This window comes from Ailuropoda melanoleuca, chromosome 4 (genome assembly GCF_002007445.2).
Source record: "Ailuropoda melanoleuca isolate Jingjing chromosome 4, ASM200744v2, whole genome shotgun sequence".
NCBI lineage: Eukaryota > Metazoa > Chordata > Mammalia > Carnivora > Ursidae > Ailuropoda > Ailuropoda melanoleuca.
Genome location: NC_048221.1, coordinates 124,043,426 through 124,115,514, shown reverse-complemented (window position 1 = coordinate 124,115,514; position 72,089 = coordinate 124,043,426). Strand labels below are relative to the sequence as shown.

The following is a 72,089-nucleotide window of genomic DNA, read 5'->3' as shown; positions in this document are numbered from 1 at the left end:
TGGTTTCTAATGCAAAATCCATAGTTATTGTTCCTTTGTAAGTAATGTATCATTTCTATGGCTGCTTTCAAGTTTTTTTCCTTTGTCTTGAAACTGTTATGATGTGGCTAGGCTGGGTTGGTTTGTTTTGGTTTTTTTTAGGCTAATCCTATTTTGGATTCACTGAGCTTTTCGCATATGTAGCTTTATGTATCCCATCAAATTTGAGCATTTCAGCCATTATTTCTTCAAATATTTTTTCTGCACCGCATTCTTTCTCCTCTCTTTCTTGGACTCTAATGACAAATGTTAGATTTCCCCCCCTGTATTATTTTTTTCATAGACCCCTGTAGCTTTGTTCAGTTTTTCAAAAAAATTTTTTTTCTCTTTCTTGTGAGTAACAGATGTGATTGAGTTAAGGATCTTGAGATAGGAAGATTATCCTGGATTATCCGGGTGGGCCCAATGTAATCACCAGCATCCTTATAAGAGGAAGACAGGACTATGAGGGACAAAACAAGATCTACAACAGAAGCAGAGGTTGGGGTGATGTGCTTTGAAGCTGGAGAAAGGGACCAAGAGCCAAAGAATGAAGGCAGCCTCTAGAAGCTGGAAGAGGCAAGGAAATGGATTCCTCTCCAGAGCCTCCAAAAGAAATGCAGCCCTGCTGACATCTTGATTTTAACCTCATAAGATTCACTTCAGATGTCTGATCCTCATGACTGTAAGATACGACATTTGTTTTGTTTTAAATCACTATATTTGTAGTAATTTGTTACAGAAGCAATATGAAACAAATAGAATCCATGCAGTAATTTAAAAATTTTTTGATTACTGTTATTACCATTTGGATCTTTAAATTTTCTGTTTCTTCACTGAAACTTCATCTTCTCATTCATTTCAAGAATGTTCATATTTATGATGCTTTTATAATAATTGCTTTAATATCTTTTTTTTTGATAATTCCAGCATCTATGTCATTTCAGCATTGCTATCTGTTGATTGTTTTTTTTCCCCACGTGAGTTGAGATTTCCTATTTTTTTTATATGCCGAGTAATTTTGGATTGTATCTGGACATTTGATGTTATGCTGTTTAAAGCCTATGGAAAATGTTAATATTTTTGTGTTAGCAGGGATTGACCTGGTTTGGTTCAGGTCATGAGATCTGACTAACCCACTGTGGATTGCATTTTTAACATCAGTTCCCTTTCCAAAAGTCTGCAGTGCTATTCAGATCTGCTGCATATATGCCCCCCAGTGGCCGGTATGGGCCCTGGTGATGGTCTGTCTCACTGTGGTTCTATGTGTATAGTACGCTATTTAGGGTCAGATTTATGCATGCACAACTGGGAGATGATCCCAGAGTTCATAAAACTCAATGGGGTTGTCTTCTTGAACTCTTTCTCTTAAGTTATTCAAATCACTCTGGAATAATACTCTTGTCAAGGTAGCAGGCATATGGCACACTTATACCTCTGTTTCATTAAACACATTTTTAAGTGCATTACAGAATGCTTATCACCCAGATTCCCTTAAATAACACTCTTCTCAAAGCAGCATGCATACAGCTCTTATAATCATCTTTTTCTTTTTCTTTTTTCTTTTTTTTAGAGGGTGGGAGGGGCAGAGGGAGAGGGAGAGAGAGATTCTTAAGCAGGTTCCATGTTTAGTGTGGAGCCCCACGCGGGGCTCAATCTCACAACCCTGAGATCATGACCTGAGCCAAAATCAAGAGTTAGATGCTTAACCCACTGAGCCACCCAGGCGCCCCTTTGTTACATTTGTTTTTTAAAAAAAATTCTCTAAATGAATTACAGAATGGCAATCATATCCATTCCCTTAAAACGTTGTTTTCTTTGTAGCAGATGGATGGCACTCTTACAGTCACTGGTATTACACATGTTTCTAAACGTTTCTCCAAATGCATTACAGAAAAGCTAAGTATTCTTAGAACACTTAAAAACATCCTTTATAGGGGCGCCTGGGTGGCTCAGTCAGTTAAGCGTCTGCCTTTGACTCAGGTCATGATCCCAGGGTCCTGGGATTGAGCCCCAAGTCAGGCTCCCTGTTCAGTGCTTCTCCCTCTCCCTCTCCCTCTTCTGCTCCCCCTTGCTCGTGCTCTCTCTCTCTCTGTTAAATAAATAGTATCTTTAAAACATCCTTTACAGGATGAGATCCAACCTCCTCAAGACTAACTGATGTAATGACATGGGTAGATGCCATTTGATGGGTCACAATTACCAACAGGAAGTGAATTGATAACACAATACTCAGGTCAAATAAAAAAGAGGGTGAGTACCATGCTGTCTCCTTGAACTTGGGGTAGAATTAGTTTGGACCTTTATCTCACACCTAAAGAATAAATCCCACCAAATAGGAGTTTGCATTCAATTAAAATTTCACTGTGTTGGGGCAAAAACGATATACTTATATTAAAAATATAAAAACAAGAAAATAAACTATTTATTTAAAAAAGCAACTCTGATTTTAGTTTATTAGAGCAATGCAGGCTTATTGAAAAAAATTAAAATAATTAAAGACAATGTGTAATTTAGAAACTGAAAGTACTCATGGGTCTTTTTCTGGTCATGAAACGAACCAAACTGTATACTTTGCTTTTGAGTTATTTACTTTGAAAGTGTTATGTTTCCTGTTCTTGTTTTTTAAAAATGAAGTGACCACAACTTTCATGTTGCTCTTTCACACACAAAAGAAATATACAAAAAAGTTGTTTTTTTACTTAATATAGTTCTCAGATTGTTTTTTCTTGGGAGTCTGTGAATTTTAAACAAATTTTAGAAAGGAAATTTATTAAAGAATGGCCCAAGAAGTGGAAATAACCTACCATACACAAATAGTAGAATGAATAAACAAATCATAGTTTTACAATGTGCCACCATACTTTATTTTTTATTTATTTTTTTAATTTTTTTTTAAAAAAGATTTATTTATTCGACAGAGACAGCCAGCGAGAGAGGGAACATAAGCAGGGGGAGTGGGAGAGGAAGAAGCAGGCTCATAGCAGAGGAGCCTGATGTGGGACTCGATCCCAGCACGCCGGGATCACGCCCTGAGCCGAAGGCAGACGCTTAACGACTGCGCCGCCCAGGCACCCCCATACTTTATTTTTTAAAAAGATTATTTATTTATTTACTTGAGAGAAAGAGAGCGGGTATGTGCACACGTGTGCGCATGTGCGAAAGAGAGAAAGAGAGCAAGCGTGAGCAGGGGGAGAGGGAGAGGGACAAGCAGGCTTCCTGCTGAGCAGGGAGCCTGATTCNGCAAGCGTGAGCAGGGGGAGAGGGAGAGGGACAAGCAGGCTTCCTGCTGAGCAGGGACCATATCCCAGGACCCTTGGATCACGACCTGAGCCAAAGGCAGACACTTAATGGACTGAGCCACTCAGCACTCACACCATACTTTAAAACCAGGCAGAAATTAAAGTGAATGAACTAGATCTATTACGTATGGATGTGGATCAGCCTCAAAACAATGTTAAGTCTAAAAAATGTAAATGGTAGGAACAGTGCGATACCATTAAGTACATACACACACGCTCATATGTATGCCCAAAATAATGCTGTATTGAATCTGGATGTGAACATATATAATGAAAGTATAAAATATAAATAGGAATGATAACCTCAAGATCGTGGTTATTTCTGGGGATAAAAGGGAAAGAGTAAAGATCTGGAGCTTCAGCTGAAACAAAAAAGAAACAAAAGTCCTGAAACATGCATGGCAAAAGATTAACATCGGTTAATTCCTGGTGCTGTGTGGATTGCAAGTGTATTGCCTTCCATATGTTATAGTTAAAATGGATGATGATGATGATGATGATGGAGACAGAGATGAGGAAACCTTCCTGGGTTTGACTATTAAGAGAATATTTGGGGGGGGGCGCCTGGGTGGCACAGCGGTTAAGCGTCTGCCTTCGGCTCAGGGCGTGATCCCGGCGTTATGGGATCGAGCCCCACATCAGGCTTCTCCGCTATGAGCCTGCTTCTTCCTCTCCCACTCCCCCTGCTTGTGTTCCCTCTCTCGCTGGCTGTCTCTATCTCTGTTGAATAAATAAATAAAATCTTTAAAAAAGAGAGAGAGAGAATATTTGGGGGTACCTGGGTGGCTTAGTTGGTTGACTAATGTTTGACTTTTGATCTCAGCTCAGATCTTGATCTCAAGGTCTTGATCTCAGGGTTATGAGTTCAGGCTCTGGGCTGGGCTCCATGCTGGGCAATTAAAAAAAAAAAGACTATTTGATCCATCCTTATGCTTTTTCTCCTAAAAGATACGTTTTTTTTTTTCAATGGTGTAGCATTTTAAAAAAAATTTTAGAATAGTTATACATTTACAGAGAAATTGCAAAGATAGTAGAGAGAGTTTTCATATAGTCATACTTCTATTATAAACATTAATATGGTAAATCTGCCACAATTTAATGAACTGATATTCATAATTATTTTAAACTGAAGTCTGTAGTTTATTCAGATTCCTCAGTTTTTTAAAATCTAATGTCCTTTTTCTATTTCAGGATCTCATCCAGGAAATCACAATACATTTAGCCATCATGATTCCTTAGGCGCCTGTAGAATGTCTGGTATTTTGTAGAAAGTCCCTCGATTGACGGTGTCCTTATTTTACCATTCTGAGCAAAGTGTAGAACTCTTACCTTCTTTTTTTTTAATCTCACTTCCCTCCCCCTTTTATAATATAGTTGTCTTTAATATTTCTTCTGCATACATTTAAAACTACACCAGTGTTATCCTTTTTTAAAACCAGCAAATATAATTTAGAAAACTCAGACAGAGAAATACCTATTGTATTTACCCATATTTTTGCTTGCCATGTTCTTTCTCCTTTCTTGATGTTTCAAGGCTCTCTCTTTTATCATTTTTCTTTTGTTTAGAGAACTTCTTTTGGCCATTCTTTTATTTATTTTCTTTCTTTTAAAATTTTTTTATTTTTTATTTAAATTCAATTAATTAACATATAATGTATTATTAGTTTCAGAAGTAGAGGTCAGGGATTCATTAGTCTTAAATAATACCCAGTGCTCATTACATTATGTTCCCTCCTTAATGTCCATCACCCAGTTCCCCCATCCTCTCGCCCCCTCTCCCCTCCAGCAATCCTCAGTTTGTTTCTTAATCATATTAAGAGTTTACTAGCCCAGCTAGTATCCTTATAATCATTATTCTGAACGCTAGTTCCAACATCTTGCTTATGTCCATACTGATTAGGTCCCTGGTAGTCAGTACTGCCTCTTGTTCTCTTTTTCGAGGTGAGTTTTTCTGTGTTGTCATTCTTGCAGAAAGTGATTGCTTTTCTTTTTGTAGAGTTGCAGCTATTCTTTTCTTAGATCTCTGCTTGAGTTCGCAGGTGTTCAGAATGATTTGATAGCTATCTAGCTGAATTCCTGGGACCAAACGAAACTAAGGTCTCCTACTCCTCCACCATCTTGGATTCTCTGCTAAAAGACAAGTTTGTGGATGCAATATATATAGTATGTCTTTACATAGTCTAAACACACAGATGCCCTCTCCGTTTTTTCTGCCAGTTATCACACTTTAATATGTATGTATGAATGTAAGTAATCTCTGTGCCTGATGTGGGGCTCAAACTCACAACCCCAAGATCAAGAGTCCCATTCTCTTCTGACTGAGCCAGCCATGCACCCCACACACTTTAAAGACAAAAAGGGCTGATTTTTCTATTATTTTACATTTTTTAAAAAAAACATACACGCAGAGGTCTAACAGCCAAAATGCACAGAGGAATTGAGCTCCTGTTCTGCCCCCCATGGTCCTATCCTGTGGATGATGCTGTGGTGGGCCCCCGTCCTTTCCAACACATAGCAATTCACTGTTGCTTCTCTGCGCTACAGCCACATTCTACTCTGATGTATTTGCTCGGTTTCATGACACGGGCATGTCCCTGCCCACAGCTCCATTCTAAGATAAAACCCCAACAGTTGTTAATGGTCAGGGTACATCCCTCTGATGGCATCAGCAACTACCCCACAGTGGGAGAGTGAAGGGATATTCTGGTTAGTAGCAGTTTAGTGGAAGGGGTGGCATGGCCAGAGCTGGAGTCACGGTCTGCATTGCTGCAGTCTGGTATCAGAGTGGGGACAGAGCTGTAAGTCAGGACAGCATGAAGGCTACAGATGAGGTTGGGACTCTGTGAGATAAAACAGGAGAGTTCCCCTCACCAGGTTTAGATAGAATCAATGTGTCAACATTTTAAATAAAAATAAAAGTAATCCAGATAATCCACATAACTGTTGAATCAGTATGCTGTACACCTGAAACTAATATATAACATTATATGAAAAAAAATCAATCCTAAGAATCAGCAATTCAATTACTATTGAATTGCAATTTTTTCCCATTAAGACAGCTCAGCTATCGCAGTAACAATCTAGATCCGTCTGGGACAAGAAGGTAGAGCCCCCAGCATTCCCTCTGACAGCCCTGTGTTGGGCCCCAGAAGGATCTGTATTTGCAGCTTTTCAGTCTCGAAGACCACAGGAAGAGCCAGGGTCATAAAGGAAGGCTGCCCTGGAAAAATCCGCACAGTTTTGAGCCTCAGGTAAGGAGAGATCCAAAGCAGCTCTGGCTTTGGACCCAATCCTCTCCGGGCACATCTCTGTCAGACTCGATGGTCTCTCCTACAGTGATTTATCTGGATCCTGTCATCCTCTTGCAGCTCCTCCTTAGTCTTCCCAGTACCTTCCAGAGCAACTCCTCTCCAGGGCTGGGGTAATGTCAGCCATGGCTGCCAGGGACTCCAGCCACAGATGCCTTCTTTATGAGAGAATTATTTCTTCTAATATATATCTAGGCTTTCATTTCTAAAAGTAAAAGTTTTTACTTCTAGCACTTCATAAAGCTTAAAGGCTGTGCCTGTACAAAGATGGGATTTTTAAAATTACCGATTAAAAGTGCTTTATCCTCCTTAATTCTCCCCTTGGCTTTTTACCTATTTCCTTATTTGCAAGCCTTATTCCTTTATAGGAATTTGGGCTCTTTTTGAATCCATTTTAATGTCTTCATTCTTCATTTCAAATTTCTCTAGAGAAACTGTTATTTCTCTTTCTGTTGATTACCTACCTACTGATTTAAGAGGGGACTGGCTGGTGGCTACCTCAACGGTTTGCTTCTGAAACAATCCTTTTTGGACTTTCTTATCCCTATTCTCACGCCTAACTGGAAAGAGAAATCCAGTATGAGAAATTTGCTGATGCTTACATCAAATCCTTACAACTATCTTCCCATTGATAAGAGACAGGTTATCCTAAACAAGCACCATATTAACACGTGTCCCTTCCTACTTTATAAAATGTTAGAACTTTACAGTATTATACTATACTGCGGGACTTTATAGTTCTACAGTTCTCACTTTGCAAATTTGCCATAATGTTCTGGCAGACATGTCTTAAAAAGTACCAAATTCAAAGCAACTTTATCTAAAATAATAAAAAGCCCTAAATTATAAACACCAAGTTCATGATATTCTTCTGTCTTTCCCTTGTCATCAATATACTTTTAGTTGTAGGAAGTGTGTACTTGTTATTTTGTGCTTTTCTTTTGAATATAATGTTATTTTACTTTTCAAAATTGAGATAAAATTCACTTATAAAATTTTAAAGGGTACATTTCAGGGCACCTGGGTGGCGCAGTCGTTAAGCGTCTGCCTTCAGCCCAGGGCGTGATCCCGGCATTATGGGATCGAGCCCCACATCAGGCTCCTGCACTGGGAGCCTGCTTCTTCCTCTCCCACTTCCCCTGCTTGTGTTCCCTCTCTCACTGGCTGTCTCTCTCTCTGTCAAATAAAAAACGAAATCTTAAAAAAAAAAATAAAAAAAATAAAGGGTACGTTTCAATAGTTTTTAGTATATTCATAAGGGTGTGCAACCATCACCATTATCTAATTCCAGAACATTTTCATCATCCTGAAAGAAACCCCATACCTGTCAGTAGTTATTCTCAATCCTCCTCACCCTCATCCCCTGGCAATCACTAATCCACTTTCTGTCTCTATGGATTTACATATTCTGGACATTTTATACAAATGAAACCATACAGCATATGGCCTTTTGTGCCTGGCCTCTTTCACTTAGCATAACGTTTAAAGGTTCATCCATGTTGTAGCATGTATCAGTCCCTCATTCCTTTTTATGAGTGAATAACATCCCATTGTTTGGATGTACACATTTTGTTTATCCATTCATCAGTTGATAGACATTTAGGTTGCTTCTTTTTTTTTTTTTTTTTTTGCTATGATGAAAAATGCTCCTCTGAACATTTATGTACAGGTTTTGGGGTATATACCTGGGACTGGTATTGCTGGGCCATATGGTAACTCTGTTTAACTTTTTGGGGTAACTGTCAAAGATTTTCCTATATGTGCTGCATTATTTTGCAATTCCACCAGCAACAACACACAAGAATTCCAATTTCTCCTCATCCTTGCCAACACTTGTTATTTTCTGGAGTTTCATCTATTTTTTTTTTTTTGGCACCCACTCATGTATATTTTTAATGATTATATATTTTATCACATTGATTTACCATAGTTTATTGTTTGGGTCCTTAATTCATTGGACATTTTGATTGTCTGCATTTTCCCCCTGCAATGATAAATAAGGCTCTTTCTAAGTAATGGCAATAAAGATTCTTTTCTTTCAGATGATTTCCTGGAGGTATGTTCTTCCAATGTGGGATTACTAGGGCAACGAATATGAAGTGTATTATAGCACCTGTTGCTGCCAGCAACATACATTTCTCTATTCCCTCACAGTCCAATTTAATTTAGTGAAAACTTACTAAAGCCCCTCTCTTCCTTGCTGCTTGCTGCCTGTGGAGGGGGCAGCTGTCTTCTACTCAGCATCACGGTTGCCCTCAGACTTCTAGTGAAGCCCAGGATTGTTAAAAAGAGGACCAAGAAGTTCATCTGGCACCAGACTAATATGTCAAAATTAAGCGTAACTAGGGGTGCCTGGGTGGCTCAGTTGGTTAAGAGTCTGCCTTCGGCTCAGGTCATGATCTCAGGGTCCTGGACTCAAGCCCCACCTTGGGCTCCCTGCTCAGTGGGGATCCTGCTTCTTCCTCTCCTCCCTGCTCATGCTCTCTCTCACTATCTCTGTCTCATTCTCTCAAATAAAAAAAGAAAATCTTAAAAAAAATTACATGCAACTGGTGGAGATCCAGAGGCATTGACAATAGGGTGCACAGAAGATTTGAGGGCCAGATCTTGATGCCCAGCATTGGTTTTGGGAGCTACACCATAACAAAGCACATGCTGCCCAGTGGCTTCTGGAAGTTCTCAGTCTACAATTTCAAGGAGCTTGAAGTGCTGCTGATGTGCAAAAAATCTTGCTCACAATGTCTCCTCCAAGAACCACAAAACCATTGTGGAACGAGCAGCCCAACTGGCCATCAGAGTCACCAATCCCAATGCCAGGCTGTGCAACAAAGAAAGTGAATAGGTAGCTTATGTGCATGTTGTATTTATGTTAATAAAATCATAAAACTACCAAAAAAAAAAAAAAAGCTTACTGAGGACCTACAGAGTACTAGGCATTATGTTAGGTCCGGGCTTTACAGACGTGGTCCTAACCCTCAAGGCACTTAAAGTCCAGTAAGACAGATAAGAAAATAGCTAATTTCATAACATGTAAGTATGAAGAAAGAGGTATGCACAGGATGCTATGTAAGCACAAAGAAACAGTGGGAAATCAAGCCTGCGTGTGTGTGTGTGTGTGTGTGTGTGTGTGTGTGTGTGTGTGTGTTGGAAAGAGGAGTCAAAGAGAGAGGAATAAAGACAAAAGTAATTCGGGGGGCGCCTGGGTGGCACAGCGGTTAAGCGTCTGCCTTCGGCTCAGGGCGTGATCCCGGCGTTACGGGATCGAGCCCCACATCAGGCTCCTCCGTTATGAGCCTGCTTCTTCCTCTCCCACTCCCCCTGCTTGTGTTCCCTCTCTCGCTGGTTGTCTCTATCTCTGTCAAATAAATAAATAAAATCTTTAAAAAAAAAAAAGACAAAAGTAATTCAGAGCAATCAAGGGAGGAAGATGTGTCGAGGGAACAACAGCAGGCAGTGGAAGCTGATGAAAAGCTAGATAAGAAGCCTGAAAGTGTCCATCGGACTTAGCAACAAAGTGAGGTGCCTGGAAGCAGCCATTTCAGCAGAGCTGGTGAGGTTGGAAACCAGACTGCAGAGTGTTGAGAGTGAGTGGGAGATTTGGAAGTAAGAGACAGATTACGTTGAGTAAACAAAGCTGTGTGACAAGGGTTTTTACTGTTTTAGTTTTTGATATTGTTTTACTCAATACCTTAAAACAATTCAAATATCATTTAATGGTTTCCAAATCTTTTCCCGATGAAGCCTACCTACAGTCCTGTCTTTAGCCGTTGTAGCTAATCTGAGGCAGTAGAGTGTTTGCAAAGTTGGTTGTAAGAACGCGTCCCATCCTTCCGTGCAGGCTCCATTGCCAGGTGACTTCGTCATTCTATCCATTAAGACGTGAATCTATTTTCCTTCCCATGAATCTGGGCTGGCCTGCTGATTTGTTTTGTCCATGAGAATGAGACAGAAGTGACACTTTGTGACTTCTGAGCCTAGGTCTTGGAAGGCTTTGCAGTTTCCATTTATGCTGTTTTGGGATAGTAATAAGACCAGCAAGACTAGCAGGACTGCCCAGCTAGACCTACCCCAAATTGCTGACCCACAGAATTATGAGCAAGTAAAATGGCTGTTATTTTAAGCTACTAAGTTTTGTGTGATCCGTTATGTGGCAATAAATAACTTTTACATCTGCCGAACCTTTTACTTTCTTGCAGCTCATGCCAACTGGTACATTTCATAATGAAAGTTTAAGTATTATTAGTATACCTGAACTATTTCTGTATCTAATCGTCTAGATTATTTATCTAAATATTAATTCAGTATCTGTGAGATCTCAAAGTCTTCAGAGAGTTTTGTTTTGATTCCAACCCTTTTTTCCTTATCCTTGAGTCAATTCTCTGTCCAAGACAAAATATCTCACACTTTTAACAGTGAACTTTTTTTTTTTTTAAAGATTTTTTATTTATTTGAGAGAGAGAGAGAGAGACAGCCAGCGAGAGACAGAACACAAGCAGGGGAGTGGGAGAGGAAGAAGCAGGCTCCCAGCGGAAGAGCCTGACGTGGGGCTCGATTCCAGAACTCCGGGATCACGCCCCGAGCCGAAGGCAGACGCTCAATGACTGAGCCACCCAGGTGCTCCAACAGTGAACTTTTTAAAAGGGGTTGGTAAGGGAAGGAAGGAAGAAAGAGAGAAACTCTGAAGAGCCAGGGCATTGGATAATACTGGTCATTCAAAGACTGCAGTAATAATGTACTCCTTGCCTGGGGTCCATGTTCTATTCAATTTTGTATCTCCAAGGTCTATAATGGTATCTGTATTTGGCACATGGCTGAAGTTCAACAAGGATACGTGAAGAGATAATTAAGTTGCTATTTCTACATATTGTTTCATATTTGTATGTCTTGTTTCCTGAAAGCAGAGCCAGCTTCTGCTAGAGTTCTGGTCCAGCAGGCAGCACAGCCTTGGGTGTATCAAGGAAGATCTCAAAGCCTTATGTAGTAGACATCTATGTTGGCAACTATTGCCTGAGCCCCTACCCCAGGTTTTTTGGGGATTCCTACAAGAAAATGAAGCATAGCAATATTTCCTACTCTCTTGCTTTTCTTAGGTTTTTCTGCTAGTACCATTCTCTTCTACCAAAAACTAAATAACTAGCAATCCAACTCCAGTGATCTCAAAGTTTCATGAAGACAAAAATAATCCTTACTCAAAAATGGGGCATCTAAGGGTGCCTGAGTGGCTCAGTCAGTTAAACGTCTGCCTTCAGCTCAGGTCCTGATCCCAGGGTCCTGGGATGAAGCCCGGCATTGGGGTCCCTGCTCAATGGGGAGTCTGCTTCTCCCTCTCCCTTGGTCCCTTCCCCTCTGCTCGTGCTCTGTCTCTTTCTCTCTCTCTCTCAAATAAATAATAAAAATAAAATCTTTTAAAAATTGAGTGTCGTGTATGGCTCCACGTTCAAATTGAAATAATAAAAAGAATAGTGTTTACATTTGGTTATATTTGCAGACCTGACATTAGATGAGGCAAAAAGGAATACAGAAAAAGGCATAAGGAATAAGGAGATGGGGTGATGCCACTATGGCTACCCGTCTGAATGATTTGTACTTGATTCACCTAGAGTTCTGCTTCCATTCTAGTGCAGTAATAATGGGGAGAGGGATGTTTGCGTTGGAGATGTATCAATTCCTGTTCAGAAAATACAGATGCTGGGTCACTACCAGAACTTCAAGAATGCTCAAAATAAGACCAGTATAAAATTTGGCCTGAGGGATCCCTGGGTGGCTCAGATGGTTAAGCGTCTGCCTTTGGCTCAGGTCATGATCCCAGGGTCCTGGGATCGAGTCCTGCACTGGGCTCCTTGCTCAGCGGGGAGCCTGCTGCTCCCTCTGCCTGCTGCTCCCCCTGCTTGTGCTCTCTCTCTCTCTCTGACAAATAAATAAAATCTTTAAAAAAATGAAATTTTGCCCAAGTTTTTTTCTTTAGATTTTATTTTTAAGTAATCTCTACACCCAACTCACAACCCTGAGATCAAGAGTTGCATGCTCCATTGACTGAGCCAGCTAGGCACCCCTGTCCGAAATCAGTTTTTAAAAATAATTCTCCTTTTATGTATAACAGTCATGCTCATGAATAATGGCTAGAAAAGAGAAATAATAACTTGTCTCCAAAACAAGAATGGTAAGTATGCAGAGAGTCTAAATAAATTACTAGACCTGTCATTTGACTCTTACTTCATATCACAGTAGGCTTCTGGTTCCCTCTGAACCTTTACACTGATTCTCTGGGTTTTGAATGACTACAGACACAACTGAGTTTGTGTTCAAAGGTTAAGGGAACAAAAATGCCCAGAAAACCACTGGGAGGCTGGTGGGGTGACAAGTCCCAGAATACCAAAGATGCTACCCTACTCCACTGACATGTGAAGCAAGAGGTACAAAGCAGTATTAGCTTATGCTGAATCTCAGTATTTTGCACAGACCTTTTTGTGATTAAGAATTTGATTGATGACCCACTCAAACAGAATTTCTACACATTCTTACCTAGTAGGACTATGTTTGAAAAAATATAAAATACAGCAAAGCCCAGAGAAACCCTAACCTAAGAGAAGGTTTACTCTAGCCAGGGAATTCCATTTTTAAGAAAAAATAAGCTACTTAATGAGGCTGTTCAGTTCTTTCCTAGTCACCCTCCATCACCTCTAGCCTTGATTAAAAACTGAATTGTGAATTTTCCTTTTTAAAACATCTTACCGGGGCACCTGGGTGGCTCAATCAGTTAAGTGTCTGCCTTCAGCTCAGTCATGGTCCTGGAGACCTGGGATCAAGTTCTGCAAAGGGTTTCTTGCTCAGCCGGGAGCCTGCTTCTCCCTCTCCCTCTGTTGCTCCCCTTGCTTGTGCTCTCTTCTCTCTTTCTCTGTCAAATAAATAAGTAAAATCTTAAAAAAAATAAACATCTTGCTGTGGTAACTTACAGAAATAAGGTGTAGTGGAAAAAATTATTTAAAAGTTTGATGAATGTGCTCTTATTCCAGTTTTACCACAAACTGGGTGACTTTTGGGCGAGATATATAATCCTTCTGTTGTTCTGTTCTATACAATTAGAACAACTACTTGGCCCATGGCTCAAGCTCATTAAGATGACCTCGTGAGATGCCAAATTCCTTTGAGAATCATAGAATTTATTAGGATAAGGCATCACTATTATTTTAAAATGCAAACCAAATCATCATTTTATAAGCTTCCTTGGAAAACCTTGACCATTTTTATGCCTTTAGTAACTTACATTGGAGGGGGCGCCTGGGTAGCGCAGTCGTGAAGCGTCTGCCTTCAGCTCAGGGCGTGATCCTGGTGTTGCAGGATCGAGTCCCACATAGGGCTCCTCTGCTGGGAGCCTGCTTCTTCCTCTCCCACTCCCCTGCTGTGTTCCCTCTCTCGCTGGCTGTCTCTGTCACATAAATAAATACAATCTTTAAAAAAAAACTTATATTGGAGTTTTAAACTATATTAATCCTTAACTTCTAATTTTCTATGTATCTCCATTTATCTTACATCCTCTTACTTAAGGCTAAATAAAACAGGAATGCCAGGAATTAAAACACTCCCCCCCCCCAGGTTATATTACAAAGGTGATAACATTGCTTCTAGCACAAATATTTTCTGTGATGATCATTCTGGAAGCCAGAAAGTGTGATCAGTGTATGAGATGTAGGAAAGATAAACTTCAGTGGGTGAGGAGGCAGACAAGGGATGGGTAATCAGGTCTTACATCAAAAATCATTTGAGGGGATCCTGGGTGGCTCAGTTGGTGCCCTATTGGCTCCGCTCTCAGCAGGGAGTCTGCTTGAGAGTCTCTCTCTCCCTCTGCCCTTCCTCCCACTCTTTCTCTCTCTCTAAAATAAATAAATCTTTAAAAAATTTTCTGATATGAAGACTTTTTTTTCTCTTCATATTGATTAGAAGAAACACATAGTGGATGAAATCTGTAGCATTTCACTTGGGACGGTAGCTCCAGTCTGATGAATACATTTCCTGAAACTCGTATTAAGTGCAAAAGCGTGTCAATTCAGGTTTCTTATCAGTACACAGAAGGGATTTTAAATACAATATATGCATAAAGGAAATACTTTTATGTCCAAGGAGGTGGTTTCATAGTTTTCCTTTGATTAGAGCCAACTTCCTTCCTAAAGGGAGATCCATTATTTCTAATGTCCTCAAAGCAGACACTACACAGCATATTAAAGAGATCTTTGCTCATTAATTCAATGAAATGTATTAACCATGTATTGTCTGCAAGGCACTGGATTATAGGACATGGGGAACATTAAGATGTACAAGATACAAATCCTGCCATTTACCAGGTATGATGGTAGAGGCTTTATATCTATTACCTCAAGGATCTGGACTTTAGAAGGTGAGATAAGACACACAGAGAAATAATAATACAGCTGGCATATACTGAGCACCCAATAATTACCTGTTTAATGAATGAATATAAGGAACGTAAGAGATCTCAAAATAATCACCCTTGTTTCAGAGACGCAGAGACTAAGAGTCCCCCTTAGGTAGTGGTTTCCGACAGCAAGAACCTCATTTCATATCGGGTCGACCACTTCCGAGTTGCATAATGAATGGTCTGATCCTGGGCAGGTTAGGCTAATCTGAATTTTAATTTCCTAATCTGCGAGTTGGGTAAAGTGCCTCCCACTTGATAGTACTGTTATGGGGGATGGTGATAACGTATGTAAAGTTCCCCACATAGAAGGCGCTCAAAAAAGTGGCAGCGACTATTACTATTATTAAATTTTACTATTAGATTGATACCTCTAGCCATTGATCTAGTGTTCTTTCTACAATTGGCTTCAGTTAAGTGCATGCACTTCCTGAAAACGCACTTAAAGACCCCTAGAGACTCAGACCAGTGTTTTTATCTGGTGGGAGACATTAGTAATTTCACTTTGATAGAGCGGAGTGTGGAGAGGCTTGAGGGATTTGTCTCCAGAGCCCCTTTCAGGGCCCTTTACAGACTGCAAAAAGCCTGTCACCAAGGCTCCACGTCCACTCACGTCTCCTAAGCACCTACTGCGCGCAGCGCACCGCGCCAGGAGCTGCAACGGGCCGGGCACATACTCTTTCTCTGGTCTTTTACGTCACGGTTTGAGGGAACGAAGCCCTCTTCCCTGAGGTACTGCTGACTTGGTTCTTAGCAATCACCGTACCCACACGGATAGCTCCTAATCTCCGCACGGGAACGAAACCACAGGAGCCCCCTCCTCCGCGGCAGGGAATAGCAAGGACCCCTGGGAAATTGACCTTTCGCCTCCACTCACTCCTTACTTCAGCTCACCAATTTTGACGCTAGCGAATGAAGCGACGAGAAAACCTGGAAGGCGGGACTTAGTGTTGTCCGATCCACATTGATTGGACTGCGACGGCGTGAGGGGGTGGACCGCGTGAACAGGCCAGCGACCCTCCCTCGGTGGGCGGGGAGAGGTGGAGGCTGCGCTTGCGCACTGGGAGACGGCGGAAGTGGCCTGAGGCGGCTACGCGTGCGCGGTGGGCGGAGCGCGGCTCTTCTACCTCCTTTGCCAGCCTAAGTCTTCCCATCCTTGCCCAGCCAGCGTGGTTGGTGTTCGTGTTTCCGAACCTCGTCGCGGAGAGTCGCTGCCGAGTGGGCGCTCGGTGTTCGGGTCGTCATGGCTAGTTACGAATACGTGAGCCCGGAGCAGCTGGCTGGCTTTGATAAGTACAAGGTAGCGCGGGGCCCCGCGGACGCCCCTCTCCCGCCTCCTCCCGGCCTCTCCCTGGCGGCTGAGGGGCAGGCGCGGTCCGTGTCACCTTGTGCCGCGTGGCTCCGAGCGGCCTGGCGGGCGTTTCTCCGGGGGTCCTGCCGAGATCTGGAGCTTTGGGGTCAGGGTACGTGGGAGCATCCTAGGCCCGCCGCCTTGACTCGGTACCCTCCCGGGGGATTGCCTTTTCCTTAGGAGACCGCTCGACGAGAGTGGAAGCAGAGAATTCCCTGCTCTTCTTTACTTCATCATTATTCTTGTTTTTTAGCGGATGCCGTTCCCTTCGTGGTGTCTTAATTGTCTTCATTTTAATGAAGTGTCCACCCGTCTCTTGCATACAACTCGGATGGAGATGGTTTTTGGCAGATGAGGCCCGGGGAGGGGGAGTAAGTACTGAGGCCATGCTGCTGATGCACTCCACTTCTGCTCGCAATGAGGAGGCTTCCTCAGCACTAGATTGCGCTTGGGCTGCCAGATGAAGTAAATGTGCACAGAAGGAACTGTGTAGTAGAAAGAGCGCGGGCTTTGGAGTCTTAGAAACCTGATACCAAACTCTTAATTCCTTTACATGGCGTTGGGCCAGGTAGTAGTCCCTATGGTGCAAAATGGTTATAGGAATTTGCGAAGGGCCTGACACAGAATGGGCCTCCGGTAAATGCTGGTTGTTAACTTTCCTCCAAATCTGGTTTTTCTCCGCTGCTCCCTTATCAGTGAATGACTCCACTGTCCATCCAGTTTTCCGAGCCTGAAATCTGGGCTGTAACCTTTCATCCTTGCTGTCTGTGTCACTTTCACTCTTGATTCCTCTACCTCACCCACCAGGCAGTGAATCACTAAGTCCTGTACCTTCTGTCATTTTTAGCCTAAGCTGGAAGAGTGGTTCCATTACCGCTCTTCCCACATACACTTTAAGTAATCTTTTATTTTAGAATACTTTTAGAATAGATTTGGAGAAAAATCGTGAAGATAGTCAGGTTCCCTCATTTCTCATACCCGGTTTTCCCTATTATTAACATCTTGCATTAGTATGATACATTTGTCACGATTAATGAACCAATATTTACACATTATTAACTGAGATCCATACTTTACTCAGATTTCCTAAGTTTTCACCTAATGCCCTTCTGCTGCTCTGGGATTTCATCCAGGATATCACATTTCATTTAGTCGTCCAGTCTCCTTAGGCTCCTCTTGGCTGTGATCATTTATCAGACTTCCCTTCTTTTTGATAACCTTGATAGTTTTGAGGAGTTCTGGTTATGTATTTTGTAGAATGCCCACCAGTTGGGATTTGTGTAATGTTTTTCTAACGATGAGGCAAGGGTTATGGGTTTTTGGGAGGAAGAGTACAGAGATGAAGTGCCGTTCTCATTGCCTCGTATGAAGAGTACATGCTATCAATACGACTTGTCACTGTTGATATTGACTTTGATCACCTGGCTGAGGTAGTGTGTGTTTCTCCCTGTAAAGTTACTCTCTTTGGAAAGGAGTCGCTACGACTCTAAATAGTGGAAATAGCCCTCACTAAATAGCCCTCACTAAATAGTGGAGAGTTATGTCCCACTCCTTGAGGGCAGAGTATTGACATAATTTGTTTGGAATTATGCATGGGAGATTTGTCTTTTCTTCCCATTGTATATATATCCAATCATTTATTTATATCATGGATGAATATTTATTTTATACTTTGGGTTATACTCAAGTACTATTTTATTTTGTTGCTTGACCACATTTACTTTTGCCCTGTAGTCTTTTCTGTAGGTTAAATAGTGATCTTTAAAAAAATGTGCCTCTGGTCCCATTACTCCTTTGGTTAAAACCCACCACTGTCTTCCCATTGCTCTTGGATTGAAGTCCAGAAAATCCATAACATGATCTGCACGGCTGTGAATGATATGGTCTTTACCTGTCTTCAGCTTCACGTCATGCTCCTCACTGTCTGCCCTGCCAGCATTAGTAGCTATCTACTCCCCATCCCCCCTTTCCTTTTTCAGATCTTTAAATAATGTTGTTCCAGGAATGTAGCTTCCTTACCCATTTATATTAATCTTCATGTCTTCACTTAAACATTATTTCCTCAGAGAAGCACCCCCTAAGCTCCCCTCTCCTTTTAAGTGTGCTGTCAGAGTACCCTCTGCTCCTTTATGGAATTTGTTAGTGTGTCTCCCTATTAGAATGTAATACTCAAGTGGTTGACTTGGCTTATGGACCACCATGGCCTGAGCACAGTACTACTGTGCATACTAGGAACCCAATAGATATATATAGAATGAATGAAGAGCTGAAAAAAAATCATAATGGATTTTGTCTAAGTGGAATTGGAAAAACTGTAAAGGACCATAGCAAGTTATAGGACATTTCTCTGCTTTCAAGCAATATGGTGTCATAAAATTTTGATCTGAAGTGCTGACATGTATTAAATTTAAATGGAAAGAAGTTCCAGAGCCTTCTTGGTAACCTGGACAGGGCCTCACAACTTCATTGAAGAAGGTTATTAACCCAGATACCTCCTGTTTTGCCTTCAGCTCTCCTACCTTCCTGTTATCTCTTCCGCACTGTAAATATTGACGTATAAAACTTTTTTTCCTTATTAGGATCTGGTTTTCTGGGTTCAAGTGCCAGTAGAATAGCTGTTTCATTTGGAGTAGTGTCTGTAATATGGAATCGACTTTTTCTTATAAAGTAGTGTTCCCTAAATTTATATTTCCAACTAGATAGTTGTCCTAATTCATAGGAAATTTTATTTTATTTTTTATTTATTTTACTTTTTTTTTTTTTTTAAAGATTTTATTTATTTGACAGAGAGACAGCCAGCAAGTGAGGGAACACAAACAGGGGGAGTGGGAGAGGAAGAAGCAGGCTCCCAGTGGAGCAGGGAGCCCGATGGAGGGCTCGATCCCAGGACCCTGGGATCACACCGTAAGCCGAAGGCAGATGCTTAACGACTGAGCCACCCAGGCGCCCCCATAGGAAATTTTAGTGTGCTTTTCTATTCCTATCTTTTTCCCTCTTCTGTTATCTGACTCACTTCCTGTGTCTGACAGCATATTTCCTATCGTCCTGGAAAACAAAGGTCGGTTTAGCAAGCGTCCAGTGTTCACTAAAATGTAGTTTGTTGATTTTATTTTAAAAAAGGAGGGCCACAAATTATAACCTAAACTTCTTCTAGTAGAGGGTTTTTAGTATTGTGTTCATATTAAAAATATGAATCCAAAGGTGTCCAAAGGAAAAATCTATGTGGTCAGTTTTACTGGAATGTGAATTTCACCTGGAGACACTTTTTTCCTAGAGATCACACATTCCCATTGTGTGGTCTTCAACAGGAAGTGCTTTATAAATACTTTTTGAATTAAAACAGCTTTTGAAGCAGATCATCCCATAAATGGGTAAAGACTCAAAACAGTCAAGAGATTTTTATTCCCTGATGTGACCCTGTATATTAGAGCAAAGAGATGTGAGAAAATTTGATACTATAAAAGCTGCTGGTGGAAAAATTACTTTTGAATTAGTTTCATTTCTTTGTCTCCCTAGAGGTACATCTGAGAGCTACAGTTGGAAACCTGGCAGTTATTCAGAGTAACCGCCGAGAGGGGTGCACATGTGGGTGGTAATTAGATTTCTGTAGTAAGAAACTAAGACGATTGCTTTTCGGTGCAGAAGAAAGCATGGGATGGATTGTATGTTATATGCTGTCTTAGCACTTGTGTTCTCCGTTTGTTACCACAATTTTATTAAGCAGATGAGTAATTAGTTGAGAGTCTGCCTTCTCTGTTAGGATATGAGCTCTGAGAAGGTAGGACCTAGAGCTTGTCTTGTTCCACATGACCAGGGTCCAGCACATGAACAGAATAGGGGCTCAACAAATATTTATTCAAGGAATGAAAGTGTAAAAGAATATAAATCATTTTGTAAGTATGGTAAAAGGGAGCTGTGCATCTCCTGGATATCAGAAGAATACTGTATTTTGAATGTGAAGAGCTCAGGGGTTTAACTACTATTTTCTCCTTTGCTTATTTATGTACCTTTAGACAATTATATTGAGGGGTTTTACCTTTGAGAGGCTTATCATTCTTCCTTTTTACCTGTCATTTCTTTGGACAAGTCTTAACAGCTGAAGGATTTTCCCACTTACCTAAGGGTGAAACTTCTATTGTGGTTTACCTTATCTGACCTAGGGGAGGCATTGTTTAATTGATAGTGTAACAGCTAGTTTCAAATTGTATCATTTTGCTTTAGAGAGGAGGTAATGTTCTTTGAAATATCTTGCTTGGTTTCAATAATGTAATTTTATGATGAATTGGTTTCTGCTATTATTCTGTTGTTTCATGTTAACAACCTGATTGTAGGAACTGTGATAATTGTAAATTTATTAGTATTGCAGTTACCAGGTTGTAAAGAGAGACTGTGTGCATCTTGATGATAATTCTAAAGCGTCTGGCCTTCACCCTTACAGATTCGTACAGTTTGATTCTGTTTATCAGTAAGCATTTATTGATGGCCTCCTGTGTTGGGCATAGCACTGGGGCTGCAAAATGCAGTTAGATAAGTGCCAGGTGCTATGGGAGAGAAGTAAGCAGCTCCAGGGAGAGAGGGTTAAACCTGAGAAAGGTGACAGAGAGGGGATGGAGGGGAGAGGCAGAGCTCAGTCTAGAAAGATGAAGCTGAGTAGGCCCCACATTACCAGATGAAGAGGTAGAAAAGGCTTTACAGAGCAGAGCAGTGGAATGCAAAAGGAGTGGAGGCCTGAGAGTATTTTCTGGGAACCGTAAGAAGGTAGAGGTTTAAGCATAATGGTGGAGGGGCAGGAGGATGAGGCTGAAGAGGGAGGTGGGGCCCTGTCAAGAGGGGAAGCTTTGATGGAGAGGGCTTCTAGATTTTACCCTGTAGATCAGTGTTTCTGTGGCCCGAGGTCTTTCAGCGTCAGAATCACCTGGGAAAGTGTTTAAAGAGAGTCTTAGCCTCACTTTGGGAGATTCAGATTGGGTAGATGACTGTTACCTGCATGTTAAATACCTCAGGTGATTTTTAAGGCATATCGTAATGCTGTAGGTTTGGGGGAACTGTTTGGTTTTAAACAGGATCAGATTTTAATTTTAGGAAACTTACCCTGGCAGCTTGTAGAGAATGAATGGGTGGGGTGAACTGGAGACCTTTTAAAATCCTTCTGGATAAACCTAGGTAAGAAATGAGGGAAGCCTGAATCTAAGCAGTAGAGATAGAAAGGGAATGGGGATGCTAAAGATAGAAGTCAAGACTGGTTAACCTACCCACTGAATTTGGCCGGCAGATATGTTTCATTTGGCCCACACCATACTTTGTTTCAAAAACTAGCATCTTCCCCATAAAAATCCAGATTTCTGGGTTCGTTTGAAAAACCGGAATAGTGGACAATATTGGCCCCGAATTTCCTCTTGGCAAGACTCCCCTGAAGCTAAATAGTGCTTGCCCTCTTTAACAGAGGTATCTGTTCTCCAGTTTGCCGTTTTCCTACCAGCCCATACACTTCGTGGGCGTCTGCTTTGTTCAGTTTATCTTTCTGACCCCTGTGGATGTTTGTTTGTGATCCTTGATTTAAGATTAAAAATTGACAGAATGTGGTGACTGAGAAGTTGGAGGTGTTGGTGGGGTGAGTCAGGGATGAAGGATGGGGAGGAGTCTGGGATGACTCGGGTTCTGGTAAGATGACTGAGTGCATAGAGGCCGTAGTCACTGAGTAGGGGTTTTGTGAAGCGTTAACCCTGGAAAGGTACCCTTGGTAACAACAGCACCTAACACTTGTTTGGTCTAAAACTTAACCCTCTTGATAGCCCAAAGGGGCGGTATTATGAACTCATATCTGATGAGTAAACAAACTCCTGAAAGATTGACCCTTATAGAACAGAAGCATAATTATAATTTAAGTGATAAGTGATGCTGAATGTGGAAGGATAACAGCAATCTTTTGTGCAGGGCACTTCTCTTGGACGGGGCCATGTGAAGGTGTGGTTTGTGGACTGGGAATCAAAACAAAGAAAACTTCATGCTCTAAAGAAATATCGCTTGTGGATGAGTTATCCTCCACTAGAGGAATATTTCTGGAATGATTTCAAAGATTAGAGCACTTTTCTTCTGAGCCAGAGGAGACGCATGAGAAATTCTTAGTCTTTTGATTTGTACTTGCTATGAGTGCAGGCCAGCTACAGTATACCATGTTAATTAATGGCGTTACCTAGATATGTTATGCTTAATTCAAACACAGCTTATCTTTTGTTGTGCTTGGTCTCCTTGAGAAGTTTGGGGGAGCTGCCCTCTCCCGCCTATAAATACATTCATAAGGCATGAAAAGCTTTTTAGTGGCCTTATTTTTTTTTTTTTAAGATTTTAAGTAATCTCTACACCCAACGTGGGGCTCAAACTCACAACCCTGAGATCAAGAGTCACATGCTTTGCCAACTGAGCCAGCCAGGTGCCCCTTTTTTATTATTTTTTAAGATATTATTTTTAAGTAATCTCTTGAGTGGCCATAGATATAGATTTACGAATGTCTCATGGAAAGAATTATTTTTGCAGTTGACAGAGACAGGAGTCTTTCAGAAGGAATGAAAGGATGAATGGGGAACTTTTGCAGAACAAGAGGGAGGGAGATTAAGTGGTAGGCAGAAGGTCACCACATTTTTAGGTACTATTTGGAAGAGACATCTTGACTTGGTTCTTTGACTATTTTCTGAAACATCAGTTCACTGAGGATGGTTTGTTTTTCTAACCCCTGTAATACTTAAATGTGAAGAACTTTGCTGAATAAGAATTTGCCTAGCTCATAAGGGAGAGTTGGTGAAGATGTTCCAGAGAGACTGATGGGGGAACCAAGGCACAGAGACCAGGAAGATCATGGTAAATTAGACATAAGGAAGTGGTGGGTATGCGAGGTACCAGGCTGAGCCTAGTGAGCCCAGTGAAGGAAAGTTGAAATGGCAAGAGCAATATCATTGTAAATACTGAGTAATAATAATAATGATAGTGATAGCAAATGTTTATATAGCATTTACTATATGCCAGGCATTGTTTAAGTGCTTTTACATATATTATTGCATTTAATATTCTCAAGTGCCTTGTGAAGTAGAGTTACTGTTATTTTACTGAGGCAAGAGAATTTAACTTGCTCAAGGACCCAAAGCTGAGATTTGAACCTAGGCGGTCTGGGCTAGGAGCCCATTTTCTTCATGCTATGCTTCCTCTCGAATCTAAGAATGAAAGATAAACTCTGGCTTGTAGTTAGTGGATGTTTTGTACCAGATATAGAAACATGAGAATAAACACCTTCAGTGACATGCTTAATTGGGTTTGTGTCTAATGTTTGCAGGTGGGGAAAATGTACAGTGAAAAAGAAAGAACTATTTTTGTTTTCTCCCATTTTAAAATTATTAGTGGGGGCAAGTGGATGTCTGTATTTACTAGTCTTAACATTTTGTTGAGTATTAAGAACATTTTGTATACTACTAGTAGCTTTAACTGAGATAAAGTCTTTTGATTAAATAATTAGCTTTGGGACTAACATTAAGATGGAAAGAAACCACGTGCTAGTATTTTGACTTACTGTCCTCTCTAACCAAATTCCCTCGTCTGTGAAATGGAGTAGTATCTGCCTCATAGGATCATTATCAAAATTGAATGAGTTAATATTTGTAAAGTGGCTGGCACATGGCATATTAGTGTTAAGTAAGAAATAAAACTTGACATTTGTGCCTCCCTGTTTGTGAACATTGGCTAACATATAACATACCCATGTGTACCCACACCCCAGGAAGTTATACCAAGAGAAGGTGTATTTTAGGGAAGCCAAGTTAAGGGTGACAATTTAATGGAGAGATAAGAAGAGTAACAGAGGTCTGTGTCTAGCTTGGGTCCCACAGAGAGACTTTGACTTCAGATTTCTTCTTCTGTTAAATCATATATAATAGTACAACAAGCAGAGTAAGTAAATTTTTTCAAATACCACTCTCCTATTTAAGAATCAGTGGTATCCTCCGTGTATTTATCATGTGTTTGATATCCAGGTTTCCCCGCAAGGATTTCAGGTTTCTTCACTAAATGACCCCTCCTTTTGTCCTCTCATCTCTTATTAGAATTTATTATAGATTATTTAAGTTTAGCAGGCAAACCTGTTTGTCAGGTAACTTGCTTGTTTTTACTGCTCTAGCTTCTCCAATCTTCTGTCACTATCTTTTTCTCTCTGACTTGTTAGTAGATGTAAGTGGTAATGTTGATTGAAATGTTATCTCATTGTCTACAGAGTCATGTTTTCTGTGAGTGTAGTTCTGAAAGTCTTGTAGATAAAAAGTATTTTAAGAAATTTTAAATTTTTGTCCCAGGGTTATTTGAAGCCCCCCCCCTTTTTTTTGCACTTTAAATTTAGGTTTGGTGTTTTTATACCATATATTGTTTCTAGCATAATGCCTTGCATTTAGTAAATGTAGTGAGTACTTGCTGCATTTTATTATACCTTGTTTCTTGCTTGCAGTGCAGATTTGAAGTTACCATAAGGAAGAATAGGTGTTGGCCACTAAACTAACAGTGTGGTTTATCCTTCAGCCAGGGGTTTTGGGAATGTTGTTAATGTTAGCTTTCACCAGAGCAGTGATCCTCAAACCTGAGTGTGCTGCAGAATTACCAGGGGGGTCTGTTAAAAGAGATTGCTGGGCTGCGCTCCTAGAGTGTCTGATTCTGTATGTCTGGGGCAGGATCCAAGAATATGGGTTCAGTTTGGTGACTACACTTTGCGAACCACCTCATCAAAGAAATATTCAATTATATTGCAATCTGAAGAGCAGTTAATAAAACCAAGAGATAGTTATAAAGGAGTAAGAAACTATATTACTGTAATGTGTTAGCTCTCAAGCATCAGGGAGTCTTGATTTTGTGGTTAGGAGCCCTAAGATACCTCTTAGTAGAAAAGAGGATGTAGTGCTTTCAGAATTGTGCAGTAGTTTCTTTTTTTTTTTTTTTTTGAGATTTTATTTATTTATTCGACAGAGTTAGAGACAGCCAGTGAGAGAGGGAACACAAGCAGTGGGAGTGGGAGAGGAAGAAGCAGGCTCACAGCGGAAGAGCCTGATGTGGGGCTCGATCCCAGAATGCTGGGATCACGCCCTGAGCCGAAGGCAGACACTTAACAACTGCGCCACCCAGGCGCCCCTGTGCAGTAGCTTCTTATCGCTGGGTAACAAATGATCACAGACTTGATGGCATAAAACAACACACACTTATTATCTCACCGTTTATATGAGTTGGGAGTCTGGGCATATGGATAATTTTGAACTCAAGAATTTTGGAGATAGTTTTAAAAAATTAGAAATATTTCGAGTTTGGTTGCATCTGAAATGATTAACAGTAAATACAGTTTATGAACTATTAATAGCTTGTATTGAGCCACATTTTATGGATTACTACAGCTAACTAAATATGTTTTATAAGTATAAAGCTTTGGGGCGCCTGGATGGCTCAGTTGGTTGAGCAGCTGACTCTTGATTTTGGCTCAGGTCATGATCTTGGGATTGTGGGATCAGGCCCCACATTGGGCTCCTTGCTCAATGGGGAGTCTGCTTGAGGAGTCTCTCTCCTTCTTTTTTTTTTTTTTTTTAAAGATTTTATTTATTTATTTGACAGAGATAGAGACAGCCAGCGAGAGAGGGAACACAAGCAGGGGGAGTGGGAGAGGAAGAAGCAGGCTCACAGCGGAAGAGCCTGATGTGGGGCTCGATCCCAGAATGCTGGGATCACGCCCTGAGCCGAAGGCAGACACTTAACAACTGCGCCACCCAGGCGCCCCTGTGCAGTAGCTTCTTATCGCTGGGTAACAAATGATCACAGACTTGATGGCATAAAACAACACACACTTATTATCTCACCGTTTATATGAGTTGGGAGTCTGGGCATATGGATAATTTTGAACTCAAGAATTTTGGAGATAGTTTTAAAAAATTAGAAATATTTCGAGTTTGGTTGCATCTGAAATGATTAACAGTAAATACAGTTTATGAACTATTAATAGCTTGTATTGAGCCACATTTTATGGATTACTACAGCTAACTAAATATGTTTTATAAGTATAAAGCTTTGGGGCGCCTGGATGGCTCAGTTGGTTGAGCAGCTGACTCTTGATTTTGGCTCAGGTCATGATCTTGGGATTGTGGGATCAGGCCCCACATTGGGCTCCTTGCTCAATGGGGAGTCTGCTTGAGGAGTCTCTCTCCTTCTTTTTTTTTTTTTTTTTAAAGATTTTATTTATTTATTTGACAGAGATAGAGACAGCCAGCGAGAGAGGGAACACAAGCAGGGGGAGTGGGAGAGGAAGAAGCAGGCTCATAGCAGAAGAGCCTGATGTGGGGCTCGATCCTATAACGCCGGGATCACGCCCTGAGCCGAAGGCAGACGCTTAACCGCTGTGCCACCCAGGCGCCCCGGATTCTCTCTCCTTCTGCATCTCCTCCCACTTGTGTTTTTTTTCTCTCTCATAAATCTTAAAAAAAAAAGTATAAAGCTTATATTTCAGGTGGGTAAAGACAGGCCTTATATTAAAATCATTTGACAGTAGGAGTCCTATTCTCCTTACATTGTTTAGAAGACAAAGTAGAGGAAATCTGCTGCTGAGTATAGATAGCAGAGCATTACTTGGAACAGTGGCCCCAGTCTAATTTAATAATTTGTTCAAAGCTCTGTATTTAGTGAAGGGTGTGTCAGTTCGTATCAGTTTTCTTACCAGTACAGAGAAGGGATTTGAAATACAGTACCTTTGTAAAGGAGATTCTTTTATGTCCAAGGAGGTGGTTTCATAATTTTCCTTTCATTGGAGCCAATTTCCTTCTTAAATTACGGGGAGTCTCACATTTTTAATGTCCTTCTTGAAAATGTATACTTCTCAGCGTATTTGGAAGTAATTTATTTTTTTTTTATTTTTATTTTTTTTAAAGATTTTATTTATTTATTCGACAGAGATAGAGACAGCCAGTGAGTGAGAGAGGGAACACAAGCAGGGGGAGTGGGAGAGGAAGAAGCAGGCTCATAGCAGAAGAGCCTGATGTGGGGCTCGATCCTATAACGCCGGGATCACGCCCTGAGCCGAAGGCAGACGCTTAACCGCTGTGCCACCCAGGCGCCCCTGGAAGTAATTTAGAAGTCATTGTACTGCTAACCCTAACCCGTAGTCTAACCCATAATCCTCTCTACCTGATGTACTTTAAGTCTTGTAACTGGCCTCTATTTGCACTTTGGTCCCTGTCCAGTTCTTTTTACACTATAATCAGTACGATCCTTTAAAAATGTAAATCAGGATGTGCATTGGGTTTAGAATAAAATCTAGCTCCCTGTGGTCTTGCTAGGTGGTGTAGGCCCACGTCTCCAATCTCATTTCCTGTCTCTCTTCCCTTCTCACTAAGCTATAGCTGCATTAGCCTTCCTCTGATATTTCAAGTATTTCTAGCTTTGTGGTCTTTGCACATTTTTGTTCTCTTTGCTTGGAAGGTATCTTGGCATTCACTCCCCTCCCTACAGCGCCTATGTACCACACACACACACACACACACGCATACACACGCATGCACACACACGCAAATGCACACTGCCACATATAGATTCTTTATTTTCTATTCCTTTTTTTAGGTATTTGCATATAAAGGCACAGATCTTAAGTGTCTAATTAAATGTATTTTTACATATGTATATACCCATATAACCACCACCCAGATCAAGGTAGAGAATTATTTGTGGCACCTCAGAAGGTCCCCATTCAGTCTCTCTCATCAAACTACTATTATGACTTCTTTTGATATAAATTAATTTGTCTGTTTTTGAGCTTGATATAAATGGAATCTACAACAGCATGTTCTTTAGTGTCTTGCTTCTTTGACTCACTATAGTGTCTCTTATGTTCCTTATCTGTCTTCTCATCTTCTGGGACTCAGCTGAGTCCTTAGAGAAGCTTTCTCTCACCACTCTGGCTATGCACACTCCCTGCCCCATGTCCTCTTGCAAAATACCCTGCTTATTTCCTTCACGGTATTTAACACAACTTGTGATTATTCCTGGTTTTCATGCTTACCGTCTATCTCGCAATGGGCTGTAGACTTGGTTAACATAGGGAACATTTTAGTCTCATTCATTGTCTTCACTGGGCCTAGCAAAAATTTTCCTGGCACAATCATAGGTACTCAATCATAAATATTTGTTGGCTTACTGAGTGAATGAATGAATGAAGAATGAATTCTGCTCTATTTTCTGACTTGTACTGAAGTAAAAAAAAAAAGTTCTGAAACTTTCTAATTTTTGGCAAAATGTTATCTTAAGTAATTCTGATCTTACTAAGATTTTATGAAAATTTTCTCTTGTGGGAAAGATAGACTAATTGTCATAGATGATAAGACAGAATTCTGTACCCAAATAAAAATTATTAAATGTACTAAGAGCAATCTTGAGGGAAATGTTTAGAAGTTCTGTCTTGATCAGCATTTTTACAGAGACTTTGGTGTGATGGCACTGTTACCAGCATGACGAATTTACATGCTAAGATTTTGGAGAGGCATAGCTGTTACCTTGCATAAGTGAGTCTGAATCTGAAGAGATCTGGAGAGGATAGAAAAATGAGTTGACTCTAGGAAGATGAAATGTTATAATGGTATATGTAGAGTCTTGTACTTAGGCTCCAGCGGTCGTTCTCACATTAGCATGGAGAAAGGTGGCTTAGCAGTCTAACTGCGCAGTCGTATTTAAGTCTGCAGAATGATTTTGTTGCCACAGGAAATTAATTTGTTGAGTATCAGAGGAATATTGAGGAAGAGGGGCTTATGGTCATGTTCTTTCTGCTCATGCACCACATGAGAGGTTTCTTATGCCCTGGAGCACATGTTTGTATTGGTTTAACAGCAGATTGGATTGACTGGAACACAGGTTGTCAAACTAAAGCCCTCAGACACATGTTTTTGTGAGTGAAGTTTTACCGGAGCATAACCGTGTCCACTTGTGTACCTGTTTTCTTTGGCTGCTTTCTTGCTTCAGTAGTAGTGTTGAGAGTTTATTACAGAGACCTTATGGCCTGCAGAGCCTAAAATATTTACTATCTGATGCTTTCCAGAAAAAGTTTTCCAACCTCTGGTTTAAAGTACAAGACTTAGATGAGGAAGAAGATTGAAAGAATGGCAAGAGGAGCAGCAAGAGGAACATGGGATGTTTAAGCAGGTGAGGAGATGTAGGTGTGACAGAGAGAGCGCCCTTCAAATAGCTGAGGCGCTGTTGTTTGGAAGAAAAATTGGACCCTTGTCTGCTTAACTTTGTAAAACAAAATGAAAACAGGATAGAAAATATGGGACAAGGGAGGATTTTGTTAGTGTATAGAAAGTTGGTTTAACATGGGTTGGGTTGCTTCTGGAAATAGCGAGTTTTTTGCCACCAGAGACATTTAAAAAGAGGCCAGATGACTGTTTTACCTGTTTGCTTTGATGAAGGTCAGGCATGCAAGAACTAGACATCTTCTGAACTCCTGCGATTCTGAGATTTTTTTTTATAATTTTTATTTTGTTATATTAGTCACCATACAGTACATCCCCAGTTTTTGATGCAATGTTCCGTGATCATTATTTGTGTATAATACCCAGTGCACCATGCAATATGTGCCCTCCTTAATACCCATTACCGGCCTATTCCAATCCCCCACCCCTCTCCCCTCTGAAGCCCTCAGTTTGTTTCCCAGAGTCCACAGTCTCTATTGTCCACAATAGCGATTCTGAGATTTTGCCTTGGAATGATTCTCTCAAACCCAGGCTATGGTTTTCAGGCATTTCTCCAGGGCACTAGCGTTGTCTGGCCTTGCAGATTAGAAATCAAACAAGTCACAGTGGGCCTTATCAGTGGATTATCTACCTGGTTAAGGTGTTCAGATATATACCATTCCAACAGAAAATAAAAATATATTTAATAAGCTTTAACAAATACCTGAATCTAGCTTAACATCTTTTAAAGTTTATTTTTTATTTGTTTTTTCATGCATGTGGAAGGTTTGAATCATTCTTTTTTCTTCCTATTGATTCACAAGAAAGTTTTAAGTTTCTTTGTTTATACTAAGTGATGTGTGATCCTGAAAAATGCTCAGGTGTGTAAGGCTAGAGCACAAGAGTGTTCTTTAGGGTTATTGTTTGCTACCTTCTGTGATCTTATATTACATTTTCTTGCTGTACTTGTGCTTAAATGTGAAACGTCCGTTTAGGCAAACTGACCTTCTTGTATTTAGCTCTGCATTCTTTTCATACTTCTGGTCTCCTGAAGTAGAAATTTAGAGGTGAAACTTCAGAATTTAAAAAGAGGAGCTTGTCAAATGAAAATACTGTCAGGTAAGGGCCTTCTTTTAGATCTAAGTTCAAATTATGGAAAACTGCTGAATGAGACTCATTCAGCAAACATTTGAATTAAGAACATTGTACTTTGGACACCGTATTAGGTATTCATGTGATGTCTTAAACAGTTTCCTTCTGATTTGAACTTCTTACAACTTTTGTACTTTGCGGTAGATTGTGGGCTTGAAATGTGTGGTTTCCTCATTTATCTGACCCGCTGGCTACGTCAGGTGGGTCTGGGTGCTGACTTCTGTGAAGTGGAGGCCAGGGTCCTCCCCCTTGTCATTGGCAGCTTTTAGAGGCTCATACTAGTTCCATGTCCTTAGGTCCAAAGACTTAAATTAAATCCAAGTAGTCCAGTCAGCTGAGGACCCCTTCGTTCTGCAGAGGTTCAGATGTAATGGTATCTATCATGTGGAATGGCTTTGTAACCTGTGGGGAGCTGTGCAAGTGCAAGTTGATTTTAGAAAGGACAGTAACTTGCGTTTCAGTAGAGTCTGGCCTTGGCTACACAGCCTGTCCCGATGGCCAGCAGAGGCGCACTGAGTTCTTCACCATTTTCCTCCCACTGTCTAGTTCAGATCCACTGTCCCAGTTACCCCATTTCAGGCAGAATGGGCTGGGGAAATGGAGGCACTCAGACATGGAGTCTGTTGAGTCATTTGACTTACTAGTTAACTGCCTTTGCTAGCAGTATTTAACATTATTTCTATTTATTTACTTTTTTGTTCCATCACACTTTGGAGTCTTTAAACACTGATGAGAAAAGATTTCCTGCATATTCGGAAGAATTCAGGAAGAAGTTTTGACCTTTAATGATGACTTTTAAAAAATTAGATATTCAAATGCTATTTTATGTACATACCAAGCGTTACTATAAAACACAAAACTTTTTTTCAGACATTTGACTATTGTGATGTTTAAATGTCAGCTGGAGTTAGGTAATATTCCCACTCTTTGTAGTGGGAATTCTCCCTTACCAATTAAGTATCTCTTCCTCCCCACAGCTAGTGGAGTGCTTCCGACATGCCGGGTACTCCAGTGTATGTGTGTCTGATGAGTAAGTCATTGACGTGACTCTTAGAATTATATATATGTATATATGTATAAGTACAGATATTTGTTAAAATTTCCTTTGAATTTTTACTAAATAGCTCAATAATTAGGGAATAAATTGGATTACCACAGAACCCTAACCTGTCATTGTCTTCCTTTGCTTATTTATGCAGTCCATTTTCCGGCTGTAAAGGGATCTGTCATCCTTTGGTAGTTATCTGATACTTACATAGCACTTACCCCGTGGGCAAGGTACCACTTTAAGTGTTTTGCACCTATGATTAATTTACCTAATTTTTATGGCATTTGGTATTTACAGGTGAACAAACAAAATATCTGATACTTACATAGCACTTACCCCGTAGGCAAGGTACTACTTTAAGTGTTTTGCGCCTATGATTAATTTACCTAATTTTTATGGCATTTGGCATTTACAGGTGAACAAACTGAGGCGGAGATTAAGTAACTTGCCTAAGATCGCACAGCTAGTAAGTGTATTGGTAGTATGAGGAGGTTGAGAAAGTCAGTGTTTGAATGTATACAGTGTGCACATTTTGGTCTTGCATTGTAAGTGAGCAGTATAAATTTCTCTACTGAAACCTTGTAACGTTATAAAAGTTGATTGAATGAGAAAAAGAAATCTGGATGTACTTGACCGGTCTTTGTCCCATTTATGTTGTTCCTTCAGTTTTGTTATTTAGATGAGGACATCATGTAAGTAGACATATTCTCTAGGTTATTTTGTAATATTATTTTCACTCCAGGAATACCTTTCTGCTTGCTAGTGTGCAAGGATAACAGAATATTTTCTTTCATTTAACAGTACAGTGCTGTGGATACCAATCCGCTCTCTCTGTATATCATGCATCCATTTTGGAACACTATAGTAAAGGTAAGACGATGAATAGACTTGTACTTATGTTTTAGTAAGTTTTAAATATTTTACGGAGCATTATGGATGCAACTGTTTGTTTAATAAGGTATCTAGAGAAACTAGCTCTCCCACCCTCCTTTCCCTTAGTCCTTTTGATTTATCTTGCTGTTGGAGTATAAGCTTATACTGTAGAATTTATCATTTTATAAAATGAGTTTACAATTTTTCTTAAATAAAAGTAATGTTATGATTATAAAAGTTTGTTGCTTATAGAATTATTTAAAATATAGAAAATAGAAGATGCTTATTTTTATCAACTGGACATTATGGTTTACATTTTAATATATATAACATACATATGTATGAACTTTCAAGTTCATAGCTTTTATTATGACTTAAGTTGCATCTTGTGTAGTGGCCAGAGAGATTCCTTTACTTTAATTATTTTGTAATTCTTTTGAAAAAAAAAAATAGGTATTTCCTACTTGGCTGGCTCCAAATCTGATCACCTTCTCTGGCTTTCTGCTGGTTGTATTCAATTTCCTGCTTATGGCATACTTTGATCCTGACTTTTATGCTTCGGGTAAGATTATTACTTTAATAAAACATTTAAAATGTCTAAATAGAGAAAAATGAGATGTGGTTATTTTCTGGTTCTATTCATATGCTTGTATTTTGGGGAAGTTTTGGATACTGTAAGAGTATGTAAAATGTTAGGAATTGGGTGTAAAAGCTAAGTTGTGTTTTTGCAGTCTGTTATGGATGTTTTATTAAATTCTAGAAACGGACTTGGCTACTTAATTTAGAAATGCTGTCTAAAAAGCAATGAGGTTTTGGTAAATAAAGAATAATTGGATTTGTAAGAAGACAGAAAATTGGGATTATGACACTTTGCCTGAAAGTGAATATGAGCAGGGTCCAACATACTTAACAGTTTCAGAAATATCCCTTCTTTCCTTGTTCTGATCATGCAGGAACCCCCCACCCCCTTTGTTGAAGGGAAGGTGATCTCTCTTTCCCTCTGCCCAGCATCCACATTTGCTTTTAATAATTCCGAGTTTCCTCTGAAAGTGGTTCTTAGACCTTAAATGTTGATTAAAGTTTATAAGGTCTTAAGAACCTCATTGGAAGACAGAGGAAAGAAATGCTTTTGGAGGCAGTTGTCAGCCTCCTTCCACCCCAGACTCTAGTGTCTTCTTTCACATCTGATCCTGTCTTCACGTTCTCCCTCACCCTGTTTCTGCCCCAGGCCACAGGACAGAATCTGGCTGTATTTGGGATGAGGGGGGATAAGTGGGAGATAGAATTTATTTTCTTTGCTCAGCCAGTTAATGGAGTCGAGAGAAATGGAAAGATGGAGGTAGATGGATATTTTTTGTATCCTAAGTTGGAGTATATATTTTCCAATAAGAATACTTATAAATGACATAGTAGTAAGGAGTTTTAGTGTTATAATTCATCTGTGTTGTGGGTTTAGCAGACTTTGTGGACTGACCTGGAGAAATTAACAGTCACTGAAAACATTGTTTTTGTAGAAAGTTCAGATTTTCAAAAACTTAGGACTTGATATTCTAAAAATTCTGAATATTGGAACTATACATATGCCTATCAATTGAAATTTTAAGCCATGGTTTCTGTATATGTAATAAAATGGCAACTTTATGAAGATCATAAAGTATGACATGAATAATAAGATTAAATTTTATTAAGCATGGTTTGGATATTAAGCAGTTTTTAAAAATTTGTATTTTAATCTACAGAACATCCTCAAAAGTTTATTTTGTAACTAGAAATATTTTTTCTGCCTATTCTAACATTATTTACTTAGTTATTAAGAGAGCTAAAAATATATAAATATTATGTATATTTCCCCAAATCATAGAACCTAGAGGACCAGGTAAACCATCTAGTTCTGGTATATTTGGTAAGTGGAAGACAGGAAGGGTTAAATGATATATTCATGGTCACACTGCTGGTTGAATACAGAGCCAGGACTAGAACCCAGATCTCCTTATTCTCAGTCGTTCTATCTTAGGGGGAAATAGTGAGGTCCAGACATTTCAGAATGATTCTGATGCCAAATCACCCAGTGGAGGTGACCTGTCTATACCCAAATGAAAAGGTCTTTTGTTTAGCTAATTAATAATGTAATGAGAGAATATAGATTGAAGGCTTAATATATGTTTGAAGGATAATTGTAAACAACGAGGATCAGATTAAACACAAGCATCTTTTAAGTTCCAAAAATATTAATTTTCATTCTTAGCACATAAGTAATTTTCGAGTAAAGATGAACAATCAGTTTTGAGTTTCGATTAAAGCTCAAAATAAATGCCTGTTGTTTGTGAGGGGTTGGGCAGTTACTTCTTTGGTTTTGTCAGTTTACTGATACATTTTAATATCTACCTAATTCTGCATTGAAAGTATATTTTAATGTACTTGAACTTTAATTTAATAAATAGAAATATTTCTTACTGGCAGTGTGTGGTAAGGTAAGAACGCTTGTATTTTGTATTAAAGCCTATGTTGCTTTCCTTTGCAGCACCAGGTTACAAGCACGTCCCTGATTGGGTTTGGATTGTAGTGGGCATCCTCAACTTCATAGCCTACACCCTGGGTAAGAAATTGGCAAATACTCATATTAGTCAATGGCTGGTGAATCTGTCAGCAGGGATAGCCATCCACTAAGTTAATATTTTCTCCTATGCTTAATTCATTTTAACTTGGGTTTATTCATTTACTGTTCAATTTAAAACACATGTTTTTGAGTTTCTCTATGGAAAATATTGTCACTTGTTGCCTAGGGATGCAAAGAATAAGGTAGGGGTTGGCAAACTACCTCTTGCAGGCCAGCTCTGGTCTGTTGCCTCTTTTTATACGTAAAGTTCTGTTGGAACACAGCTCTGTTTATTCCTTTCCATGTTGTGTAGGCCTGATTTCTGCAACAAAGACAAAGTTGAGTCGTTGCAACAGAGACTACTAATGATGCACAATGCCTCAACTCTTTACTATCTGGCTCTTTACACAAAATATTTATCAACAACTGGAACAAGCTGCCATAATAGAACACAGTGGGAGAACAAAAATAAGTGGGAGAATAAGAAAGTGATCAGTTCTTAGTTGGTGGAGGGGGTGGTTAGGGTAGTCTGCTGTCCTTAGGCTGTACTGTCTATTTTGCCAAGAATGCTTTTTGTTGGGATTATCTGCATGGCTTATCATCCACACTCCTATTCTCCTTCCCTGCTTTTGTTTTTCTCCATAGTACTTAAAGCCATATGACCTGCTTGTTGTCTGTTCTAAAATGTGCATAGCTTTGAAGGCTGTGTATCCAGTGCTTAGAACAGTGCCTAACACATAGTAGGCACTCGGTGTAGAGTTTTTAAATGAATATAAAATAGCAGACCCTGACTTCAAGTTGCTTAGACTTGCAGTCATAAAACCAGTATAATTTGGTAAATGATTAAATGCTGACATTGCAGGTGACCAGAGCTGCGACAGTTTGGGGAAGGAAGAGAGTGAAGTCCAGAAGAATTAGGGGAAAGCTTAGTGAAAAATTACATTTTTAGGCAGAAACTTTTGTACATTTGTTCTTTTTTTTTTAATAATAATTTTTTATTATATTAGTCACCATACAGTACATCCCTAGTTTTTGATGTAAAGTTCCATGATTCATTACTTGTGTATAACACCCAGTGCACCATGCAATACGTGCCCTCCTTAATACCCATCACCAGCCTATCCCATTCCCCCACCCCCTTCCCCTCTGAAGCCCTCAGTTTGTTTCCCAGAGTCCGTAGTCTCTCATGGTTCATTCCCCCTTCTGTTTACCCCCCCTTTCTTCTTCCCTTTCTTCTCCTACTGATCTTCCTACTTATGTTCCATAAATGAGTGAAACCATAGGATAATTGTCTTTCTCTGCTTGACTTATTTCGCTTAGCATTATCTCCTCCAGTCCCGTCCATGTTGCTGCAAATGTTGTGAAATCGTTCTTTTTGATGGCTGAGTAATATTCCATTGTATATATGGACCACATCTTCTTAATCAGTCACTGTTGAAGGGCATCTTGGCTCCTTCAGCACTGTTGGTGGGAATGCAAGTTGGTACAGCCACTTTGGAAAACAGTGTGGAGGTCCCTTAAAAAGTTAAAAACGGAGCTACCCTATGATCCAGCAATTGCACTACTGGGTATTTACCCCAAAGATACAGACGTAGTGAGGAGAAGGGCCATATGCACCCCAGTGTTCATAGCAGCATTGTCCACAATAGCTAAATTTTGTACATTTGTTCTTAAAAATGAGTAGGTTTAAGACTTCTATAGGGTTGGGTTGCCAAGGACAGGGAGGAAGGGGAAAAAGGTGAGAGTGGCCTGGGGGCTCTCGCTTTAAAGGCATGTCTTAAGAGCCTTTTGACAGATATATTGTACCACCTACCTGTTTCTTTTCTTTTTTTTTAAAAAGATTTTATTTATTTATTTGACAGAGACACAGCCAACGAGAGAGGGAACACAAACAGGGGGAGTGGGAGAGGAAGAAGCAGGCTCCCAGCAGAGCAGGGAGCCTGATGCAGGGCTCAATCCCAGGGCCCTGGGATCACACTCTGAGCCGAAGGCAGACCCTTAACAACTGAGCCCCCCACCTACCTGTTTCATGTTCACAATTTTGGCAAAAATCCTGACCAAACATGAACTATTTGTTGCAAAACTGCCTTGAACTAACGTAAGGCAATGTATAAGCTTTTTTCTACTAGTGTGACTGTTCTTACATTTTGCTGCAGAAATACTAATGTCTTTGATCACAGGGTGCTGTTCTAGGTCCTCCTGAGTTGTCCCTCCCCCCCAATAATATGTGGTATATGCCCTGAATTACCCCTCTTAAAAAAAAACAAAAAACAAAAACAAAACCACACCCATTCTGAAACATATCCAGACTTGTGGAGCTGGAGTGGGTTCAGTGAGAAGATGTACAAACCCTAATTAGTATGCAGTCCATAAATTCAGTGTTTGTAATAACTGCCCAGGACTTGCACCGCAGACAGGAATTTAAGCCAGCAAATAATGAGAAAAGACTTTTGGAGATATTTTAGCTACTTAAGGGCAAAAAAGTTCCCAACACTATGTAACAGAGATCTGCAGTGTTTGGGCAGGAATCTGGGATTCATCCTTTCCTGTATTCCTTCAGCAATATTTTTAAAGACCTTCTTTGCCACGAGCTGAGTAGGCACTGGGGATAACACTATAGTGAGCAAGATAAACACAGTCATCATAGGGATTTTTAGTTCCTTGAATCTGAATCTTTACAATTAGCCTAATAGTTAACAAAACTGTTTCTTTTGGGGAGAAATTTTTATGGTTCAGCTGCTGCTGCTGCTGCTGCTGCTGCTGCTTCTTCTTTTTTTCTTAAAAATGTCTCCCCTACTAGACAGTTCCTGAGAGACCACAGGAATGGTATCTTCTTTAGCAGGGTGGTTGGTTCTTGCACAAGCATGCAGAGCCACGCTTCAGACTCTTCCTTTTAACTAAGGTTTCTCATCCTCTCTTTTTCTCTCCCCACACCCCCCACCCCAGGCCCCAGCTCCTCATTTCTGCCCCTAAGTGAAGGTGTTCCGCTGTGCTTTCTCCTTCACTTTCTCTTTCTGCTCCTTCCCTTGGCAGTCCTGATCCTTCCCCCGTGGGGATGATTCCTGTGTTTATATCTAGCCCTCGTCTGTCTGCTGAGTTGCTGGTAAGTACCTTAGGTTGAGTTGCTTGATATTGCCATGTGGATAATTGTGCCGACACTTCAGTTTTAGCATCTAACATTGTACTCAGCATCTTTTCCACCAGTCATGCTCCTTCTCTGGACTTTATTTCCTACCCCTGTCTTAGTTACCCAGACGGGAAATTTTGGAGAGGATCTTTTGGTCCTTCAGCCTCACCGCTCATCTTTTGCTGCATTGCCATTTTTCTTTTCTTAATATCTACCTGCCTCCAGCCTTTCTTTCCCGCTGTATCCCGTGTCAGTGTAGGCCTGCTGATTAATGTGCTCTGTCCAGCCTGTCATTCCCACTGATGCCAGGGGAGTCTTTGCAAAGCTCGTCACTGCTTTCACTCTTGTCACTCTCCTACTCACATCCTTTTAGTAGCTCCTCGTACTCCCTGAAACTTTTAAACTCGCTCCAGCCTCTCTACTGCCCTTTTCACATACTGGTTTCTTTTGGTCTACCTGAGCTACTTGGCGTTCTCTGAATACTCATGTGCTTTTCCATCTTGGTGTTTTTGCCGATAGCACTCCCTCCTCTTGAAACAGCATACTCTTATCTACTGAAATCCAACTCATCCTATATGTCTCCGCTCAGGTTTCATCTTGTCTGGAAGGTCATTCTCGATTGTCTTAGCCTAAAGAGTACTTGGCCCTTTTCTCTACTCTTCTGAGGTTTGGGATGTACTGTGTCTTTAATTACCATGTTTTGTTTCCTTTCTCGGTTGTAAACTGAGGGCACAAACTTAGTTTATTCTGAGATTATTCTTATAATCTTCACAGCATCAAGAGTAGTGCATTGTATGGCTTTAATACATTCTTACATTTACTGAACACCTACTACGTGCAAAGCCTTTTCTGAAAGCACTTACAGTTGTGGAAGTGGTACATCTGTGACAAAGAGACTAATTTCAAACAACATGAAATAGGTGTTAGGACTGAAGCACAGGGTGATTTTGGATCCTAGAGCAAGGAGTGGTTAGATAAGTAATTAATAACTATTGAATATTCTCTGGAGGCTTGAAAATTTGTGGTAGCACAACAACTCAGTTATTAGGCTGATTTGGAGGAATTCAGAGTCCAACTACAATGCTTTGTCCTCAGATCTATAATTGACACCATTTAGTATGATGTGATATATTTTAATTTTAATTAATTGATTATTTACTTTTAAAGATTTTTTTTTTTTAAAGATTTTATTTATTTATTCGACAGACAGCGAGAGAGGGAACACAAGCAGGGGGAGTGGGAGAGGAAGAAGCAGGCTCATATCAGAGGAGCCTGATGTGGGGCTCGATCCCATAACGCCGGGATCACGCCCTGAGCTGAAGGCAGATGCTTAACCGCTGTGCCACCCAGGCGCCCCGTGCAAAGCCTTTTCTGAAAGCACTTACAGTTGTGGAAGTGGTACATCTGTGACAAAGAGACTAATTTCAAACAACATGAAATAGGTGTTAGGACTGAAGCACAGGGTGATTTTGGATCCTAGAGCAAGGAGTGGTTAGATAAGTAATTAATAACTATTGAATATTCTCTGGAGGCTTGAAAATTTGTGGTAGCACAACAACTCAGTTATTAGGCTGATTTGGAGGAATTCAGAGTCCAACTACAATGCTTTGTCCTCAGATCTATAATTGACACCATTTAGTATGATGTGATATATTTTAATTTTAATTAATTGATTATTTACTTTTAAAGATTTTTTTTTTTTAAAGATTTTATTTATTTATTCGACAGACAGCGAGAGAGGGAACACAAGCAGGGGGAGTGGGAGAGGAAGAAGCAGGCTCATATCAGAGGGAGCCTGATGTGGGGCTCGATCCCATAACGCTGGGATCACGCCCTGAGCCGAAGGCAGACGCTTAACTGCTATGCCACCCAGGCGCCCCTACTTTTAAAGATTTTATTCGTTTGGCAGAGAGAGAGAGAGAACACAAGCAGGGAGAGGGAGAAGCAGACTCCCCACTGAGCAGGGAGCCCGAGGCGGGACTTGAGCCCAAGACCCCTGGATCATGACTTGAGCTGAAGGCAGACGCTTAACCAACTGAGCCACCCAGGCACCCCCTACTTTAATTTTTAGATTAAACTCTGAGAAATAGATTTTATTTCTGAAATCTTCAAATTGTAGGAATTAAAGGTTGCATTTTTATAAAAAGTACTGGCTGGTAGCTATCCTTTAGTTAATTAACATTCCTATGATATGCTGACCTGTTTTGTTTTGTGTTTCTCCAGCTTATTAAAGACTCTCCCCATACTGGTACAGATGTTGACCTTTTCCCGTGGTAATGTGTTTCTGTTGCAGATGGTGTGGATGGAAAGCAAGCCCGGAGAACCAATTCCAGCACCCCTTTAGGGGAGCTTTTTGACCATGGCCTGGATAGTTGGTCATGTGTTTACTTTGTTGTGACTGTGTATTCCATCTTTGGACGAGGACCATCTGGTGTCAGTGTTTTTGTTCTTTATCTCCTGCTATGGGTAGTTTTGTTTTCTTTCATCCTGTCCCACTGGGAAAAGTATAACACAGGAATTCTTTTCCTGCCGTGGGGATATGACATTAGCCAGGTGGTAAGTATGTGTTCTACCTTAAATTTTCAACATTGCCATGAATTTTGGGGGCAAGTTTTTGTCATTCTTTCTTTATAGCCCTGCTGCTTTTTTGGCTAGAACTGATTTGTGCTTTAAAAAAATTTCCTTTTTATCTTGCATTATTTCTTGCTTATTTATGAACAATTTCAAACAGAAAAGTAGAATAGCATAGTGAACCCTTACGGCCCTGTTATGTAGCCTCAGCAGCTACATGGCCAGTCCAGTTTCATGTATACCATCTTCCTCGCAGTTATTTTAAAGGAAATTCCTGATGGTATATGATAAGGATTTTACTATATATCTTTAAATAATAAGAGTACTTTTTTAAAAACCATAATCACAATGTCATTATTATAAAAAAATGAACAGTTTCTTAATGTTACTAAGTATTCCTTTGAACTGTTGATTTTTGTAAAGAAAGATATGTGAATATAATGGTTGCTTTTTTGTCTTTACTGCCCACATTTCAATGAGTAGAGATACATGTTTTCTCTTACTTCATAGGCTTGCTATTAACTCTTCCTGCCTTTGAATACCAGCTTTTTGTGTTGCCATTTTGCCCATTTGCACGTAAGGTCCCATTAAAGCATCAGATGTTGGAGTGTGTTTGAAGAAAGTGATTGGGTAGGCAATTGGGTCATCCTATGCCTTAACCAATTCCTGATGTGCCTTAAAGTGTTATAAATTATGGCCAGTTGCTTGCTTTGTTTAGAAGTTAGTTATTTTATGGGATCGTTGGCTGAAAAGAAGATATTTTTAAAGGCAAGAAGATTGCCACAGTATCAATTTTAAGTGTAATTCTTGCTTTTACTAAAGCTATTTACTAGACTTATGCTGCATGCAGCATTATTGGCTCCCCGATCTTTCTAGCTGTTAATGCCTCTGTGTGCTTTTGTCTGCATTTTCCTTCCAGACTATATCTTTTGTCTACATAGTGACTGCGATTGTGGGAGTTGAGGCCTGGTATGAACCTTTCCTGTTTAATTTCTTATATAGAGACCTATTCACTGCAATGATTATTGGTAAGAAGCTCCATGTTGAAGCCTATTTTAACATCACTTTATTATCGAAGCCAGTGTTTGATTATCACAAGCTATACCACCTTTTTCTCTCTCCCACACCCTCCAGCAAGCAGAACAGCCCTACAGCCCTGGTTTCCACCAAACCAGCAAGGAAAATGAGGTTTCTGTGTTTTGGTTTTTTTTGTTTAGCAATGCTATTTCTAGTCAGAAGGAAATAAAGACCAAAATCACATAAACCTTGTGAACTAAGTATTTAAACGAATTTGGACTGTTATAGAGGATCCACATTTAGGTGGACATTTGGTATTGATTTCATGCCTGTCTCAAAATTGAAGATCATTAGGAAGTAGAATAGATGGAAGATAGAGATTACTTCACAATACATCCACTCCAGAAGTTGAGCCTCCATGCCTCTCAGATACTCTCCTTCTTTTGCCACTGGCTAATAGGTAAAGGTTTTTGGTCATGGTAATGTTTCCCTCCTGATTTCAGCCAGAGGGGCTATCTATGGGAGGCGGAGTGTTTTCTGTGCAAAGAGGCAAGGAGGAAGTTATTTGGGTTGTTATTTGGGGGCATTAGGAGTGGCATTAGGACCTCTGTAGAAGTGAAATAGCGGGCTCTTGGCCATTGCTCTGTTCCCTTATCTAAATAGTAACCCCCTCTCTCACTACCAGTGAACCTTGGCAATAGAAGGGCATTGGGTAGAGTTCAGAATCAGCTGAGAAGGTGGTGCATTAGGCACTGGCTTTTAGGCGGTCGTTTGGGCCTTTTTCTGTGGCCCTGGACTACAGATACTTAGAACCCCGCTGTTATCTTCCAAATGTTCATTTTTCATTTTTGGGTTTCTGTATGAACTAAATCCTCTACCTTGAAAAGGCTAGCTATTTTTCACTCCCACCACACAGTGAAATCTTTTGATTTAAGTGACTAGTCCTATGGCAGTATTGCTGCATTTCATGTTTAAATGTTAAATTTAATGATAAGATGGAATCTTCTGGTATGTGAGATATATTTTTGAATGTTAAGTGGGTACTTTAATAGGCACATAACTTTCTTTGTAATTTATAAGTTTATCTGAATTCTTCTCTCTGAAACAAAACAAAAGCCCACGTTTCTTTACAAATGAATAAAGCGGCTTTCCCAATACAGGTCTTCCTCATTTTATTGCACTTCACTTTATTGTGCATTGCAGATACTGTGTTTTTTTTACAGTTGAAGGTTTGTGGCAACCTGTCAGCAAGTCTGTTAGCGCCATTTTTCCAACAGCATTTACTCACTTCGTGTCTCCCTCTGTCATAGTTTGGTAATTCTTGCAATATTTCAAACTTTCGCATTATTATATTTGTTACGGTGATCTGTGATCAGTGATCTTTGATGCTACTATTGGAATTGTTTTGGGGCCCCACAACCCACACCCATATAAGATGGCAACTATGTTAATAAATGTTGTGTGTGTCTGACTACTCCACCTACCTCCCACTCTCCCTCTCATTTCTCTCCCTCTCCTTGGGCCTTCCTATTTCCTGAGACGCAATATTGAAATTAGGCCAGTTAATGACCCTCCAGTGGCCTCTAAGTGTTTAGGTGAAGGGAAGAGTCACACATCTCTCACTTGAAATCACAAATTAGAAATGATTCAGCTAATTAGTGAGGAAAAAAGCCGAGATAGGCCAAAAACCAGGCCCCTTGCACTGAGCAATTAGCTAAGTTTGTAAATGCAAAGGAAAAGTTCCTGAAGGAAATGAAAAGTGCTACTCACTGAATACATCAACGATAAGAAAGCAAAACAGCCTTTTTGCTGATAAGGATAAAGTTTTAGTGGTCTGGGTAGAAGATGAAACCAGCCACAGCATTCCCTGAAGCCAAGCCTAACTCAGAGCAAGGCCTAACTCTCTTCAATTCTGTGAAGGCTGAGAGAGGTAAAGAAGCTGCAGAAGAAAAGTTGGAAGCTATCAGGTTGATTCATGAGGTTTAAGGGAAGAAGACATCTATCGTGAAGGCGCAAGGTGAGGCAGCAGTGCTGATGGAGCAGCTGCAGCGAGTTATCTGGAAGATCTCACTGAGATCATTAAGGTGGCTGCACAAACAACAGATTTTCAGTATAGATGTCACTGCTTTAATATGGGAAGGAAATTACATCTCAGACTTCCATAGCGAGAGAGGAGAAGTCAATTCCTGGCTTCAAAGCTTCAAAAGACAGGCTGACTCTTATGTTAGGGACTAATGCAGCTGGTGACTTGAAGGTGAAGCCAGTGCTCATTGACTATTCTGAAAATCCCAGGGCCCTTAAAAATTCGCTAAATCTACCCTGCCTGTCCTCTCTACATGAACAACAAAGCCTGGATGATAGCACATCTGTTTACAACATGGTTTACTGAATATTTTAAGCCCATTATTGAAATCTTAGAAAAAAGGATTCCTTTCAAAATATTACTTCTCATTGACAAGGACCTGGTCACCCAAAGCTCTGATGACAGTGTACAATGAGATTAATGCTGTTTTCATGCCTCTTATCACAGCATCCATCCTGCCGGAGATGGAAAAGTATAATTTTGACTTTCAGGTCTTATTATTGAGGAAATTAATACCTTTTTATAATATAAGGCTGTAGCTGCCATAGAAAGTGGCTCCTCTGGTGGGTCTGGGCAAAGTAAATTGAAAACCTTTTGGAAAGGATTCACCCATTTTAGGTGCCACTAAGAACATTCCTAATTTGTGGGGAGAAGTCAGAATAATCAACATTAACAGGAATTTGGAAGAAGTGATTTCCAGCCTTTGTGGATGACATTGAGGATTTTAAGACTTCAGTGGAGGAAGTCAGTAGCTGTGGTGGAAATAGCAAGAGAACTAGAATTAGAAGTGGAGCCTGAAGATGGGACTGAATTGCTGCCATCTCATGATCAAACTTTGTAACAGGCAAGGAATTACTTCTTATGGGTGAAAAAAAAGAGTGGTTTTCTTGAGATCGAATCTGTTGGTGAAGATGCTGTGAAGATTGTTGGAATGATGAAGGATTTCAAATATTATGTAAACTGAGTTGAATAAAGCAGCCGCAGGGTTTGAGAGGATTGGTTTCTATTTTGAAAGAAGTTTTACTGTGGATGAAATGCCATCAACCAGCCTTGCATACTGTAGAGAAATTGTGAAAGGAGGAGTCAACGTGGGAAGCTTCATTGTTTGCTAATTTAAGAACTTGCCGCAGCCACCCCCACCTTCAGCAGCCATCCACCTTGAGTCAAGACCCTCTACCAGCAAAAAGATTACGACTAGCTGAAAGCTTAGATGATGGTTAGAATTTTTTTAGTAATAAAGTATTTTTTAGTTAAGCCATGTACATTTTTTTAATACATAATGCTATTGTACTCTTAATAGGCTGCATTATAGTATATACATAACTTTTATGAACTGGGAAACCAAAAAATTTATGTGACTTGCTTTATTGTGACATTTACTTCGTTGTGATGGTCTGGAACTCAACCTGCAATATCTCCGAGGTATGCCTGTACTTTTTATGGAAAGTACATTAGGTGCTATTTAGAGAAAAAATAGAAGATACAGTGTGTCTCTTTGGCAACCTATATATAGCCCAGGCTTCCTACATGCTTGCTGTATTTAAGATAAAGCTATTTCAAGATATTTTAAACTAAAAATACTCTTGGTAGCAAATCTTTTGCAAGTTTCTGTCAGCCTATTTCCAACACCTCAAAGCTATAGTGATTCTGGGTTAATTAATTCAGCCCCGGCTCCCTACCAGTGCTTCCCAGCTTGACACGGTGTCAGCTGCTAAAAATTTCTGAGTATGTCAGCTTGTCTTCTTACTTTCTCTCTAAGCTCTTCTAGCTTGGGGAACTTTGTCGCAGTTGGGCTTGGAAGTGGCAGAGTAATTCATCTTTTCAAATGAGATTTCTGTTTGGTGGATTCTAGTCTTTTCATCTGTTTTTAGCAAAATGTCTTAGGAATTGTTTTGAAGGAATGCTTTTCTGTCTTGGATCCTTACGGTCATAGCTGCATCGACCACCTTCCCACCCCAAGCCAAGTATAGTCAGCGGGAGTCTGGAGTGGACAAGCTGGGGCTAATCTGATCTGTTGACAGTGACATAGCCAAAGGAAGTAGCCAGAGACTTGCCACAGGTGTTGATTTGGAGTTTGACAGAGAAAAAAAAATCAGGAATTTACATCTCTATAATTTGTAGAATCAGAGAATTTTAAAAATGCAAGGGACATTAGGAAGTCGTGTAACCCATCCATGTTGTATAACTGTGGAATCTGAAGCTCAGAGAGATCGTCTGATTTCCCAAGAGTACCTTGCTAGAGTTCGGAGTCATCTGTAGGAAGCTTGCAGTTAAAGCAAGAGAAGATTCCCTGGGGGAGAAGAGAAGCACAGTTGAATGCCCAGTTAGGAATATGCAGGAGGCAGAGCTGCCAGTAAAGGACAGCACATGTAATGGTTGGATAACTAACAGCACTGGGAGAATGGATCACAAAGGCAAAGGCAGAAAAGAATTGCAGTTAGTGGAGAGTCAACAAAGTCCTCTTTCTTAGAAGTCAGGAGTGAAGAAAGAATATTGAATTTGATAATTAGGAGAACTTGGTAAATTCCAGAGTACAGTTTCTGCAGACGGAAGGCAGAATGAATGAGTCCCGAGGAAGGCCACAGGAAGGTCTGGCAGGTGATAGGGAAGAGTTAGAGAAGAAGTGGGAAGTGAGGGCAGCAGAAGTAATGGGAGGGCTTCTTGGGAAGGCCGTCCTTGTTTTCGGGTTTGAGGGGAAAGAACTAGTGTATGCTTAGGAGTGGGCGGAGAAATTAAGAATTCTACGGAGATAAAAATAAATGGAAATGGGAAACCACAGAATCCATTAGCCATCCCCTCTTTCAGTAACTCACACTTGTGCAACTTACTGCATACCAGATACTGTTCCACGTGTCTATGTATAATAACTCATTTAATTCTCAAGACCCTACGGGGTCAATCCTATTATGTCTCTTTTATAAAAGAAAAAATTGAGGCACCGTAGCGTTAATCAGCCTGAAATCCCATAACCCGTAGGCACAACCAAGGTTCGAGCCCAGTCTGGCCCCGAGCCTCTGCTCTGAATCGTCACGCTGTACTGCCACTCTTCTGGTTGTAAATGTTGTTCAGAAGTGTATTTAATTTCATTACAAAAGTAAACCTGAAACTACGAATTATTGGGTCTAAAAGCATTAAATATTTTGTATGTATTTGATAATTATAAAAATCACTCGAATAATCACAGTATTTTAAATATTCTTCCTTTTAGGTTGTGCGTTATGTGTGACTCTTCCAATGAGTTTATTAAACTTTTTCAGGTAAGAATTTCTTAATTGGGCAAGAAATGTGAAAATTGTCACTTAGATGAATTTTAGGATCTGTTTTACTTTTGGCATCTAGACCTTTTGAAAAGGTGTGAAACCCGTATTTTGAACCTCGAATGAGGTTAGGATCGTTTAGGGTATCTGCAGTGGTGGCTTTGTAGTCCACAGCACAAAACTGCTGGTTCTTTGTTACAGTTTTTGGCTCACCAGACAGTCTTCTGTTTGTCATTTTTTTGTGGAGTGAATTGGGAATGAGTGTGTTCTTGTGGAATATTGATAGGTTTATGTTCTTTTTAGACATTGATAAGTTTTTATAAATTGGTTCTGTATAAGTTGAGTCAGCATGATCATAAAATTTCTGAACTTGTGTAGTGTAGGACCTAACCCTGGATCTATGCTGACTTCCCAAGTAGCATTGTATAAAAATTCCTGCTGGAGGAGTGGCGGTGGGGGTTAGGTAAGAGTTTCCTGGGTGGTGTCTCATTTCTTTGATCTGCACTTCTCCACCTTTGCTCAGCCACACTGAATTTAGTTAGGAGGCCTGAATGTATTTTGCTGTGTCCCTCCTTGGTGATTTTGCTCCCACTTCCCTCTAATACCGTTTCCTCTGCTTGAAACACTTGTACTTCCCACTTCATCCTTCAGCCCTCAGATCTGTCCTGCAGAATCCTGTGTCAAGCCAAGCTCTATGAATCTAGCCTATTTGTGGCACCTGGTAGTCATTCATAGAAACCGTAAAATTTAAAGCTCTGAAGGCCTTAGAGATGGAGACATTTTCTCCTCATCTTCTAAGGATGAGGTCCTGATCGGGTGGTATCTTGTCCAGGATCCTGTAATCGGGCAGAACCAAGGCTAGAATTTGGGGCTCTGTTCAGATGAGCAGAGACATGTTGGAGTGTGTGCTGGAGACACCGAGATAGGCTATGGGCAGTCTCAGTGCAGTCTTCCCCTCTAGGTTCTCTGTCACTTTGTATTGTAGCAGCACTCTGAGGTATTTCCTCGTGGTGTTTTGTGTGCATTTTATTTCCCCTGTTGAAGTGTAATCTCACAGAACAAAGATCAAGTTCTGTTCATCTTTACATTCCAGGGGACTAGGGCTCAGAAGACTTCTGTTCTAGTCCTGACCCTGCCACTTGGTAGCAAGTTATGTGAATTTAAATTCTCAGATTCACTTAACCTGTCTGCAAAATGGGATTAGTAATGTTGGTTCTATTTGTGCTACGGGATTATTGTGAGTATAAAGTAAGAGAATAAGTGTGAAAGTACTTTGAAAACTACAAAATTTACAAATGCTGTGTGAGATTTATATGTAATAATGTTTTTTGTATTACTTGATTTTCTTTTTTTCAGAAGCTATAAAAATAACACCTTGAAACACAATTCAGTCTATGAAGCTATGGTTCCCTTTTTTTCTCCATGTTTGCTATTCATTTTGTCTACAGCATGGATCCTTCATTCGCCTTCTGATATTTTAGAGTTGCATCCTAGAGTTTTCTACTTTATGGTTGGAACAGCCTTTGCCAACATCACAGTAAGATTTTTTTCTTTTAAAAGTCATAATATATCTAAGGGATACATGACAAAATTTGGTAATTTGGGAAATTCTATGTAGTATTAAAAATAAACAGATCTTAATTTAAAGATATTTTACATCAGGAACTTGGAAGAGTTATAACCCCTAAGACAGAACATGCTGAAAATTATTTTTTCCTTTTCCAGATGGCTACAGATCTAATGATTAATTTAGGGAGCCTGAAAAGGGTTTTTGAGAGAAAAAACACACACGCACATTTTTAAATGAGCTGATTTTAAATTAACAGGGAGTAAAGACTTTGTAATAAATACATTTTTTAAAAGCCCTTTCTCTGCGATGGCCCAGCAAGACGGAAGACAGGTAGGAGAGATCAGGAGGAGTTGAGAAGGGACCTTAATGGTTTTGACAACTAGGGAGCCTATGCTCTAACTCTAAAAACTTAATACGTGTTTATAATTTAGCCACAGAGTTTATGTTTCCATGTCTGTAACATGTGTTCAATATCACCAGTCCTATTGATTTCACAGGGTTTAAAGATCTGAGAATATTAATACATGTATAAAAGGTATCTCTGAAGGAATAAAACTAGATTGAGTGAGGTATTGAAAGTAACGGGAGGGGCGCCTGGGTGGCTCAGTCGTTAGCGTCTGCCTTCGGCTCAGGGCGTGATCCCGGCGTTCTGGGATGGAGCCCCACATCAGGCTCCCCTGCTGGGAGCCTGCTTCTTCCTCCCACTCCCGCTGCTGTGTTCCCTCTCTCACTGGCTGTCTCTATCTCTGTCAAATAAATAAATAAAATCTTTAAAAAAAAAAAGAAAGAAAGTAAAGGGAGCCCGAGAGGGCTTGAGGTGTTACTCTGACGATATGATTGAGTTGGAGGCAGCATCTCCTCAGGACCATGAGGAAATTTCGTTGTATGGAGCTATGAAAGGCTGTTTGGAAAGCTTTTTTCAGATATCGTACTTAAAATTGGGAGGAATTTCTTTTATCCAAACTGTTGCCTGGTGGAAGAATGCCTTCCATAGCAACCTTACTAAATTATCTTCCCACCTCTTCTGACGTGCACTCTGAGGGTCCGTGGGTTTGCAGGTGTGGGCAGAGGTTCAGTTCGGCTCCTGAGCAGTTGAGAACTACTGATTTTAATAATGTCTTGTAACTGTGTTGGCTCAAGTACTTGAATGCTTTTTAAATGTTGGAGTAACTAATTTTGGAAGTGCTTTGCTAATGAAATTTTCATTCTTTTTTTCCCCCCCAACTTCAAGTGTCAGCTGATTGTTTGTCAAATGAGCAGCACCCGGTGCCCAACTTTGAATTGGTTCCTGGTTCCTCTTTTCTTGGTTGTCCTGGTGGTGAACTTTGGAGTAGCCTCTCACGTTGAGAGCGTTCTCCTGTATACTTTAACAGCTCTTTTCACTCTGGCCCACATCCATTATGGAGTACAAGTGGTGAGTAATCTAGAGCAAAATTGGTTCCATTTGGTTCTTTTAAGTACTAGGGAAGGAAGTGAGGAAAGAATTTCAAAAGAAAATTGCTTATTAAAGTAGCTGGAAGAATTGGGATATTCTCTGTAAATTTCGAATAATATCCAGATACATAATTTTAGGTATCATTTCTCTGATGAATATGCAGTAACTACAAATAATTTCTGGGTAATTATTATGAGGCATTAGTTGTTTTTAAGTAGGTAGAAATGTAAACTGTTTTCTTGGTGAATGGAATTGTAAACTCTTATGTGCTTTTAATTCAATGAGGACCAAATAATTCCATTTGTTGATGATTTATTTCTATACTTAGTTAGCTTTAGGGGCATTTTAAAAGGGAGAAATATTAGAAGAGAACGGATTTAAGAACTATTTGTGAACCTTAATATTCTCTCCTAAAGCAAGAGACTAGTTTCAGGGGAAATGGCCTAAGATAGAACAGAATGAAAATGAGAATCATGTAGTTCATTTTCTTTTCCTCATACTTTAACACTCTTTTCTAATTATTTTACGTATTTTAGCATGGTCTTATAAATATGATTTTTAATTGTTGTATAATATTCCTTTAAGGAGATTACTTAATTACCTAATGTATTTAGCTATGATCCAGTTATTTTAATCATCTATGTTGTTTCCAAATTTGCACCATTATAAATTAAAGTTAGAGTGAACTATCTGGAATAATACATTTTTCTTTGTTTTCTGAGGGTAGTTTCATAGCAATGAAAAATGTAAAAGGGTATTCATGTTAGTATTCATGTTTTTATGAGTCTTAAAATGCTTCTATTTGGTATGCTTGTGTTAAAAGGAACCCTACTAGGACTCAGTTTGAGAAACAAAATGTCTTCTATACTGTCTATACTTCTATACGTCTATACATATTTTTAAAATGGGGGTACTCATCGTGCTTGATAACTATATATTGTGCATATCTTCTCTTAGGGTTCTCCCCAAAGTAGCCGACTCTTGTTGAGATAAAATAGATGAAAAAAAAATCCATGATAACTAGGGATTATGACATGAAGACATAATTGTTTTTATTTGTGCATACTTAACATAAATGCTTCACTTTATATTAATACTCTTAGGCCTTGATCTTCTATTCCATCAATCACGCATGAAGTAGTATATAGTTGTAAATGTCTTTTATAATTGTGTTAATTTATTATAACCCCTCAGAAGCGTATCTTTAGGCAACTGTACATAAACAAAACCAAAACATCTTTTTCTTTAAATTACAAAAGCCGTACATTTTTACTGTTAAAAACCTGGAAATTAATACAAGTTATGGAAAAAAAAAATTCCAGGAACATCTTTTTTGTCTGTCTTTGTGCTCTCTTGCCACTTCTGCAACTTCCGAGCAGAAGGTAAAACTTGCTAAGCCACACACACAAAGCATTCACTTTTGAACTATCGAAATATAAATAATAACAATAGAGCCAGGAAGTATCAGATAAATGATGTTTGGTAACTGACACATAACCAGGGTCTTGCCTACCCACCAGGAATACCTTAACCAAGGTGGCTTAAATGTTGCAAAATGTACAAGTGTACTTTTATACTGTTTCATCAGGATTAGGAATAATTACCTAGAAATGCTATAAGCAGCTGAATATTGAGTCTAACTGTATATGGAAATACTGGATCTACTAGATGATATAAGTCAATTAACCCTATAATTTTTCAGCACATTTGGGTGTGAATCTGTATGGTCCAGAGGGCTCTGGAAAGACTAGATTTTGGAGTTACGCAGACCCAGGTTTAAGTCCTAACCCTCCCAGGTATTCTGTAAAATTCTATAGCCTTCTAGCTTTATAGCTCTCCTAGTCCAGAAAAACCTTTTCATTATTTCTGCTGAGTTTTGCTGTGTCAGTAAATTGTTGTCTCCAGGGGATGAATTCTGTGTCCTTTTAAAAAATTAGTAAGAATGTATTTGTCACTGCCTCGTGTTCTGGTTTTCCGCAGGTAAAGCAGCTGAGCAGCCATTTTCAGATTTATCCCTTCTCGTTGAGGAAACCAAACTCAGATTGACTAGGAATGGAAGAAAAGAATATTGGCCTGTAACCTACAGAAAAAAGTACTGTAAATAAGATGCTTGTAAATATTTCATCCATCACCATTGAACTAAACGGACCTGCTTAACAGACCTGGGAACTCAAGTGTGTATAGTACTTGGACGGCAGGAGTGATACAAATGATCTGAACTTACGGAATTTTGGACCTACTAACTCCCAGCTTATTTTATTTTTTATAAAACCATGTGGCATTTTGGTTAAGCATGATGTACTTTAGACCAGCAAAATGTTTCTGTGATTTTAGCTTCATGAGTCTATAATGTTTTGGTTCATACAGAGTTAAAGATGCTTTGTTTTTATTTTTAAAGTCCCCAGATTGGTTTAGGAATACTGATAACATTAAGAAAACTGCAAAATGTTTTCATATTTGGTACTACTTTAGTAGTAGGTCTGTAGTAGTGGAAGTTATCAATAGCCCAAATCTAATAAGGGAAAAGATAAGAGCAAGCCACCTTTAGCAAGAGATGCCAAATGATTACAGAACTATAATGTACAGTTGCCAAATACTGGTTTCTCTTTCCCATGGAAATGCCTTTTTTTCCTCATGTGCTAAGAGAGCTAGTATATATATTCAGATTCTCTAGTATTCTGGCTCTCTTTGGGAGCAATCTTGATAAATGATTTAATTTTCTTTTAAAGAAAAATGTTCGATTGAGACTTAGAGAGTGGATCATAATTGTAGCTCACCCATTGACATGGTTCATCGTTTAAATGTGGCATTTCACCCCTGAGCTACAAGTTGCTGAGATTTGGTGCCTGTAAACTATGATTATACGAATGCATGTGACAGTCCCAGTCTTATGATAATTACTTGTAGGGAACACAGGTAAACTTCCTTATAAGAGAAATTTACTTTGGAGTTAGAAATCTCATGAGCCTCACCATGAATTCCTGCCGTGAACCTCACTACAGAATTAGTTTTCTTATTCAGTTTGCCCGTCTGTCCGTCCGTCCGTCCTTCCCTCCCTCCCTCACTCCTCCCTCCCTCCTTCCCTCCCTTCCGCCCTCCCTCTATCTGTCTCTTTTTTATGGAGGAAAGAGTGCTGTGTTTTTTATTTCATACAGGGCGGAGAAGTAGAAATTCTTTCTTCCCTAACTCGCCCACTTCCCCACTTGAAGCAAGTTTTTGATATATATGCCTCACTGAGTACCTACTCTCTTTAATATGACTTGGAATAATTTTTGAGGTTTATTGACAAACATAAAAATCCCTTTGACTTCAGTGTGGTTGTTTTATAGATCACACCTTTTCATGAATGTGGATATTTTATTTCTTTTTGACTTTGTCTCCATTTAGTTTGGTGGTGGTGAAATTTGCTGACTTTTATTTTCCACTGAATGAAGTTTGTGCTTGAATGAAGAGTGTATCTTAAACCACCCCCCCTTTTTTTGGACGGATTGCACTTGGATAAAATAGGCACCACTGTGTTGATATGTAATTAAATTCTTAACCATTATTTATCTATGAATGCGACCATTGTTAAATTTAATTATAGTGTATTCCTTTTTGAATTTCAGTCTGCTGCTTTGTAAAATTAACTATGTAGTCGATATTTCAGTTTTTAAATTTGTAAATCCTAATCATTGCCATCTAGGTTATTAGAAATGAGGAGTCAAGGAGCTAACTCATGGTTCTGTACTCATTTTTAAAAACGGTTCATAAGGATTGAGGTATATTCGGTGACTTTTTCTGAGACTCAACATGGGAGAAGTCGATGCTGGAAAATGTGGCTAGTGATTCCATGTTTGTTAATAAGTTGCCATCATGAGATCAGAGAATGAACAAATTAAGTAACAGTAACTCTGTTTTTTGTAAACCTTGTTCTTTGTCATCTGTAAAGTTGAACTGGATCAAGTGGTAATTTGGGCTGGGAACAAAGCTTTGTTTGTTCTAAGGTTTCTGAGCTAATCATTTTACGTTTTTGTTCCTCTTTTACACAAGAATGAAATTAATCTGTATTATATAAGAAAAGAACTGAGAAATGTTTATAAAATGACAAATTTGGACCACAGGCTTTCTTCACCTTGTACAGTATAGTTAAAAAAAAAAATACCCTTCTGGTGTAGGGTCATGTTCTGTACTTTTGGGGCTATTTTACCTCAAAGTGTCTTTCTGTTCTTTTTCTGTTGCATGAAGTTTATTTGAAATTGTTTTGTGCCTGGACTTCATGACCTATTTCCCTATTGGGGTAAAGAATTATGCCATAGTTTTATGGACACCATTAGATGAAAGGTGGCTGTCAACAAGGTGAAAGAGAAACTGAGTGATGAACTGTTTCAGAATACCGTGGACTTGTAAATCTTCAGTGGACTGCTGAAGTTCTCTTAGTCCGCCATCTTGAAATGCATCTTGAAAGGCCCCATTTGTTGTGTAGTGATATAGCAGCTGAAGCAGGGCTTACTTGCAAATAGCCCTGTGCATTTGTGTCATGCCAATTATCATAACATTTCCAAAGTATGAAAGGTATATCAGGCTTATGCATGATATTTTGGGGTGAGTCTACCACCCCAGCCTTTCTCCCAGCATACACTGAGCTGCCTTTAGGGGAGCAGTGGCATGGTTGGTCATACATGCATGTTTTCTGTACATTTCAGAATGGAGTGCCTTAGCCAGGCCAGATGTTTGCTTTGTGTTTCTGCTAACCAAAGTTACCTGGACCTGTGAGAAGTTTCTTGTCAGGTTATGGTATGAAAAATGTCCTTTCATGCTTGTCAGAAATTAATTCCCCTGTATTTGAGGGGGGCATGGGATAGAAAAATCCTTAAAATACCTGAATAGAGTATGTTATTGCTACCTTTTTTGATCCTTTACTAACATTCATGATCTTTCGTGCATTACACAGTTGAAGATTGTCACAATTGACACCGCCATTCCTCCATTTATACATAATAAATGTAGTTCATGAGTTTTAGTCTCAAGGGTAATAGAGTGAATAACTTCCAAATAAAAAACTAAATAATCCTTGGGTTTTTAATAATATCATCCTTAAAATATTTTAAATTCTAATTTTAAAAAAGCTCCATGCTGATTATGGTCTAGAATGTTCTACTACTACCAACATGTCATTTATTTTAATATAGAGGTGTGGGGAAGAGGAGTATATGTCTAGAGTTGCCCGAATTCTGAATAGGTACCGAGAGAGCATTCATCATACCTGGAGTCTGGGCTTTGGGGGAATATGGAAAGGAAAAAGCAGGCATAGGGTCCATCTGAAGGAGAAGAAGGGATCTCCTTAATGCACGGTGCCTGTCTTAGTGATCCTAGTGCAGTGCAGCGTTTAAAATCGTCACAATTTAAATCGTCATTGCTCCACTAACTTTAAATTCAAATGTGATTTTGAGACGTTCCCAAGTGTTTAGTTTTCAAAGACTTTATTTTGAAGTCAGTCAAAAAACATTAGGAATGTAACTTGCTTTCTAAAGTAGACTTTGATTCTCTAACCTGTGGAAAATGAAAAGATAAACTGAAGGTGTTTGAATCAAAGGGCGCTTTTCCCCTTTATATTTTAATTAGAAGCCTGTGTGTAACTCTTCCTTTTCATTCTTCACCCTGCCTCCCCCCCCTTTTTTTTTTAAGATTTTATTTATTTATTCGACAGAGAGAGAGACAGCCAGCGAGAGAGGGAACACAAGCAGGGGGAGTGGGACAGGAAGAAGCAGGCTCATAGCAGAAGAGCCTGATGTGGGGCTCGATCCCATAACGCTGGGATCACGCCCTCAGCCGAAGGCAGACACTTAACTGCTGTGCCACCCAGGCGCCCCCACCCTGCCTCCCTTTTGACTTGCTACCACCTAGGACAGAGACGCCCACTTGCTTTGTAGCGGGTAGGTCTTGCCACATTCCAGTCTCCTGGATTGCCTTAGATCTTGACACGTCAAGGACTGGGAATGTGCTAGAGGGAACAGAGTAATCCTGATGGGCTAGAACTTTTGACTTTGGGTCCTCAAAAAAGCAAAAAACAAATGCAGAAATCTTTGGTTGTGTTGATTCTTGTGTTCAGAGTGGCCTTTATCTTGACCTCGGTTCTGGACTTGATTGAGCACTCTGTAGGAGATTTCTTGTCAGATGAGAATTTTCTTTGTCCTGTGAGGTGTCTTTGTAAAAGCATGCCCTTTCTTGAACACCCTGTGGGTGAATAACCTTCCTAAGTTAGCTGCCAGTACTAGAAATTTCCAGAAGGAATTTTAATTAGTATGCTGCATTTGAAGCACTTTGACATGTACATTTTAAGCGACAGTTTTAACAGTAAAATGGTGTTAAACTAATCACTGTGAAACTTGAAAGTTTGATGCTCTGTACATTTTAGGAAGCTTAAGTAAATTTCTGATTTTTCCTTTATTAATTATGTAACCCATGTGATTTGCATATTTTACTTTTTATCTTTGACAGTGGCATAGATGACTGACGTATTGGCAGGCACTTACATTAGGGTATATGGTAAATCACGGTTGTGTAGCTTTCCCAGAGGAAGTGGCGCACGTTAACTTCTTCCTTGTGTGGAACCTGGGAGTGGATTTATTGGCGAATTCACTGCAGTGTTTCTCAAGTGCGAAATGAACGTAATCTTACTTTTTAATGCACATGCTAGTAATATGCTTTGCTCTTTAATAAACAAATGTGCAAGAGATAGTAATCTAGCTGATTTTTGTTTTGTTTTGTTTTGTTTTGTTTTTTAAGCAGGGACCTGCTCTTTAGACCGAGGTCTTAAATGAGCTAATATATAGGGAAGCAAAAGATGTTCTGCCATTTGTAGCCCTCTCAAAGGTGGCCTGAGTGAGGGGGTTGTGTTACATTTGGTCAGAAAGGCCAGGTTCCCAGAATTGGAGAGTGGTACATGGACTGATTTTAGAATATTTTAACAGAGGCTTATCTCTATAGGAAAGTCCATCTGGACATAACAGAAGGTTTGTCTGGTCTTCTACAGACACGTTCATGTTGTTTTATTCTTCACAGAATCATTTTTAGAAAGGTAGACTAAATCAGAGTGGTGCTGTTTTTAAAGCTTGTGAATTGGATCATGGCCATATAGTACCTAATGCTACATGGAACTCAGAGACAGTATTAAACATACCAGGAGTGGGGGAGCCGGCTGGCTCAGTCAGTAGAGCGTACGACTCTTTTTCTCAGGGTTGTGTGTTCGAGTCCCACGTTTGGTGTCGAGATTACTTTAAAAAAATAAAATCTTTAAAAACAACAACAACAAAAAACCAAGAATGGCTAAATGTGGGGGATGCCTTATGGCTCTTTGGCTAAAGTCTTCTCTTGAGCAGTTTCTATAGGTAATGATTAATATTAGAATTGATTTTTTTTTATTAAAACATACACAATTTGCCATGAGTTCTAGATTCTGATATTCTTGACAAGCACTTTTTATCTCTAAAGAGTAAGGTCTTGACCTTACTTGGGACATGCTTAGTTAGTATTTGATGTTATTAACCCATAACAGGAGGAGTTTTCATTTTGCAAGATCTGTGAACGTTGTGTTTTAAATCTGTTTGAATTACTAGTATCATTCAACATCAGAGTCTAATAACTGCTAATTACAGCTGCCCACAATATTAACATTGTAGGTTATTTTGTTTAGCTAAGTTACCCCATCAGCTTTCAAGAGACAAAGTCCCAGCGACATGTAATGACTTGCTTGTTCCAAAATGTGCCAAGAGAGCAGACTTCAGTATTAAACTCCAAATTTCAATTGTTTTAAAAAAAGGTAGCATTTCTTCTGGGTAATGGGGAGGCAGTGAATTATTGCCCGGGTGCAAACTCCCTACCGCCTACCTTGTCCCCTTTCCCTCCCATCCAACATACAGTAGGTTAAATTTGCAACCAACTGTAGGAAAAGAAGTTGGTACTTTTCTGCGTAAGGCTTCATGCCCTGTGACTAAGAAGAGGTGGCAGGAATCACGGCCGGATCAGTTATTGAGCAGTGTCGCTCGGGCCGTTGAGTTTGCTTTCTGTAGTATTCTGAAACAAAAGGATGACTCCATCCCTTCTCAGGTGCCTAGAAACAATGCCACCGAAGCAGCTGGGATGTGTTTGCGACACGTAGAATATATGAGAGTGGAAGATAAAGGGGAGCACAAAATCTTTCATTTTCTCTTTCAAGTAGTTTAATTGAGCATATTCATAATTGGTCTGTCTAGAACTTGCTGTGTTCAAAGTAAATAACGTAGCATTTATTTTATCTGGTTATGTGTGGTGTGTGTGTATATGCATATTTAATATGTACACATTTTCTGCATTGTATGTATGATACATTCATTTATACATGCAGTCTACTCTTGATTATCTGCAAAACGGTGAGCCCTCATTAGATTGTTCTCTTCTTGTTGACTCAGTCAGCACGTAGCCCATAACTCTGTGAAGCCTCTTCCTTATCCGGAGCCACAGATGAACTATTTGCCGTTCACCTTAATCCCCAAGGAAGGCCCTTGAAATATGTCGCTTTCTGTTTCCCTTTTACCAGGGATTGTGAGTGAGAAAGATAGCTGCTTCCATGGGTTCGAGGCTTCTGGCTCTGAATGATGATGCGGCCCATTCCTGGCCCGAAGGCAGCTTGGGAGCAGAGTGCTCAAGGGCTCGATGGGGGGAAAAAATCTAGCCCTTGCAGAATAGAGGCTTCATAACTTGCTTAAATTCCTTAGCCGCAGTGTTGTGAAGTCTTAGATAATTTGGTGCACAGATAGTTTACAACTATGCATTTCATGGTTACTTCTGCAGCATTGGTATTACTGTTCTCTGTTGCTTGCCCAGATGATCAAGACCTGACTGTTTCTTGCCACTGGATTCTGGAAGCCTTGCCCTTTCAACTGGATTTATGTTTATTTCTGCTGCTGTGAACCCCAAAAGTAATGCAGTAGGTTTTAATTTAAAATTGTTTAATTCTATTATTGATAAATATTTATTGTAATAAAAGTAAAGAGTAAATAATTTTTAAATCCTTTTAACTGTTTTCAGATTGTCTTTTTTGTCTTTCCTTGGTAGGTACAAGAGGGGAGGGCGCTATCGGGAGAAAAATAATGTCCAGCCACTTGTCTCAGAGTTATTATTTTAGAGCAAAACATTAAATGGTTTTTTTGTTTTGTTTGTTTAAAGAACCATCAGCCCAGAGGCGCCTGGGTGGCTCAGGTAAGTGTCTGCCTTTGACTAAGGTTATGATCCCAGGGTCCCAAGATCGAGCCCTGGGTGGGGCTCCCTGCGCTGTGGGGAGCCTGCTTTTCCCTCTGCTCCCCCCCCCACTCGTTTTCTCTCTCTCTCTCTCAAATAAATAAAATCTTAAAAAAAAAAAAATCAAGAACGATCAGCCTGTTCGCTCCTGGGTGTTCTGTAGTCCTGTGCCTTGTTTCAGAAAGCTGAGTACCAGGCAGGTGGCCGTAACAGCTGTTCATGGTATCCTGCTCTTGACGTCCTCAGAACCGGGTACTGGGCAGTGTATAATAATATCTGGGCCACACTTAAATTAGTTTGTAAGGTGGTTGTCTCATACTTAAAAACATTTTCTTATAGAAAGAATGTTAATTTTCTAGGCTAATTCCACAGGAACCGAATGATACACACTTGGTACGCTTAAACTTTATAAATCATAAGCTTTATTGAAAAACCTTGTATTTTCTAACATTGCTTCTGAGAATATTTCCTGTCTTTTACATCAGGATTGATCTCCCAGTTCTGGCAGCAGGTATTTAAATTTTTTTTTTTTTCTGTAACAGGCTTGAAGACAGTGAGGGGAAAATGTCCCATATTGTAACCCAGGCTAGTTGTCCAGCAGTGTGCTCATAATGCCCCGCCCCTCCCAACCTCTCGGTTGCCCTAGCAGTTATCCCTGCCCTTCTCTCTGCAGACCTCCAACCCCGAGCGAGTGCCTGATAGCAGAGCAGGCACGTGCAAGGTAAGCAGCTTGGGTCTGTCCAAACGGAGACGCTGTGCCTCCGAAGTGTCCTGCTCTTCTTCCTGCTCTTACCTTTTCCCCTTGCTCACAAGTTGCCTGAAAGAAAACTTGATATTTCCTCCTTCCATTTTTCTTTTTGCTTTCATTCTGAAAGTTTCTCAAGACCTCCCAAGCTTTTAATGCCGTGACTATTTCTTAGTCACGTTCAGCCTGGCAAGCATCGACCCGGGTCAGGTTACGTATTTTTTTCTGAGCCTCAGTTTCTTCACCTGTAAAATGGGATTAGCAATATTACTGCAGTCATGCCTACGTGCTATGAGTGATGCAAGGAGGAATTTAGCACAGTGTGTGGTCTAAGGTAGGTGCTCGGTTTCTACTAATCATTAGTGCTCTGTTTTTTACCTTGGAACTCTTCCCTAAGCCTTATGACTTGCTCATGACTTCCCTTCTTCCTTCCCTTCCCTGTTCCATCCTTCGTACCTTTGGTAGTCAATATATGAAGATGATGGGTGAGGCAGTTCTAAAAATAACTTGAAATGAATAAAAGAAAATTGCCTTCTGAGAATCTATTAGTAAAATTCACACAAATTGGGAGACAGGAATAAGCCAAGAAATTATGTAAATGTTTGATGAATCCCCAAACCCCAATTAAGATGATTTGGTGTAATCTTACGGATGTGGAATTAAGTATGTGACTTGACTTCATATACTAAAGTGTATCATTTTTCTGGAAAAAGACTACATACTGAAGATAGATGGCGAGCCTGTAGCATAGCAAAGGAAGCCCGTACATCCAGAAGGGTTTGTGTTCATCATCCCAAACTTACCCAGGGATGGGGTGAAAGGACTTGACCTATCTAGTCTTGTTGGCACGTTACACCCATGTGGGCCCCTCAGTTCACTGCAGTCAATCGTACAACATCAAGAAACTTGCCAGCTATAGTTTAATTTCTGTCGTAGATCAGCCACAGACATGTGCTGGTCACAGGTCATAAATACACATGCTTGTGTGTCAGTTGTAGTTTCCTGCTCAAATTGGGGTATCTTCTTTTTCTGTCATGAACTTACAGTGTAAGTCAATTCTGAAGAGCAGCTCTGCGTTTTGGAGCATTGCCCACCAGTGAGGACCAGACTCTGGATGCTTGTGAATCATCAAGGTGGACCTACACCTACAGGCCACCCCCAAATCCCTCTCACCTGTGACTTTTGCCTGCTGCAGTCTCTTCAGGAACCCCTGTCACCACTCTTTAAAAAAAAAATAAACTTTTTTTTTTATTACATCAAAAGTGATTTGTGTTATTTGCAGTTTTTTTAAATAGAAAAGAAAAACCACCGTAGACCCATGCCCAGAGGTATCAACTACTTTGTGTGTTTTTTTTTTCCAAATCAAAAGCTTGATTAAAGCAGTATGAATTTGGGAAATAATGTATATTAATTTAATTTCTACATTTTAATTCTTTTCCCCAAGTTTTTATTTGAATTCCAGTTAGTTGATATGAAGTATACAGTATAGTGATTCAACACTTTCATACAGCACCTGGTGCTCATCAAAAGTGCCCTCCTTAATCCCCATCACTTATTTCACCCATCACCCCACTGACCTCCCCTCTGATGACTATCAGTTTGTTCTCTGTAGTTAAGAGTCTGTTTCTTGGTTTGCCTCTCTTCCCCCCCACTTTGCTTGCTTGTTTCTTAAATTCTACATATGAGTGAAATCATATGGTAGTTGTCTTTCTGACATAATTCTCTTGAGCTCTATCCATGTCGTTGCAAGTGGCAAGATTTCATTTTTTATGGCTGTGTAATATTCCATTGTATATATATACCACATCTTTATCCGTTCATCAGTAGATGGGGCAGACACTTGGGCTGTTTCCATAATCTGGCTACTGTAAATAATTCTGCTATAAACATCAGGGTGTATGTATCCCTTTGTTTTTTTTAATTTTTTATTTAAATTCCCATCAGTTAACATACAGTATACTATTAGTTTCAGGAGTACAATACAGTGATTTAGCATTTGCATACAACACGCAGCATACAAAGTTAATGTACAGAAATCTGTTGCTTTTTTTTTTTTTTTGAGGGGAAGGAGCGGGGGAGAGGGGGAGAGAATCTTAAGCAGGCTCCATGCTGAGTGCAGAGCCCGACACTGGGCTTGATCTCACAAGCCTGAGATCGTGACCTGAGCCAAAATCAAGAGTCAGATGTTTAACTGACTGAACTACCCAGGCACCCCAGAAATCTTGCATTTCTATACACCAATAATGAAGCAGCAGAAAGGAAGCAATCCCATTTACAACTGTACCAAAAACAATAAGAAACCTAGGAAAAAACCTAACCGAAGATGTAAAAGATCTGTACTCTGAAAACTATAAAACACTGATGAGAAATAGAAGACAAAGAAATGGAAAGACATTACAGCTCATGGATTGAAAGAACAAATAGTGTTAAAATGTCCATACTACCTAAAGCAATCTACACGTTTAATGCAATCCCTATCAAAATGCCAACAGCATTTTTCACAGAACTAGAACAAACAATCCCAAAATTTGTATGGAACCACAAAAGACTCCAAATAGCCAAAGCAACGTCGAAAAAGAAAAGCAAAGCGGGAGGCATCACAATTCCAGACTTCCAAGTTCTAATAAAAAGCTGTAGTGATCAAAACATTATGATACTGGCACAAAAAGAGACACATAGAAAGAAAAGAATAGAAAACCCAGAAATGAACTTACAACTATATGGTCAGTTAATCTTCAACAAAGCCTGAAAGGATATCCAGTGGGAAAAAGAAGTCTTTTCAACAAATCATGTTGGGAAAACTGGCCCACTTTCTTACACCATACACACACACAAAAATTCAAAATGGATTAAAGACCTAAATGTGAGATCTGAAACCATAAAGATCCTAGAAGAGAACACAGGCAGTAATTTCTTTGATATCGGCCTCACGTTCTGTTCATTTTTCTTCCCTATATACTAGATATATTTCAAATAGAGCTCGGATCGCATTGTTACATCTTCTCTTCCTCATTTAATACATCTTTATCTCTTTCTAGGTCAGATCCATTGTTAGTGGCTGCATTGTCTTCCATCTCATGAAAGCTTTATCTGTTCCCCTCTTGATGGATTTCGGGGTCATAACAGTTTTTTAATATTATAAGTAACTGCAGTGAGCATACTCTATATCTCTGTACATTTCTTTCACCCAGCAAACACTGGTTGAGCACTTACTACATATTAGGTATTATGCTAGGTGATATTTGTACAGTGCTCAATGAAACATGTAATTTTCACCCGGCGAAAGGTAACGCCTAAACCCCATTATCTTTCCAGGATAAAAACCCCAGGCTGGTATGCAAATAGCGGTGAGCGGGGCCTGAGGCGCGCGCGCGTACGCCAGCTGCCTGTCAGGTGACTGCTTTTCCGTGGCAACGGCTTGTTGTTAGCAACCAGGCGGCGGTCTGGCGGTGGTCCGGGCGGAGCTGCCTGGGGCTGGAGACTCCTGTCATGAATCCGCCGGCTTCCCTGGGGGTCCTGGAGGAGAAGGAGGAGGAACACCTGTCCACCCCGATTCTCGGGCCGTCCATACATTCTGACAACCCTCAGAAGCGGATCCAGGCCCGGCGCCTCCGCATCGCGGCGCGCCCGGAAGGCCGGAGGCGGTGAGCCAGGGTCTGAGCGGGTTCGCAGCGGAGTGCCCCGGGGTGCCGGCGACGCGGGGCGGGGACGGGGCGGGCGCCTTCCCCGGGCGGGAAGCCCTGTGTGGGGAGCGGCGGGCGGGCCCCGTGTGTGAGCGGAAAAATAGGCGGTGAGATAGGAAAAATTGCTTCCGGAAGGTTCAAGCAAAGTACGGGATATGAAAACATTCAATACACTTGTAAAGTCAAAGATGGAAGTAATAATCCCTTCCGCACTTTTGCTGAGAGCCTGCTGTGCCATGCACTGCGAGCAATACACTGAAGACACAGGCCAACCGTGGCCTCCCCTCAGAGGTCTTTCCTTCTTCCATCCCAACCTGCCTTCCTTCCACAAGCATTTCTGCAGCGGACCTCAACTGTCACTTCTGCTGGTCTCATGGCTTATCTGGTTGTATGACACAAAGCCTCATTCCTGAAGGGTCTGAGACTGATAATCATACTCTTTTCAGGCCAGGGTTGTTGCCCCTGTCCATTCACAGACACGGGGGGCTGTTATAAGGGGTTACCAAGAGGCCCCTGCATGATCTTCTAAATTCCTGAACACCCTCACTGTGTAACAGCACTTAAACCTTGTCCTGCTGGCCAGGGTCAGCTACCCTACGAAGATGGTGACTTGTCTGCTAGCTGTAGGACACGAGGGGCCCAGAGTGGTGCGGCTGTGTTCCAACAAAGCTTTACTTATGGACACTGAAATTTGAATGTCATATAATGTTGACGTGTCACAAAATATTCTTCATATTTTGATCTTCTTTTCTGAATTCATTTTTAAAGACAAGTTTTAGGTTCACAGCAAAATTGAGTGGAAAGTACAGAGATTTCCCAATACACTACCTGCCCCCACACATGCACAGCCTGTCCCACTATCAACATGCTCCAGAATGGTACACTTGTTACAAATGATGAAACTGAGTTAACACATCATTACCCTAAATTCATAGTCTACATCGTGATTCACTCTTGGTGTTCTATGGATTTTGACAAATANGTACAGAGATTTCCCAATACACTACCTGCCCCCACACATGCACAGCCTGTCCCACTATCAACATGCTCCAGAGGGTACACTTGTTACAAATGATGAAACTGAGTTGACACATCATTACCCTAAATTCATAGTCTACATCGTGATTCACTCTTGGTGTTCAATGGATTTTGACAAATGTGTAATGACACATATCCACCATTATAAGTATCATACAGAATAGTTTCATTGCCCTAAAAATCCTTGGGGCTCTGCCTAGTCATCTGATCTTTTTTTTTTTTTAAACCATTAAAAAGTGTAAAAATCATTCTTTGCTTGTGAGCCCTACAAAAACAGGTGGGTCGTATTTGGCTTACAGGCCACTCTGATGTAATGGATCAATGTGATATTCTTTGGGATATCCAGATGGTTCTGATCTATTCAGACTATATTTTGACAGAGATCAGGAGAATTAACATGACCCTGTAAGTGGGTAGATTATATGAGTATACATTATTATCTGTTGCATGTAAATGTGAACTTCCTGATTCTTTTTCTTGATCGAGGTAGAAAATAACACATTTGGCCCAATCAGCAGGCACCTTGCATGTACCTCAGACCACTCCACTCTGCTCCAGCAAAGATACCACACTTGCATGGCAGCAGCAATCAGGGTTACTACTTGGTTGAGCTTGCGGTATTGATAATCATTTTCTCAGATACATCCAGTTTTTGCAGGGGCCAGACCCATAAATTAAATGGAGACTTGATAGGGACCACCCCTCCTGTATCCTTGAGATCCTTAAGGGAGACACTAATCCCCACCATCCTCTCTGCTCCCCTCTCCCCCCGTTTGTGATTGTTTTTATGTACTCAGGTGTAATTTTAGAGATGTCCATTTGGCCTTCCCTGCCTTGATAGCTCTTACCCACAGGCCAAGGACTTAGTGTGGGAGTTTCTCAAATTTCTGAGTGTGTTGAGATCACTCTGATTGCTCTTTGAGGGAGTGGCTTGGAGAAGCCGGAAGTGTAATTAAGGAGACCGGTTAGGAAGGAGTTGCATTGGTCCAGGTGATGGATGAAGTTGGTCTGGTGGAATTAGAGAGAAAGCAGATGTAGTCAAGACATATTTTAGAGCTTAAATTGACTGGATTTACTGATCTTGGATATGCTGGTCAAAGACAGGGAAAAAGCAAGAATGGCTTGAACAGCTGGGTAGATGGTAGTGCCCTGTATTGAAATGATAAAGACAGTGACGGTGGAAGGGAGGCAGGAGGATTTGGAAATCAAAAAGTTTGGCTTTGGACATATTAAATGAAATTGGATTTTGGAAGACATTAAAACTGAGATATCCGTTAGGCAGTTGGACATGGGTCTGAAACTCACAAGAGAATTCTGGATTAGAGAGGTCAGTGCAGAGAGTTAACAGCATTATGATTGTACTGAAAACCATGGGAATGGATTGACTTACACTGGAAAAGAGGATGAAAAGATGAGAGGAGAGCTCAGGCCAAGGCCTAGAAAAGCTCTGCATTTAGAAACGGATAGAAAAGGAAATGCTGACAGAGGGTTGTCTCTGTGATATAAAGAAGACAGAATGGCCAGTGGTGCTGGTGGGAAAACGAATATGTGAGGTACAGAGGTGGACCCCATGAATTCAACACCTGGAGCAGGGGAGTTTTTAAAATAATAATAGCCTGAAAAGGAAAGTAGACAGTGAACGTTTTCTTCGGTTGAACTTTGTTTATATAACAAGGCCAGTGAAAAAATTTTAAAACTAAAAGTAAAATTTACAATATGAAACAGGAAAACAGGAATGGATCGATACCTTTTAAATATGTTACTGTATTTTTGGGGGGAGAAAAGGAAGGAAAAACATAAAGAAATGTTTCCAAAAGAATTCCGTGAGGTTTGGAGAATGATTACATGTAGAATGAAAGACCTGAACTAACTGGAGTTCAGCTTCTTCATGTTTTCAAGAGCTGGGCTGTTGTTTATGTCAAATCCCCTTTTTTTTTAAAATTAAAGATTTTACTTATTTGAGAGAGAGAGAGAGAGCACAGAGGGAGAGGGAGAAGCAGACTCGCCAAGCAGAGAGCCCAACACAGGGCTCAATCCCAGGACCCTGAGATCAGGACCTGAGCCAAAGGCAGACGCCCAACTGACTGAGCCACCCAGGCGCCCCATATGTCAAATCCCTCTTATGCTGGGAGATGTAGTACCTTGGGGCTGGGGGATGTGCCCTGTTGCCTAAGTGACCTGGGATGGCAGAACCATTTCAAATGTGCCCTCAAAACACATGTGTGCCACTGTGTCTGTACATGTCACAGGCCAACTCTGTTCTCCGTGTTCTCTGAATTCACATCCTCGTTAAAGGATAAGACATAGAAAGGTGCTGTATCGAAGCCTACGTGTGTGTGTGTGTGTGTGTGTGTGTATATATATATAATTTTTTTAAGACTTTTAAAAAAAGTAATCTCTACACCCAATGTGGGGCTCGAACTCACAACCCTGAGATCAAGCTTCTCATGTTCTTCCGACTGAGCCAGCCAGGCGCCCCTATATATGTTACTAAAAATCAACAGTAGCTGCAGAAATTGTTTAGAACTTAGATTAACAAAAGATTTTTCAAAAAGGAGTGTTTTATCATTGACCTTGTTTTGTTGCTGGCACAGATTGAATAATAATAAGCAGACAGACTTTTAGTCCATTGTATCCTTTTAAAACGATCTATAGGCTCCTTGATTACCTCTGGTGCCCATTGCCCTAAGTGCTTGGGCCTCGGTATGCCATTGAGGTATAGTTTTAGGGAAGAAGCTGTTAATAGAATCAAATGTCATATAAAAATAAAGAACAGGATTAATAGGCTGAAGCTCCTGAAAATCCCAGTCTCTACTGTCTCAGTTGAAGTTTGAAATTCCTGGAGATGTGACTCTGGAGTAAGGATGGCAGATGGAACACAAACATTTATCTTGGATCTCTATCAAAACTCCATTAGCATGACATCTAAAGGGATTAAATAAAAAAGACATAAACTCACAAAGTCAAGCAAAACAGAAGGGACTCAACAGCAACAACATTTTGGAAGCTGGGAAGCATAAGGACAGATGGTAAATGGTTTCGCAGATTCAAGACTATGGAAATATAAACTGGTAGTGAGGAAAGCCAAGAGCCCCCCTTGATCTACTCTGCAGTAAATCTGCAAAAGCCCAGGAAATCGGAAGCATCAGGTTCAAGTGGAAGTAGAGGCGAGGAAGGGGACTAAAATGAGGAAAATGGTTTGGAAAATTAATAGTTGGGTGCCAGAAACCTTTTTCCCACCTTGCACAAAAGACGGGATGTTTGAAGGAAGTAAATTGGAGGACCTACGGTTTAGGGGGCGCTGGACACTGTACTAAGAGCAAAGGGATTCTGTGCCCACGTGCACACTTGCAGCTGAGACCTTGCTGTCCTTCTGCCCCTTCCGGGAATATGGGCAAGTTGGAGCTTCACAAGGCAGGCAGGAGATTGAAGTCTCTGGAAGATCTGACGAGCCCCCCGGGAAGGATTTAAAGGCAGTGACATCCAGAATTGCCCACCAGGCGGTCCAAGCAGATGGACCTGCGCTGAAGTTCCCTGTTGTCAAGCTGCACCCTTGCATTCAGAGCTGCCTTCAGCCTTTCCGTCTTACGGTGACCAGGTTTTCTAGACGTCTGAGGAAAGTCTTTATCATGAAAGGTAGACACCAAAACGAACACACAGAAAAAAAGCAACTTAGAGGAACTTGAGACTATGTAGGAAAAAAAAGACAATAGTGATACAACAAAAAGACTGTCATTCGGACGATCCTTGGAGAAAAAAAGAAATGGTATTGCAACCACAGAACAAGAATAGGATGCTATTAAAAGGAGTGGTGAGAGAACAAAATAGAGCTCTTGGAAATAAAAAAAATATGATAGAAGTGAAAAACTCTAGAAGGGTTAGAAAAAACAGGTCATGGAGTCACATAGAAGACAGAGCAGAAAGAAAAACAGAAACTAGGAGAGAAAAAGATTTTTCAAAATTAGAGGACTAGTCCAGGAGCTCTAGTCTCTCCTTTCTAGATCCATAAAGAAAGGGCAGAGCAAACAGAGGGGAGGAAATTATCACTGGAAGTATTCCAGAAAATTGATCAGTACTGAAGTTCATGAGTTTCCTGCTTGGGGGAAACACCCAACTGAAAATGTTCAGCCCAATGGATAAAAGTCCCACCAGCGGGCACACCACTGAGAAAGTTCAGAATGACTGAAAAACCCAAGTTCGGCTGCTGGTTGCTTGGAAAGCCAATACTGGAGAGTTTTGATTGGAAAGGATTGTGAGCTCTATTCAAGGGGCCGGCCACCCGGGGAGAAGGCTAACTCTTGTCCCAAAGCCAACTCCCATGTTTTCGCATGAAGACTTTTAGAGGAACTTTAGGGCAGTTAATCAGTAAAAGGAGAGCACAGAGGTCTTTAACCCTCCTTGACTGTGTGCGGACTCAGGGGTGCTCAGAGCTTGTGTATTGGTGCCTGGGGTGGGGGTGGAGGAGGAAAGTTGTGCGGGAGGGTTTGGTCTGGAGTCTTTCTAGGAAACAATGCAGTGCATTATAGATACACAGAGAAAGGTTGAGTTAATCCATCACGGGGGCTTGAATGGGATAGGCTGGTGATGGGTATTAAGGAGGGCACGTATTGCATGGTGCACTGGGTGTTATATGCAAGTAATGAATCATGGAACTTTACATCAAAAACTAGCGATGTACTGTATGGTAACTAACATAATAAAAAATATTATTATGAAAAAAAATCAATCACGGGGGCTAAAAGTGCTTGCTAAAACTTGAAGACTACTGAGTTGGCTGCAGGGACTGAGAAAGCGGCTTCAAGAGCACGGAGAGCCAGGGGAAGGGGCCTCCAAGTTTCCAGAATGAAAACAACAACTGTCACATCCAAGGAAAGGATTAAGAAAGGGTGACCTCAGGGGTTTGAAATAGCAACCCTGGAAGGTAGAAGACACTTCAGCAGGGCTCTCAAAGTTCTGAAGGAAAATGATTTCCAACCCAGAACCCGAGACCCAGCCACACAATCAATGAAGTGCCAATTTTTTAAATCCCGGCAAGGGACTTTGATCGGTCAGGAGGTGGGGTATTCAAGAAGATTGCAGCTCTGCTGAGACCTCGTGGGCTGGAGCCCCGAGGAAGCAGTTTCCCGAAAGAGGGACTCAGCTCAAAGCTGAGGAGGGAGAAGTCTCTTTGGGGATGACTCCTTTGGGGAATATGCTAGGTCAGCAAGCAAAACAAAACAAATGACAAATCTCCAGTAGCCCCGTTAAAGTAAACAAAACAGGTGAAATTAGGTTTTGTCATTTATTTTATTTAACCCACTATATAAAAATATTATTTTAACATGTAATCAGTACAAATCATATTGAGATATTCTGCTTTTTTTTTTTCATTGAAAGTCTTCAAAATCCATGTAGTTTGTATTTTATACTCACCCGACATTCCAGCTTGGATCAGCCACTTGTGGTTGGTGGCTTTATTGGACAGTGCCGTGCTAGGAAAGTCAGACATGATAGGTAAAAGGCAGCAGTGGGATTCAAGTGAAAACTAAGTTAATGAGAGTTCTTTCTCCTTCTGAAGCACTGGTCTTTGCTCCAGGAAGTGGAGCAACTGGAAGGATTATTTAGATAGAGTTGGTGCTTAACTTGTGGTCAAAGTGGAAAGTCAAGAGAACAAGTGCATTTTGTGTGATAGTGGGAAAACTATGACCCTGGCAACGTCGGAAGACCTAAGAGAACACTTAGTTCTCTTAGTAATAGCAAAGAATAGATTGAGTAAGAACAGGGAAGTGCTTGAAATGATAAGAAAGAAAATGGGGTTTTGGTTAGGTTTGGAGTGGGGGGGGTGGTAACTCAACTCCACATTTCAGAAATGCTGTAACACGCTAGAGTGGTGCTGAACTTTGAACAAAGGGGGTGGAAACGGAGTCCGTATTAGAAAAAAGTCAAGAAAGAATGAGACAGAGATCTGCTTGTTGCACCGTGGATGAGGTCACAACATGATGTTTTCGTTTTTGCTAAGGCAGTGCTGGGAGTCCTCGTGGCCACCGTGTGCCAGAGCGGAGAGTGCACCTCCGTGTTGTAAATGGGGTAGGGGTTGGTGGGGTCATTCCCCCATGCCTCCTCTAAAGAAGCCCATAACCTGGACGTTATTTTACCCCCTCCTCTTTGGTCTTATTTTCTGATTAACACACATCCGTACACATTATTTGTAAAATTCATTTAATACAAAAATATAGAGAATTGAAATCCTCAGTAAAGTTCCCTTTCCTTAATAGCTACTGTCACCTCTTGGTCATACGTCCTTCCAGAAAATTCCTATGTGTATATAAGCCTATTTTTAAAAGAAAATCTTTATTATACTTTGCGTATTGTTCTAGAGCTGGCTGTTTTTCCTTAACTGTGGCGGACATGTTTGCGTACTTCTAGATATTACATCATTCTTTCTCTAGGCTACAAAATACCTTCTTTCCTTCTTTTTTTTTTAAGTTTTTATTTACTTATTTGAGAGAGAGACAGAGAGAGCTTGAGGAGGGAGAGAAGCAGAGGGAGGGAGAGAAGCAGACACCTGCTGAGTGGGGAGTCCAGATGTGGGGCTCGACCCTGGGCCCTGGGATCATGACCTGAGTCAAAGGCAGACAGACACTTAACCAACTGAGCCGCCCAGGCACCCCCCCCCATTTTTTCTTAAATTGTTGCCTCGCAAGCTCTTAAACAGGCGGGTATTAGTGAAGATTAATGTATGTGGAAATGTTTCCGTGTTCCTGCCAGTAGAGTCAGTGCTGTAATAATCGTTCTTGTGCAGATTTCTCTGAGTACTTTCTGCAGAGAATTCCTGAAGGTTGGGTCAGAGGAGAGGTGTATTTAAGTTTGTGATAAATCTTGCCAAATCGGCTTTTAGACAGGTTGTTATACCTCACATCCCCACCTGTGGAGTGGTGTGAATAGTCGGGCATCCACACCTGGCCCACACCTGATATTATCAACTTTTTATTTATTTAGTTAGTTATTTTTTAAGATTTTATTTATT

At 40.3% G+C, this 72,089-nt stretch overlaps 2 protein-coding genes across 3 annotated transcripts in view; both read left to right on the top strand.

The window, feature by feature from the left end:
* Positions 1-16,147: 16,147 nt before the first annotated feature.
* Positions 16,148-56,073, top strand: SELENOI (selenoprotein I). Its single transcript, XM_002913785.4, has 10 exons — positions 16,148-16,359; positions 32,632-32,700; positions 33,157-33,265; positions 35,225-35,299; positions 40,720-40,982; positions 41,917-42,025; positions 47,306-47,354; positions 48,711-48,891; positions 50,156-50,338; positions 52,340-56,073. The coding sequence occupies exons 1-10, from the start codon at positions 16,303-16,305 to the stop codon at positions 52,436-52,438; spliced, it is 1,194 nt and encodes a 397-aa protein (XP_002913831.3). The 5' UTR covers positions 16,148-16,302; the 3' UTR covers positions 52,439-56,073.
* A 7,704-nt stretch (positions 56,074-63,777) lies between these two features.
* DRC1 (dynein regulatory complex subunit 1) overlaps positions 63,778-72,089 on the top strand; it is a 40,896-nt gene continuing 32,584 nt past the window's right edge. For both annotated transcript variants that reach the window (XM_019808418.2, XM_011235011.3), the window contains exon 1: positions 63,778-64,006. In XM_019808418.2, the coding sequence (XP_019663977.2) occupies positions 63,852-64,006 (155 nt within the window). In that variant the 5' untranslated portion in view covers positions 63,778-63,851. The remainder of the gene's footprint in view (positions 64,007-72,089) is intronic.